Source organism: Helianthus annuus, chromosome 7 (assembly GCF_002127325.2).
Source record: "Helianthus annuus cultivar XRQ/B chromosome 7, HanXRQr2.0-SUNRISE, whole genome shotgun sequence".
NCBI lineage: Eukaryota > Viridiplantae > Streptophyta > Magnoliopsida > Asterales > Asteraceae > Helianthus > Helianthus annuus.
In genome coordinates this window covers 54,357,702-54,429,790 of record NC_035439.2, presented here as the reverse complement: position 1 = coordinate 54,429,790, position 72,089 = coordinate 54,357,702, and the positions used below count along the sequence as shown (strand labels likewise).

Below are 72,089 nucleotides of genomic sequence, written 5' to 3'. Positions count from 1 at the left end.
TTTTTGATAAACCACTTGAAGATATATCATTTTAATTTTTCAAAAACAAACAAACTCTCCCAAACCATCTGTTCATCATGTTTAGCACTCGGAATTTTGAAAATTAGTTCTTCAATATCAATTGTCGAAAATCTTTTTTAATTTTTCAAAATTTATGCTAAAACACACTAAAAATCTTTTTGGATTTTTGAATGTAAAGAAATGAAATGTAGAGAAAGAAAAAAAATATTTACAAATAATATTTTTGTGAGTTTGTGTAAGAGGATCATATCAGTTTTGTGACAAATCACTAACACCATTAAGCTTTAAACATACTCAGTTCTAAACAATTTACCTAGATTGTCAGTATATTGGTCCTCTTTAAATTTTCACACAAATTTTAATCGATTCGAGATATGATATTAGTATTTTAGAAACTTAAGCTTAATTGTGTATCACTCCACTTGAATATACTCCTGTATCCAGATCCCAATATTCAGTCTTACAGGTGAGTATACCACAGCTGATATCTGTATAGGGTTTATGTGCGAGGGTCGTGAGAGCTCAGGTCGATACTTCCGTATACGCAAAGAGATGACAGCTTCGACTTTAGGTGGGTCCCCTTTAGAGGATCTTTTTTTACAACAGCAATGACTATCAATTTTATTGTTTCATCGATTTGCTGAGGGCGACGCTTTTTCAAGCATTTGCAGAAAGTATTATCCGGGGACTAGGTCAGTACTTCCATACAGCAGAAGTCCCGGGATAATACCCCAGATATCACTGAGTATAAAGACCTAGTATCTCAGAAAGAGGGACCTTTCAAACAAGATTTCGGGGGTTACCCATATATCCAAGAATAGTTACCCACGAATCAAGCAAGTTTGAATTAGGTTTATATCTCGTTTCAATTTACTAAATGTGCAAAAACCTACTGACACATCCGCAGTAAGATTGTTTATCACTTTTAAACTTTCCAATTCTTTAGCATGTTGTGATAGTCCACTGATGTACTATCATTTCCTCTTTTTCACAACAAAACTCATTTTTGATTTTTTCATGTTTTTGGCTTTTTCAAATTTTCTAATGTTTTTGGATTTTCTGAAATTTTCTACTCCCCCTAAAATGCAAACACATTAACGAAAATATGAAAACAAACTGTACAGAAACATGACAACCGATATCAAATCGCCTCAATTCGCCATTCACTTGGCATAAACAATCAGAACTCCCCCTATCAACAAACTATTTTCCCATTTAGATTTCAAAACACTTAAGTTTGTTTTAATCAAAATGGTTTTTCGGGAAAATAAGTTTGATTGATTTTATCACTTGTAGATTTATCAATAACAAGTTCGGGGTTGTGTTTCATCATATTGTCTTCCAACCAGTTGTAGGAAAATACAAGTACAAATTAATGTCCTTGATTTACCATATGCAAACAATGCACAATCAACACTCCTAACCACTTGTAATTATGACCAACACATGCCACTAGCAAGCAAACACAAACAAACCTTTTTACCGTTTGAATGATTGACGTTACCGAATAAAACTTAAGAAAGATGCCGATTCATGCTCCACGCTTACCAACCTGGGAGCTCCGGCAAGTCCTGAGACTTACTGTTTATAATATGTACCATCCCAGTCACAAACCAGGGATGGTTCAACCTTTTCTTTCTTTGTTTTCTTCTCATAAAATTCTTTAACCCCTTTGACTTTTCGTTTAATCATCTTTCCAAATATATGTTTTACCTTGGGGTTAAAGACCTTCTCAGCATCAAATTCCTGTTTATCATTATAAAATTGGTTAGAAATTTCAATTTTACCAATTTTCTTTTTATAATTCTCAGCCCGAGGTGATGGAAACTCCTCATCATTCACAATCGGAACTGATTTTTCATCTTTTACATCAGCTTCACATTTTGAAACAACTTATGGCTCAACTGACTTTGTGGAATCAGTTTCATCGCCCGAATCATCGCTAGAGCTTTCACCAACCTTCTTAACAACCCATTTCTGGTTGTCAGATTTGGCTCTCTTCTTGTAAAACTTGTTCGAACTCTCACCAATTTCAAATGTAGAATCTTTAAACAATTTTGTTCTATCAATTGGTGGTTCGAACTCAACCACTTTCTCTTTCAGTTTATGAGAAACTCCCTGTTTTGGTGCTATTGCCTTAGAACAGTCTCTGGCAATATGTCCAATAGTGTTGCATTGGAAACAGATTCTCGTATCTTTCTTCTGCTCAGTCATCTTCTTCATTTCATCTTGCTTCTTTGCAAGGAACTCATCGTTTGACTGCCTCCAGAATGCTTTCTTTTCTTCTTCTTCGGATGACGTTCCTGAAACAAATGACATTTTGGATTTAAAATCACGAACATATTTTTCATTTTTCTGTTTTTCTGTAGGAATAAATGCTAAACCTTTCTTTTTGAAATTACCGTTATGGTTTGATTTCTTTTGGAAACTTGAACCAGAACTGTAATTCTTTTTTCTTGTTTAATCTTTGTTGTACTCTTGAGGTGTAAGGTCTTGGTTTTTCACTAAGACATAAGTCTTTTATTTCAGAAATATTAATTTCTGTGAGTTTGAAAACCTTGTTTATCAATTCAGTTTTGACACCTCTTATTGGAAATTCCTCATCAGAATATAATTTGTCAGAATCATTCAAAGTGTAGACAACTTTAAACAACCCATCATCCAAATTAGATTTTGATAATAGGAATTCTTTGTCATAGACTATTTTCCCTGTTTTTCTGTTTGACCCGGAGTGCTTGACTCGGACTTTGACTCTGACGCGGACTCCGACTTTGACTCCTCTATCTTATCGTTTTCTAACACATGATCCACGACTTTCTTCATCAATTGAGACTGTTGATCAGTGTCAGATGATGTAAACACAACATCAATACTATCTGGTAGATTGACTGACGACTCCGACTCCCACTGTAAATTTGTTGCCTTTTTGACTTTTTCATCGTTTGGGTATCTTGGCAAATATCCATTTTCCAGCGGAGGTGGACACTTGTTATAACTAACACTTTGTTTCTTACCAGAATCTTTCTTGTCAGTCTTTTTCTTCGTGTCATTCTTCTTCTTTTCAGAAATCTTTTCATCAGCAATTTTTCCAGCTTCCTTCTCTTCAGTTATCTCATCATCTTCCCATGCCTTCATACTTTCAACTGCCAGATAAATCCTATCAATGACATAAGAAGTACATGAGTAACTTTTTAACAAACGGTTAACTCTTTCAGTTTCAATTCTTTGCAACTCAAGCTTTTGTTCCAAAGCAGCACACTTCTCGATGTAATTATTAACAACTTTCTGTTTGATCATGAATGCTCCCTGAAGTGTCTTCATTGCAGTTGCTTGTTCTTCGCTCGTTTGGTTGTATTGGTTCATTGCTTTGTTCAGCACATCGTAAGATTCCTTCAAACTGTTCAAGTTGTAAATCAGTGTGCTGTTCTGCTTCTTTATAGCTTCACAGTTCTCACACTTCACTGGAATCTTTTTCGCATCAACTTCTTCCTCAACCTTGAATTTAGGAACTTCTTTCACTTTTTGTCTTCTTATCACTGGAACATCTTCATCATCACTGCTCACTGGTGTCTTGATCTTTTTGTTTTTCTTCTTGGCTTTTTCATCTTCACTATCACTTTCAGCAAGCAACTTCATATCAGCTTTGAATTTTCTTTCCCAATACTCAGTATCATCATCACTATCATCTTCAACCTTTGCCATGAAAGCAGTGTAAGCTCTATTTTGATCAGGAATATAATCATCCCAAGTAAAATTTTCCCAGCTAACACCCTCTGGTAGCTTTTCATCTTCTTGATCAATCAAACAAGCTGTTGCATTATCTGGAATATATTTATCCCAGTTAAATGACTTCTTTTTATCTTGATTACCCACACATGCTTTCTTTCCTGAATCTTCAATTATTGGTCTTCCATGTGCAGTTTGTGCTTGATGTTGATGTTGTTGTGATGGTGATTGAGCAACCTGATGATAGATAGCTTTTCTGTAGTAATCATTGTTGTTATTGAAAGGGTTCTGAGCTCCACTTGCTTGGCGGTTAGTGCACTCCCTTTTGAAATGTCCTTTTTCCCTGCAACGAAAACAAGTGACTTTAGATTTATCGGAACCTAAAATAGAAACATTTGCCTCACGAAGATCATCTCTCCCCGTGATCTGCTTGAATTTCTCAGCTCTTCTTAACACGCTAGCCAAACACCACTTTATGTCCATTAGCTCCATCTCTTCAGCATCTATCTGGTCGTAGTCTTCCTTGGTTAGCATTGGATTCCCGATACGACCTGCAACAAAACAACTATAAGATTCTAAAACCATTCCTAATAAAGATATTTGGTTTTTAGCAACTTCCTCGAAATAATCTTGATCATTTTCAAGATTTAATACAATATTGCACTGAAGTTTCTTCCCATTTTTCGTTGCTGAAATGTTTGGATCAAAAGACGAAAATGATGTAAAACTTGTTTTGTTGCTTGATCCTTTAGATGAACTTTTAGATGAATTCTTGACACTGTAGGCAGTTTCAACTTTCGGAGATAGACTTGATGACTTCTCATTCACCCCTGCTTTATAGTATAATCCGATATCCTGTTCACCATCAAAATCCTTCATTTGAATAATTTTTCGTTGTTCCATTTCTTGAGCTTCGATCTTTTCAATGAACTTGCTGAGTGTCAAATTGCTAAAACCTTTCTTGTTTCTGAGCATCATAAGATATGTGCCCCAAGTCTCATATGGTAAAGCATCAGCAAGTTTTTCGATCAACTCTTCATTGTTTTTCTCAATACTCAATCTCTTCATGTTAGCAAGCAAATTGCAGTATCTTTCGATAATCTCTCTTGTGCTTTCATTCTTTAACCCGCGAAACATATCAAACTCTTTCTTTAGAAGCGATTTCTTGCTTTTGACCATTTCTTCACTACCACGAAACTTTGACCTTAAAGCTTTCCAAGTCGAATATGAAGTTCCATTGTGTTGCAAAACCACCATAATATCCTCTTTCACTGCTTGTTGAAGAAGACTTAACATCATTTTCTCATCTTTGTATTTCTTTCTAGCATCAGCACCTAGATCTTTTATCAGAACAGGCTCTTCATCATCATTCATCGGTCGAACATATTTTGTCTCGACACATTCCCATGCATCAAGATAATTAGCTTGTACCCAATTCTCAAAACGACCTTCCCAACCTTTAAATTCTTCATTAGTTTGGGAGGCTTTTGCATCGTCCCTGTTTCGTTTTCCAACATCGTGTTCTGTGCAATACTCATCGGTGTAACTGGAGTAGCAAATGCGTTGTAGAATTCCTCGTCCATTTTTCCGGATTTTTAAATGAGCTGTATCACCTTGTAAGAATACCTGACAAAACAAACAGACAAAAGCACAGTCAGTTTAATCACTTATCAATTAATTGAAACAAAATGGTACTCGAACTGGTGACTATTCTGTGCGAACAGAAGGTTGACACACTGTGCGGACAGCTAAGACCCGGATCAAATATGGATGACTTGACTCTTTTACGTGCAAACTGACGGATTTTCAAATGACTTGAGCCTTTGAGACTTTTGAACTCCAAACTGTGCGGATTTGGTAATGAACTGACAGTTAAAATTCGAGCTTTGAGATTGGGCCGATGTAAACAGTGGGCTGCTCAATATTAATATTCAACTCTTGATTGTAGAGCCGGTTACTTTTGATCTCGTGAATTATATAACTGCCGACAACATTATTTATTATGTGAATAATGATTGTACCTCAAAAATCACTAAACCAATAGCTGATTGGGCCAAACAATTCACGTGAACACAAGCTATTTGACTTCTAACTGAAAAGTGGGCGGCCTATACTTTGATTCTTGGGCCGAAAATCTTCACATGGGCCGGTGCACAGTTGTTATCATATGTTTTGTCCAAAAAAAACACTATATATTAAAAATCATGAGCGAGAAAATTGACCAACGTAGATTTGCTGAACATGTTCATTTGCCGGTGTACGTAGTAAATTTTTTTTAACTTGGACTAATACAACGTAACCACTACTTCAACCATACAATTATATTTATATGCCGTTAATCTTGATCATGTGGGCTGACAAAGTCTGACAATCTTAACCATGCAAACATTTAAGACTTTCAACAATGGCCGACAATGTTGTTTACTTTATAATCCTATTGGACCTTTAATACTTCCACTTATGCAATTTCAATGATAACCGACATTTGATTAAATGTTCAACACAAACCGATGCCTTTTCAAACGAGATGGATGTTTCAAACAGGATAGGTCATTTTCAAACGACAACCTCAAACGTAAGACAGTTTCAAACGGTATGACATCTTTTCAAACGGAATAGTCAAGTTCAAACGATCAATTCAAACTGAATGGCAATTTCAAACGATATATCAAACGGAATGTCCAATTTCAACCGGAAACCATGTCTCAAACGATACTATTCAAATGGGATGGTCACTTCAAACGATATTTCAAACGATATAGTGGTTTTCAAACGGAAATGCCAAGATTCGTTCAAACGGAACCCATATTTCAGTCCATTTTTACCGGTTTAACTTCGAGTTTTGAACTGATATTCTCAAGGGTTTGTCAAAACACAATTACGCACATATTGTGAAAGTTTCAACCGATTTTAACCGTGAAAACTTGTAATTTTCGAAAAAAAAGGTGTAGAAACAGAAATTGCAGCTGAATTTTATAGAACTCTTCTTCCTAAGCTCTGATACCACTTGTAGGATCGATTTCAGACCCGAACGAGTCGATCAGAAGAGTTTATCTCTAAACGAACGGTGGAAACAGACGTGTAGAGGTCAATTCAGCTAGAAATACACTATAAACTGTTGTATGATTGAATTTATAACGTTTTACAACCTGACAACACTTCGGCAGCACTTCGTTGCACAAGCCGGAAAGTTAAAAATGGTGAAAGTTTGAAAACTATTTATAGGCAAGGACCCTTCCGTTTGAAACTCTTCAAACGGACATGACATTTCAAACTAAACCCTATTTCAAACTTTCAGCTGCTTCAAACTTTCAGCTGCTTCAAACTTTCAGCTTCAAACTTTCAGCTTCAAGTGTAGTAAATCGAGACTCGATATAAGACGAAGACGACAGATGAATGCACCAACAATTATGTAACGAGTATTTGGGTCATATGCATAGTTTGCATCACAAATTATGATCCCACTAAACACTTAACAATTTGTTTACACCACATACCATAATACTAACATTTAAGCACCTAGCATGACAGTTATTCATTGTGTACAGCCCACGAAACATAAGGCTCACTTAATGTGCGGCTGGTTTGCAAGTGTGTAGTTCGTTTTCTGATCGTGGCCCAGTAACGTTTATAATCTAATTGGACATAAGGCCCAATGAAACATGCAGCCCAATTCGAGTGTGTGATTATACCCCAGGTGTGCGACTTCACTCGGATTATGTGACTTGATGCCCTGATGCGAATGGGCCTCCCACCTTGTGTTGCAAGGGTGTGCGTTTAGGCCTGTTAACATGCGAAGCCCAATTTAAATGTGTGACAATTCAGAGGTGTGCGACTTTGTTGCTTGTATGTGACCACAGTTAGTGTGTGATTATACATCATTTACAAGTACAACATCCAATCCACAAGTGTACGTGTATTACGGTGCGATCACGGTGTGCGACCGGGAGTGTGTCTGCGATTGACCAACTCACCCTCTCCCTAATAACCGTAACCGTAACCCCGATCCCTTCCAAACAAATTATAGGATTGTCAGTTACAACTCATAGTTACCCCAGGACCCTAACTATCGTCTAGCAGTTTCGTCATGATCCAAGTTTCAAACAAATCAACAACACATTAGACATCATCAACAAATCATCACATAACTTATGATCATGCCGTTAGTAGCCCATATTCCTCATAACAATTCAGCAATGAGTTTACACGTAAATAATTGTGATCGACCAGAACTAAAAGAATTATTCAAATAAGTTACCGATATACTCACAACATGAAAACAATGAATGTTTACACACCAAATCATGACCATACACATAACCCACAATTTAATAATTGACCTTAGTAAACGCATACTCAATTTAAATATGAAATCAATTTAAATATGAAACATACCATATGGATCAAAAGGGGATAAGGCTCCAAAGACCACTACTGCCGTCAAAATTGAGAACAGGATGATTGGTTTTGTTTGTGCCTCTTTTTGGGAAAATAACCAACGAATCCATATCCATACCCTAATATGTATGCATATGCGGTCAAGAGAATGAAATGGGCCGAGCCCACTTGGACTCACGAAGAGGAGGTAGTTGGGCTCGCCACCAATGGGCCAACCAACCTTCTTTGGGCTCGCAAAGAATAGGTGGGCTGTGATTCTAAGGTCTCGACCCGTAACCACAAGGTTGCGACTCGAAACCAAGAGTGGGGTACGGGTTGCCTTTGTATCACGCACATGTAATACTCAATTACAATTTACACCCGTTCATTACGTTCGCATCACGTACACGAAATCACAACGCTAAACACACAAGTGTAGTGCACCATTCAAGTCTTGAAATTTCGAGTTGTCACATCATCCCCATCTTGAAAGAAATTTCGTCCCGAAATTTGATAAGTAATGCAAAGCAGCACGGTGTTAGATCAGGATGACTGTGGATTTTCCTCGGGTACCACATCATCCCCAACTTGAAAGGGAATTTCGTTCTGAAATTCACCAGTTGCATCAGAATTGTCTCAGCGATAATGAACAATTGAGAATATCTGAGCTTCATCTGATATCCGCATTCCCACGTGAACCCCGGTCCACGTCTCGAGTTTCAACGAACTCTCATAATTGGAATGCGACCATATCCACGAACCTGGTCCATTTTTTTTCAGCCGATTTCTCGACAACTGCAACTTGTCGTTAACCCTTGGCGCTATAAGGGTATCACAAGTGTTTCTCCGAGCAATCGCTTCTTCAAGTTTGAGTCATAAATGACATCGTGTACGATACTCACTTGTCACACCCCGACCACGTAAAACAACAAGACGTGGCGGAAACGTCAGGGAATGTTGTAACAGAATCATTGTTTCACAACCATGGATAAAATAATTTTGTTTTATTGAATCATTGAAATCTTTGTTCTATTACAAATCAGATAAATACAAATATTATCTTTCAAGTTTTAAAGTCGCTAAGGCACGAGTCCATCCTAAGTGTAGCATGTATCAACAATCATCACAAAGCAGCACCTGAAACATGTGTAAAAATAGGTACGTCAGCATAAAAATGCTTGTGAGATACATATGTTTTATTGATTTAGGATTCATGACTTATAAGTTTAAGGAAAAATGTTTAAGAAAAGTAGTCATGATCGTTGAAAAAGGTTTTCTTTTATAAATCATACTAAAATTTATAAGAAATCAGATGATATAAAATAATAAAACATAGGTAATTAAATAATTAAGTAAAATGAGTTCGTATAAAATATATTGTTTGAAAAACAATATTTTTTTAAAAAGGTTTATAGTATATGTGAAAATATACTTTGTTTTTAAGAAAGTCGAATAAGTAATATATTAAAATATATTTCAGATTCAAAATCGTTTACCCAAGTGTACTAAATAACGCCACGGTATGTAATGTGATGAAAACACTTATATATAAGAAGTACCAGCGGCGTATCTACCATGTTTTCATCACATTACACCCGTCTCGTTATCTAAACACTAACCAAAACCCAATTGTTAAACAAATAGTATATTAAATATACTTTAGTTGTTAAAAATAATAATTTTCAGTAGTACATTAAAAGTATACTTTGGATTTATAAATAACATATTAAACTATGTTTTGGATTGAAAATAACATATTAACTATGCTTTGGTTTTGAAAATAACATATTAAACTATGTTTTAATGATTAACAAAATATATGTTGGTTTTGTACAATATCACATATGAGAGCATATCAAACTATACTTTTGGGAGTATAATTAAATATACAAAAATAATGCGATTTAAGAATTCATTCAGACCTAGTGCATCAAAATACACCTTTGAGACTATAGAAATACCACAAAGGCAATCCCTATTTGGATGGAGAAACAAATTGGTTTCAGACATTCCATGACAACAGGAATGGGGTGTCAAATCCTATAGCGCTATATCATACTACCAACCGGCCTGGTGAACCAAATAAGTACTATTCCAAACATTTATTTTATAATCTTTAAGAAAATTTTAGAGTTTAAACCATAAATAATCATTCAGTTTGTATAAAGATAAGTACTAGTATGTATAATCAATTATACTTTTGAAAACAAGAACATAACAAATAGGTACACATGTTTCACCCCTAAACAGTTGAAAACAGTAAAAGAGGGGACTATGTACTCACTTGAGAGTGCTTAGAAGTCTTGAACAACTACCAAGCAAGCTAGAGGGAGCACGGAATCAAACGGCACCTAATATAGGTAACTACATAAATAATCCGGACCTAAATCGGAAGATCGGATAGGATGAGGTCTCGTAAACCAAATGAGTGTGGGAACTCATATGATATGGTTTAACAAGGCCTACATACTAAAAGGAGCCTAACCTAAGTGCTTATGACCCATTACGACCCGTTTAGATAGCTTACGCTACTTTAACGCGTCGTTCGCGTAAAACGCGTTCGGACTGCCTAACTAGTCCTATGACAAGTATCATATGCCTAAACATGTTTAATTATGTTGCGTAATCAATTAAATGACAAAAGTTTGGGTTACATATGCTTAAATATCAATTATGCATAAAAAGGGTATTTTGGTAATTTTCCTAAGGCATATAAGCTACCTATCATACAACTAGCTAAACGACATGACCATAAGGTATAACCTCGGAAGGTTATTCCCTATACAACTATGGTCACCTAAACATGTTTGGTCGGATCCTAATGATCGACCAAACGGGTCGTGTTCGAAAGTCGAAGCGGGTGTTTAGTCCGCTTGACTTACGACTCTACACAAGCACTAATCTAAAAAGTGACGAGCTAAACATGCTAAAACATGTTTAGTTAAGTTAGAAAACAGGTTTGGTATCAAAACAAACGGTTTTGATACCTAGAAGTAGTTTGGTTACAAAATACGCAAGAATACGCATTTTGGCGGAAACTACGACTCGTCACTGAGCCTAGATAACGTGGTAATCAGTAGGTATAGTCACTAGGGACTATAACCATCGTGATTAAGATCACGTTATGAAGTTCAAACGAACTTCGCATTGACCCTAAACTGGTTAATGCAGAAAGTCAAACGCAGTTTGACTTTTAAGCTAAAAACCAAAGAAAGGAACGAAGGAACACTTACAAAGGGTCCCCGCAAGCAAATCTTGATCCAAGTAGCTCAGGTATGAAGCAAAGGCTTCAACTTAGAGCATCTTAGATCAGATTTGAATGAGCAAGAAGTGAAACTATGGTGGGTATTTATAGGAAAACAAGAACCGTTAGGATCGTTTCTTGAAAACTGAGCTTAAATCTGGACCGTACACATGTGCCCATGGTTTTCTAAAACCATGGGAGCCCCTAATATGAGTCCATGGTATTATAAAAACCATTAAACATCAGCCCATAGTTTGCAAAACCATGGGCTAAAACCATCAAATCTTTAAAATTGGACTAGGTTCATTGAATCTGGTCAGAAATTTCAAAAATGGTCCTTGCACTTGTAAAACTTGATTTTTGGCACTTTTAAGCCCCGTTAACCCCATTTCAAAGCTCTAAAATGATGTTAAAGTATAGGGAACTTAAAATATGCTCAAAAATATCTCGGATGTCGGCTCGTTTGGTCGTACGGTTCTGTTGTTCGCTTAGTTACGACGGAAGTCGTAACGAACGCAAAAACGATCCAAATTAAGCGACGAATGAAATTTTATCATGCCAAACACTAAAATAAAATATTTTAATGATTACGTAAATTTTTGGATGTCCGGATATATTCAGGACGTAAGATATGCGCGAAAATGCAAACTTATGCACTTTTGACGCTTTTAGTCTTTATTGATCAAATAAGTTCATTTTAGCATACCGAACCCCTCAAAGCCTATTTCTAAGCTATGTAAAGGATATTTAGGGTATGTTTAACTTATGGTCATGTTCCGGAATGTTCGTTACTATACAAATCGGTATAGTTTCGCAGTTTGACACAATTAATCCCTGCAATCGAACAAACTTGATTTCAACATACCAAACCATCCAAAACTTATTTCTAAGTTATGTGGAAGTTATTTAAGGTATGTTAAGCTTATTTCACTATTCCAGAGTGTTCATTGCATTAAACTGGTTATCAGTGCGCGTATAACCTTCCAGAAAGCGATTTAAAACTTGACATCGAACAAGAATTGATATGTGCAAACGATACACATATTTATACAAATCCCAAGTATTAATACAATATTTCATTGGTTTGGCATTTGTTTGATGGTTGAAGTGACACAGGTGTCACATCACTTCACCGGGTAATCTCAAGTTTATAGGTCATGCTACTGATTCTTTCCAGAATTTGAATGGCCCAACGTAACGTAAGTTAAACTCGCCACGCTTCCCAAGCGTACCACACCCTCTCAGGGTAACACTTTCAACATGACACGATCGCCTACAGCGAACTCCCAGCGTTTCCTAAGCTTATCAGCTTTCCTGACGGTCACGCGTTGCCGCCAAACGACTTCCGATCCAAACAATCTTCCTAAGAGTTTCGAGTACAAGTCCTGGACCTGTAATTAAGTTGTCAATCACCTTAGTCCAACAAGGAGGTTGGCATTATCGTCCATGCATTGCCTCAAACAGAGCTGTCTGAATACTAGACTAGTATCTGCTGCAGTATGACTCATCCAAAGGTAAGCGTCCTTCCAGTTTTCACTATAGCCAATCACTCATATGCTCGCAACATGTCTTCGAGTGTCAGGACGATTCATTTACTCAGGCCGTTTATCCTACGGTGATAAGCAATGCTCGTGTCTAGCCGTGAACCAAGGGTGTTGTGTATTGCCTATCATGAATCAGGTATAGATCAAAATCAAAGGTAGCAGGAGTTGGCACCTCGTGCCTAAAAAACCGCCCTTCACAGGTAATTGCTCAGAGGATACAAAGTCTTGTCAATTTTTCCTTGATTGCAAGAAAGTGTACTGGTTGCATGAAACAATCGACGATCACCCAGGTGATACCATTCCGTTCTGAGTTTTAGGTAGACCAGTGACAAAATCCGTGGCAGTCTATTCTCATTTCCAAATGGGTGTTTTTGGTTGCTGACACAAACCAGAAGGTTTCTGATATTCCACCTTGATTTTCGCACAAGTCAAACATCGTTCACATACATTGCTATATGGACCTTCATGCCCGATTGCCAGTACCAGATAACCAAACCCAGATGACTAGAATAACGAGGCTGGTGTGCTTTGCTCAACACCAGTTCCCTACGGTTGCTGTATGGTGGGATCCACATTCGTTCCATGAAGTAGCGAATGTCGTCCGACTTGCCAAAAGTTGCTCCTCCATGCCCCGCATGGACCCAACTTGAAAATTCTCTTACTTCAGTGCTTCAGTTTGAACAGGGCGAATCTGATCGGGTAGGCTAGAGTCGATGGTGAGCTGCATGCTCATACGTGTTTAGGTTCCATAGTCGTAATCGCTCGAGAGTTCCATCCAGTGATGCCATCACATGTTTAACTTTTTCGGAACAAGGTTACACGGGAGGCCCTTGTGATCGGTCTAAGCAGTGCATTTGGTACCGTCCAAGTAATGCCTCCAATTCAAATCCAAAGACCACGGTTTCCACCGTAGGTTGTGTGTCATGCAGTTCCTCTTCGTAACTCCATTACGTAAGTCATCACCTTCTCGTGTTGCATCGGCGCGTAACTGGGACTCTGATTTAAACCATCATAGTATACCCATTAGATCATCAGTACCCTCGGATAGAAGCGATGCTCAGTGCATTGCAGAGTTGGGTTTCAAAAGCTGAAAAGGCGTCCTCCTATTTTGTCTTCCACGAACACAGCACCCTGCCGTGCTAGAGATATTTAAGCTGCGTGGTCTTCAAAAGTTCTGTGATGAATCTGCGATAGTATCTAGTGAGACCAAGAGATTGCTGTATCCTCGAAGGGATCTTTGGTGTCGATCAGTTTCTAACAAAATGGATCCTAGCGAGATCCACGTGTATTCCCACTTCGTTGCTTATATGACCAAAAATGTACCTCTCGAAACCAGAAGTTACCTCTAACAAGACTTCGCGCGGAATGGCTCCTCCCTCAGGAGCTCTAAAATAGGTTACATATGCCACCCATGTTATTCCTTTCTCCTGGTAATGATTCAAAACGTCATCAACAAACACGGTCGATTCTTGTGGTCCATAAAGATGCTGGTGTGTTGACTAACTCAATGATCATGGTGTACAAAGTCGCAATGGCCGCATTGCGTTCGATATGCCATTCTAAGAGCATTCTCCCCTTGGACTTCCATCTGATGATAGTTCGTTCGTTAGTCAATCCCCGAGTGGAAGCTTGTCCCTCGCAACGGGTCGACAGGTTGGCAATACATGGTCGAGGCAAGTGGTTCTTGACTGCCACTTTGTTAAGTTCTCGATAATCAGTACACATACGAAAAGGCTTATCTTCACGGATATAACTGGGGCTCCCCGACTGGAAAAGCTAGGTCCAACAAAAATCCTGTTCAACAATTCCTGCAGTTGATTAGACAGCTCTTGTCACCCTCCTGGTGAAAGACTGTAAGAGTACGAGTAATCAGGGCTGCCTCTAACTTGAGATCAAACTGAGATTATGCCTAACAGTTGTGAGAGTATGCCTTAAAGTTCCTTGAGTAGCACACTGAGAGGGATCTCGAAAAATCGGTGGATCCTTGATCCTCTTTTCCTTAGCCTTAACATCAGTACCGGTTGTTAACGTAGCGGGTTAATCCCTCTGTAGACACTTCTGGGTTTTCATTGCTGATAGAATGCTAACCATTGCACCACTCTGATGCTTCAGCTCAGTCGACAATTCTCCGCTAGGGAGAGGGATACGCAAAATTCTCTCCTCACCGGGTGTATCTGCGCGGCATCTGTATAACCAATCCATACTAACTACTGCGCCAAACTATCAAGGGTGGCAGAAAGAAGGTCGATGTCGAACACTTGTCCCACAAGGTCGAGTTTACATCCTAACGAACATATAAGGTGTCAACTGACTTGCCATCAGCCGATTCCACAACGGATTCGGTTTCGAGAAACATTAGGGTTAAGCAGAATAGAGTCGAAATGATTAGTTACCAAGAACGTGTAGGCCACCGTGTTGCTATAATCCTGGCGTCACCCACGCCAACCCTAGATGCATTTCCATGAGTTTCATTTCTGGTGTTTGTTGCTTTAGTTACGAGGGTTCCCAGTACTGCCTTCGTCCTTTGGTTGTTGTCGTCTTATTTTTAACCACGGCCAATCCATGTTGTAGGCACCTCCATTTCCATACTGTAGGCTACGATTATAAGTGCCTTGATGTCGCCATAACTGTTGCCCCTAATGTCGTTGCTTGAAACGGAGCTCTACGATCTTTCACCAAACAAGTCCATCCTTTCACATTCTGTGCCATGTCCTAAAGCGCTAATCATGTGCTGGTAGTCACACATTCCACATTATAATCAGTTGTCATTGCTTATGCCCCGATTGTTTCGTAAGAGTTGACTCCCATGAGTCCCTGACTAGGGTTAAAGATTCAATTGGAGTCAATTTGCTGATGTTCGTTGCCGGTAATCAGGGTCGTCCAAATACTGAGGTCGGTAAAGTACTACGTTTACCCTCTTGTCCATCGTCCTCGCAAGTCGACTGAGTTATACACGGTATGTTGTGAGAGTGTTGCAGAAGTGATCACACTTCAGGTTCTAAGACATTAATACATAGAGTTCCTGTGACACCTGGGTCACTGCGACCATCAAACAAATATCAAACCAATGAAATATTGTATTTCATACTTGGGATTTATACAAATATGTGTATCATTGGCACATATCAATTCTTGTTCGATTTTGGGCTCTAAATCGCTTTCTGGAAGGTTATACGCGCACTGATGCGTAAATATAACCAGTTTAATGCAACGGACACTCCGGAATAGTGAAAAAGACTTAACATACCTTAAATAAACTTTACATAGCTTAGAAATAGGCTTTGAGGGGTTCGGTGTGCTAAAATAAACTTTTGGGTCATTCAGGGACTAAAAGCATCAAAAAGTGCACAAGTTTGCACTTTCGCGCATAACTTACGTTCTGAATAGATCCGGACATCCAAAAATTTATGTAAGCACTAAAATATTTTATTTTAGTGTTTGGCATAAGAAAAATCCATTCGTCACGCCATTTGGATCGTTTTTCGCGCTTATGCGCATTCCGTCGTAATTAACCGAACACCGCGATTGTACGGCCAAACGAACCGACATCTGAGATGTTTTCAAGCATATTTCATGTTCCCTATGTCTTAACATCATTGTGGAGCTTGAAATTGGGTTTGACGGGTGTTAGAAGTGCCGTTACGCAACGAAACAAGGTGCAGGGAATGAAACTGTAATTCTGCCAAAGTTAATGGCTTACGGACCGTAAGCCATGACCTTTACGGTCCGTAAGGGGTCCCCAGAACAGCAGATCAGTTTAAACAGTTGTTGCCTCTTCAGGATAATGAGGGGCCAATTTGCACTTGCTTCTTCAGGATAATGAGGGGCCAATTTTCACTTGCCTCTTCAGGATAATGAGAGGCCAATTTACACTTGCCCTTTCATGCTCATGAGGGGCCATTTTGATGTTACCATAAGGTTTCAACAAGTGTATGGACAAGATCAAAGCAAGATATTCAAGAAACGATCCTAACGGTGGTCCATTTCCTATAAATACCCACCATCCATTTCATTCTTCCTCACAAAATCTGATCTAAAGAGCTCTAAGTTGATGCCCTTGCTTCATACCTGAGCTATTTGGATCGAGATTAGCTTGCGGGGACCTGTTTTAAGTGTTCCTTCGTTCTTTTATCGCTTTTCGTGTCCGAAAGTCAAACTATGTTTAACTTTCTGCATTGACCAGTTTATGATCAACGCGAAGTTCGTTCGAACTTCATAACGTGAGCGTGATCACGATGGTTATAGTCCCTAGTGACTATACCTACTGATTACCAAGTTATCTAGGCTCAGTGACGAGCCGTAGTTTTGGCCAAAATATGTATTCTTGCATATTTTGTAACCAAACTACTATTGGGTGTCAAAACCGTTTGTTTTGATACCAAACCTGTTTTCTAAACTTAGTTAAGCATGTTTTAACATGCTTAGCTCGTCACTTTTAGTTTAGTGCTTATATAGGGGCGTAAGATAAGCAATCTAAACAATCGCTTATACTTTCGAACCCGACCCGTTTGGTCGATCATTAGGATCCGACCAAACACATTAGGTGACCATAGTTGTATAGGGAATAACCTTCCGAGGTTATACCTTATGGTCACATCGTTTAAGTAGTTGTATAATAGGTAGTTTATATGCCTTAGGTAAATTACCAGAATGCCCTTTTACGCCAAAATTCATATTAAGCATATGTAACATAACTTTTGACATCTAAACTAATTTGGTAACAATATTAGACATGTTAAGGCATATTTTACTTATCATAGGACTAGTTAGGCGTTCCGAACGCGTTTTACGCGAACGACACGTTAAAGTAGCATAAGCTACCTAAACGGGTCGTAATGGGTCGTAAGCACTTAGGTTAGGTTTCATTTTAGTATGTGGGCTTTGTTAAACCATATTACATGAGTTCCCATACTCGTTTGGTTTACGAACCCTCATTCTATCCAATCCTCCGATTTAGGTCCGGTATATTAACATAGTTACCTATATTAGGTGCCGTTTGATATCCGTGATCTCTAGCACTGTTTGGTTGTTACTCAAGGACTACTAAGCAATCTCAAGTGAGTACATAGACCCCTCTTTTACTGTTTTCCAAACATTTTGGTATGAAACACATGTGCCTACTTGTTACTTTCGTGCCTTTCATGCTTTCATATCATATGCTTGTTATGTTCAATAGTACACTTATAGTACATGATTTCATTGTTTTTATGCTATGTATGCCCATTGTGTGCATACTTAGTACATCATTTTACATTACATTTTATGCTATGTATACCCATTGTGTGCATACTTAGTACATCATTTTACATTACATTTTATGCTATGTATACCCATTGTGTGCATACTTAGTACATCATTTTACATTACATTTTATGCTATGTATACCCATTGTGTGCATACTTAGTACATCATTTTACATTACATTTTATGCTATGTATGCCCATTGTGTGCATATTTAGTACATCATTTTACATTACATTTTATGCTATGTATGCCCATTGTGTGCATACTTAGTACATTTATTCATCACATGCTTACATTTTGGTATGACATTTGGTTTGTTTAAATAAGACAATGTACATTCATTAACACCGATCATGCCGCTCGTTAGTAGGTAATGGTACCATAGGACTTGACAACTCCCGTTCCTCAACCCTAGGTTTGTTTGGGTGGAAGGAATGACCGAATTCGTTATACATTTACACAAGATAGACCTTTAAATTCGTTTAGGGGTTTATCGCCACAGTCACAAGGCTTGGATGTATGCATTTTCACAATACCGCATAGATGTTTATATCAGTATAGCATGCATTTGTTCCACAAAACATAACTTTGATTTAAACCATGTTTTACTTCAATACCTTGTTTTTGTGCATTTTACATATGGTTTAGTTGATATATTTCACTTACCATACATGATATTTTGGATACACATTACATGATTTACATTAGACATAAACATTTTGACATTCATATACACAATTCATGATTTACATTAGACATAAACATTTTGACATTGATATACACAACTCATGATTTACGTTAGACATAGACATTAGACATGGTTTTCACACAAACATTTTGACATTTGATTATACATAAACATTTTACAATGGTGGTTTGGTTTGAGTAAGTGATTTAAGTAACGAGGCGTGTGTAATATGATACAAGCATGGTGGATACGCCGCTGGTACTTCCTATATATAAGTGCTTGTATGGTATTACATATCGTAGCGTTATTTGAATCATTTCAATTTAGACATATAACATTTTTTACAAATAACATACTTTTCACAATACATATTTTACAAACAACTTATCTAATACAAACTCATTTTACTTGGTTATTTACTTAACCGTGAATTATTCTTTTATACATATATATCATTTGGTTTATTTATCACTTTTCAAATGATTTACAAGACAAAGCAAATTACAAGGTTCATGAATAAACATTTTCTTAAACATAAGTCATGAATCTTATTTTCACAAAACCTATGTATCTCACAGGCATTTTTTATGCTGACGTACCTATTTTCACATGTGTTTCAGGATATGATGCATAGGATTTATCAAGATACACTTAAGCGGACTTGGGCCTTAGTGACAATAAAAGATGCAAGACTAGTTATTTATGTTATATTTCATTGATTGTCAAGACATTGTAACTCTTTTATTCAATAAAACAATATTTCAATTTCCATGTGTTATGAAACAATGATTCTGGTACAACACTCCCCAACGTTTCCGCCACGTTTTGTTGTTCCACGTGGTCGGGGTGTGACAGTTCCAACCAAGGAAAAGGAATGAAAAGGTATTGGCCAATCATTCAACACTGCAACATCCAACGCAGGGATGTTCGTACAAGCGCCTAACATTCTATACAGTTCGCTAGGCATTCAGATGGGTGTTCAGGTAATACTCGATAGCATCAAGATTCGTAAGGATTCAGAGTGGAGTGAAAAGATCACGTTCAAGTAAGAGACAATCACTTCTATGAATCTTATATACTGTTGGGTTTCACATCGATCAAATAACAGAACGGAACCCCTTTTTCACTTGTTAAGCCTCACTGGGACTCGCATGCACCCCACATTATTATTATGTGTGCACCCACAATAATATTGCGATTTGCATGCTTCTCTCAGTTCCTCCTAACTCATGTCAAATGGTTCCTCAAACTCGAGTAGCAACCCAAGAGCGTCGCGAAACGTGGGTCATGAATGTTTAGGGAAATACCACCCTATCTGTCACATAACACATGTAAGTAATATATGAATTCATACTGTTGTGCTAAACGTGCAATCACATGCAATATCATATGTATGTGTTCACTAGTTATGCAATACTATGAGTATATGAGAGACGAACCTTGCAGTCTGGAGCTGAGTGTCATGGTCGTATTCTTGTTTTCAGAACTGTTCGGTTATAGTCTGGTTTTATAAAAACGTTTCTAAAACCAAGTTCACTATAACCAATGGCTCTGATACCAAACTGTCACACCCCCAAAATACCACCTAAGGAGAGTCCTGATAGGCGTGTGACGTACTGACAATGAGGCACTAATTACATTGAACCCATACAAGTCTCAAAATAAAGTTCTCAATCATTAATAAAATACCATCCACAAATTTATACGAAAACCAATATGTTCAGCGAAAGCAAATAATAAACCAAAGTTAAACTGTTTAAAAACCAAACTATGGTATCAAGGATTCAATCACATCAATCTCTTCAATCGACCCATGATCACTTCTACTACTCCAGACAGCAAGTATCCAAATCCATGAAACCTAACGACCTACAAGCATGCAACAAGTGTATCAGACAAAGCTGGCGAGTTCACAGTTTATGAAAACGTTTGTTACCAAGTATTTATTCCAGTTCATTAACAAATGCAATGGTAATATTGATAATATCTCGATATTGAACAAGACGGCTCCTGATGTATGTTTTGCCCGTTCCCCAGTGCTCCTATCAAAGCACTGGGCCCGACTGGGTCATTAGTTCACAGCCGTCCTCCCCAATACGGTGTGAGGGTGCCAAACCTAAGTAGCGCTACCAACTAATACCCCGTTACCTCCCCGGTAACAAAAGATGGGACTTAAGAGTGATAGAATGAGAATGTTATCCAATATACTAGTTTTACCCAAAAGATTTATCCCTCCCCGGGATACCCACTGACTGTCCCAACCACCGGGACGCATGCTTAGAAGTAGTGAACTCACCTTAGAGTGCTCGGTAGATTTAGTTACTCGTTTATCAAAAGTGGTCAACCAAATCCTAATATGGTTATCGATAACGGTCAGTTTCGTAGCACATAGATCTCATACTCTTTGCACGTAACATACAAGTAGCATACACATAAACACACACACCATACAAGTCATACCAGTTTATCATGCAACATGTCCACCAATTATTATCGCAAGGTCACATAAACCATGTGTTCCTTGTACACATTACATAGGTTGAAATCAAGCAAAGCACATATCATTATGCAAGTCATGGCACGTGTTCGGGTCCTAGTTACATTCACAACACAAGTTCATATCACCCCATAGCACATGTCTACTGATTCGATTCCAATTTAAGTAAACATGCAAGTCGTAACCAGAAATCATGCAATACCGCTATCCGTAACATTATGTAACGAATATTTGGGTCATATGCATAGTTTGCATCACAAATTATGATCCCACTAAACACTTAACAATTATTTACACCACATACCATAATACTAACATTTAAGCACCTAGCATGACAGTTATTCATTGTGTACAGCCCACAAAACATAAGGCTCACTTAATGTGCGGCCGGTTTGCAAGTGTGTAGTTCGTTTTCTGATCGTGGCCCAGTAACGTTTATAATCTAATTAGACATAAGGCCCAATGAAACGTGCAGCCCAGTTCGAGTGTGTGATTATACCCCAGGTGTGCGACTTCACTCGGATTATGTGACTCGATGCCCCCGATGCGAATGGACCTCCCACCTTGTGTTGCAAGGGTGTGCATTTAGGCCTGTTAACATGCTAAGCCCAATTTAAATGTGTGATAATTCAGAGGTGTGTGACTATGTTACTAGTATGTGACCACAGTTAGTGTGTGATTATACATCATTTACAAGTACAACATGCAATCCACAAGTGTACGTGTATTACGGTGCGATCACGGTGTACGGCCGGGAGTGTGTGTGCGATTGACCAACTCACCCTCTCCCTAATAACCGTAACCGTAACCGTAACCCCAATCCCTTCCAAACAAATTATAGGATTGTCAGTTACAACTCATAGTTACCCCAGGACCCTAACTATCGTCTAGCAGTTTCGTCATGATCCAAGTTTCAAACAAATCAACAACACATTAGACATCATCAACAAATCATCACATAACTTATGATCATGCCGTTAATAGCCCATATTCCTCATAACAATTCAGCAATGAGTTTACACGTAAACAATTGTGATCGAACAGAACTAAAACAATTATTCAAATCGGTTACCGACATACTCACAACATGAAAACAATGAATGTTTACACACCAAATCATGACCATACACATAACCCACAATTTAATAATTGACATTAGTAAAAGCATACTCAATTTAAATATGAAATCAATTTAAATATGAAACATACCACATGGATCAAAAGGGGATAAGGCTCCAAAGACCACTACTGCCGTCAAAATTGAGAACAGGATGATTGGTTTTGTTTGTGCCTCTTTTTGGGAAAATAACCAACGAATCCATATCCATACCCTAATATGTATGCATATGCGGTCAAGAGAATGAAATGGGCCGAGCCCACTTGGACTCACGAAGAGGAGGTAGTTGGGCTCGCCACCAATGGGCCAACCAACCTTCTTTGGGCTCGCAAAGAATAGGTGGGCTGTGATTCTAAGGTCTCGACCCGTAACCACAAGGTTGCGACTCGAAACCAAGAGTGGGGTACGGGTTGCCTTTGTATCACGCACATGTAACACTCAATTACAATTTACACCCGTTCATTACGTTCGCATCACGTACACGAAATCACAACGCTAAACAGACAAGAGTAGTGCACCATACAAGTCTTGAAATTTTGAGTTGTCACAACTTGATGGTGTTGTTTTAATAAGATGGAAATAGAAGAAGATAAAACAGAGAAATAATTTGCAGCGAAATGAAGTAAAACTTTATAACACAATCAAGGAAAGAATAGTTTTCATCATACAAGCTTTCATTAATCAAAAGATTGAATGCACAATGTTTTGACTATGCATGCATGAACACTATCTCCCCCTCAGCCTAAGCTCACAATGTTAGTTCGTACAAGATGTGAGTGTGTGCAAAGAGCTAATAGAACAGTACAGGCACTATCTATTTATAGTACAATCCTAAACACTGTGGCATCTTTGCTGACGTCACCTAGACAGTGACATCTATCAATCTTAACAACCTCTAAACACTGATGCATTACAGACACTATTACATTAAGACAATGATTAACTAAATTCTGATGAATCTATCCGCGATGATGCTCAAGCACTGATGAGGCTGAGCAGTGCTTTCCATTAAGGTTGATCAGGCCTTTGACTTCAGCAGTACTTTGACTTCAGCAGTACTTTGACTTCAGCAGATGGTTGGTCTTCAACAGTCTTTGCATCCAGAGCTTTGTATAATAGTCTTTATAAAACAATCAGACTTTAGAGATCATTAGTTGTTGAGTGCCACTGTCATTGGAGGGAAATAATGTTCAAGCACTATTATTCTGGATCATCTGTTGTAGAACCAAATTTGGCTTTGTATCATTTGTTCTTCAAGGAAGGATTACATGAGCCAACAATCTCCTCCTAGAACAGATGATGCCAAAACTCTTCATTATTTTAATCTTTATTCTCTCATCAACCTTTCCCGGATTTTCCCTTTGAACTGGAGCTTAAAATCTAAGGAATCAGTGTCATCTTCATCCCTTTGTAGTTGAAGGTTCATTAGATCTTGGAGGTCATCTGCATTCAGACCAAACGCATCCTCCCTTGACAGCTTTTCAACTCTACCATCAGACCTGAGGAGTGTCAATACGTGGGTATCTTTGTCAGACTTCCACTTTAGTATTTTTGGGTCTGATGGGTTTCTTGGGAGAAGTTTTATCTATGATGAGTTTGGGGATTGTGATCTGCTTGCCAACTTTTTTAGTGTTTCTGACACTTGAGCTTAAAGTTGTAAAGAAGCTTCATCCAATCCAAATTGTAGTTGATTTCTGATAGCCTCTTTTCTGAATTCAGCATCCCTCTTTTCATCTTCCTCATCAATCTGTTGTTGTCGTTTTCTTTGATTCAAGACACTGATGGATACATCAGATGATGAGAACGGCTTTTTAGAAGAATGGGTTTGCTGAGGCCTATCAGCAATGGTTTCATCATCATATACTGGCTTCTTAGGAAGAGTTGGATCTGTCTTTCTAAGCTCTTCTAACTTTTTGTAAGTTAGATCAACATCCTGCTTAGTCCATCTTGCAATGGATCTAGCAGTCCCATAATTAGCTGCTACAAGTTCTGCTATCTTCCTTTTGTATCTCAAAGCTTCATCCACATCAACCTTTTTGTGTTTGTTCCAGTTGGGTGCAAATTTCTTCATTTGAGGATCCTTTTTCATCATTTCAATTCTATTTACTTCTTCATTTGAGGATCCTTATCACCAATAAAACCCGGACTTTTGATCACCTATCATGAAGATGAAGCTAAAATGAAGATGTTCAAATGAAACGAAAACTCGTCGGATGTGTGAAGAGTATGCCATGGACAACCGCGCAACATGTAGCCTTGGTGAAAGCAATATATTATTTCTAGGAAAACAAGAGGAATGGAAATCAACAAACGAGTAATATTATTGGGAAATCAGTGCTTAAACATTACAATGAACAATTGGGTCAAACTGATCGGACTGTGCGTCAAATATCTTCAAAATGGGGTGCTACGAATACGCACATGAATGCATTCAACGGCTAGTATTAACTTTTAAGTTTGGTTTTTTTTAATTTATACTTAATTTCTAAAAGGTAGTGGATTTAGCGATCTTGACGTGATGAAAACGGCGTCAAAGGATTGTATAAAAAATCGGTCGGTTTTACTCATGTAGACACGCATGGGAGATCGTTCGAAAGCGTGACAAATGGGAGAAAGTCCCGTTGATGGGTGAAAAGTCCGATAGTCATTCCGAAAAGAGACGAAAGTCATCGGAATCTGGCAACTATGAAACAATGACACCGGACGAAGCCTTCACTAGTGGCATGTCGAACCTCAACGCATGTAGCTCACAAACAATACCAAATCTTATGTCACACCCTGGCTTTGCGGAAGCGTGGGTTAATTTGGTGTGACTTCTTAATACCATAGCTTAATCACAACAAAGCTATATGAAATTAAAACCATGCAGAATCATCCATTAATTAAAGTCTTAAAAACAAAATACCACAACATTGTTCGAAACGCTGACACATGCATCGAGTTTACAACACTACAAAATAAAAACATTGTTCTTAAGACACAAACCACAACATAAAATAAAACATCGTTTAAGACGTGCGACTCGTCCAGGTAAAAGTCGCAATCCCTAAACGTGGATGATCCCGTAATTCTAACGCAGCGCGAAAACGGAGCATACCGTGCCAGATCCTTAGTTCCCTGAAATACATGTAAGTTGGAAAAATCAACACAAATTGTTGAGCGAGTTCATGTGTAGTGAGTAAGTAAAACCTTTGTAAGTATAAAAACCCTGGAATGTAGCAAATAAGGAAATAAAGAGATCACCAATGGTTTGCAAGGCCATTGATATGTGTGATGTGCAGTAGGAAGACTCAAACCTAGCGGATTTTGCGTTGGGCACAAAGTCACCCCGAGGTCCGTTCTGTTGGGCCTAGGGCTGGGCTCGCTACACCCAGATAGATCTACCGCTACTGTCCCTCGGTCCTACACTGAGGATTAATGGCCTCAAGTTGCGCCTACCCACTCACATGATCTAAGTAGTAACCCTCCTTACGCAAACCATACCATGTAAAAAGAATACTCGTAATCATAGTAACATGTATTTCACCCCCGCAGTTTAGAAAACTGAAAACAGTTAAGAGAAAAGGGGGACATGAACTCACAGTGGTGCGTCTCTAACAAGAAAATCTCCTGGTCAATCTGCTGTGCGACGACCTACACGTACTAACTTCTATTAGACGGAGGGCCGTGCCTTAGCTTAAGGTTTAATGTCTTTGGGAAATAGTTAGACAACTATTTCGTATGTACACTTAGTTATTATTTGGTAAATATATTCCTTCCCAAGGATGGGGGCTTTAATACATGTGCGTTTGTGAATTTTCGTAATATATTATTAAGTCTCACTTAAAATATATTTTAATTCTTTCTCCAAAATATAAATATTTTTCCCAAAAATATTATATTTTATTCCATATAGTTTTTACCCAAAATAATACCTTTGTCAAAATACGCGTTCACTAGTATTTTTCCGAAAATGCGTAAGTTGCGTTTAAAGATCGGGTGGTATTAATAATACCGTTGTAACTTAATATTTATTGTGAAGGCGTTCGAATTATTTTGGAGTCGTTAACATTCGGTAATATTATTTTTACCCTAAAAATAATATTTGTATAGTTCACAAAATAATCATAAAAATCTCACAAGTGTTATTATGAAAAATATATACTATATATATATATATATTTATCAAGTTTTATTTTGTGAAAATCCCACCTCTGACACTTAGAAATTTTGTAATAAAAATCGTGGCGAAATTTACATTTTTGAAAACAAGTTAAAAATATATTTATAACACTTGTGATAAAAATATTTCCAAGCGTTAGATTTTTTGGAAAAATTTCGCCAGAGTTTCCCCTGTAACTGGAGGTGGCCACGCTTCGTATCTTTTTCTTTTAAAATTGTAATTCAACAATGTTCCCAACATTAACCAACAATATTTCAATCATCAAACTAGTCAAAATAGATATAAATCGCAAAAATACATGAACTTGTGGTTTGCGTAAAATATGTAGTAATTTCCCCATATTTTTAGTAGACCCTTGTATAAATGAACTCGGTTCCTTGTGAATCTCGTTTTTAAAGAAAGTACACTTCCACAACTTCTTGTCAAAAATTACAAAAATAATTCTTTGTCAAAACTTTGTGTTACACAAGTGTCTACACACTTGTGTATTCACAAAAATCACCTTTATTTAGTAAAGATCCGGTTTAGAAAATACGATTTCACTTGACACTTGGTTCTTCGAAAATACCACTTGTAGATCCGCAGATCTACTAGTTTACAACTCTATTTCATAAGGAATATTGTTTTTACACAAGTTCATGTTTGATAGTAGTAGTGTTCTTCATCTAACCACTTTCACGTATTAACATACTCTAGGTCATGTTGCATGAACATGACTTAGTCGGGTTAGACGACGATCCGAGCTACTACTAGCATACAACAACACTAAATAATCACAATAAAACAAGTCTCACAAGTTTTACACAATTATTTACTTATTAACCACTTTGTTTTATTATTATTATTTTTTTTTTGACTTTAAACTTGATCTCTAGTGTTCATACTTTTCAACCGACAAAATTCTTATTAACCACTTTAGAATAGATCAAAAAGGCGTTTAGAGTCACTTACTACTAGCTCCAGGCTAGGGAAGAAACTAGTCGAAAAATAGGTGGTTAAAAGCAATGTAGTGAGGTCCTTGCGATTCCGTATGCACCGAGCTTCTTCGTATGAACCCTTTCACACTTGAATGTATATATAATGGCAATAATGGAATTGGAAAAAGATGGTGGGTGTGATGTAGCTCTCTGCCGAGAGTAGCCAAGAGAGGGAGAGATGAGCAATTTTTTTCTTTAAGTGAATGTATGTAAGGTGGTGTCTAGTGGTGTTATAAATCCATTTAATCACATTAACCTCAAGATAATATGCCCTCTAGATAATAGACAACAAAGATTACAATATTCAAAATGGGGTGTCTCCTCATGCACCGAATTTGGTTGGGATGGGAGGGGGTTTGGTTTGTTTCTAATTATAAGTTAGATAGTTTAGTTAGTTAGTTTAGGAATTTAATATTAGTTATTAGTGGGTAGTAAATTATAACGGGTATTAGGGTATTCGGGGTCCCTAACTGGCTCAGAAAAAGAAAAAATAATGTTGTTGACAATATTTTTATGTTCCGGGTAAAGTCCGGTTGTACGGTTGGATATTAATCCGTTAAAGTGCTTAATAAGCGTTTAAAGTGCCGTTAATATTATTTTTAGTGACACAAATTTATTCCCGACACTTTGGAAAGTGTCTAGTATTATTTTTCCAACTTTTTGCACTCTACTAGTTTAGATAAATGCTGAATTTTATTTAAAGTGCAGAATTTTGTACATAAAGTACGTTTTAGGCACATCCGGTCACTATAACTATTATCTAGTGACGCAGTTCTACAACCCTCATTTCCCTACACTCTCTACTAGTGTAGTAAACTATTCCTGGCTCATACAGGCCTCAGAGGCAGTGTCTGCCTAATGCTGGCTATATCAGCATGTTTAATGGGTTATCCGTTCATTGTGCTACTGTGCTTTTGTGCATCAAGGTTGTCACTAAGGTTTGTTTGTAAATAATGGAGTGACAGTATAAGATGTGATGCAAGAGTATGTGTATGTACCAGTATTCAAGTAGCAGTTTATTCATAATGTAAGCAAGCACAGTAATTAAGCAGTAATTAAATAGCAAATAATTTGTACGGATACCTGATTTGGTGAGGGTTGTCACATCTTAAAGATAAGAAATCGGTTGAGTAGTCAAGCAAAAGTTCCTTGTCTGGCGAATTGGGGGCGTATAGATAAATGAAGCAAGTTGAAGAAGCAGGTCCCGAGCGGATCGGTACTTCTACGATGATGAACGGCCACACCTCGTCTTCTCCACTTCATCCTAGACCTGTAAACAAGAAGAGAGAAACGTAGGCAATGTAGAGACGGCCGGTAGGGGAAGAATCCCCTATTTCCAGCTACAAAAGTGTTGCCCTATATCTCATGCCCTAATAAGGAGGTGGAAACCTTCTTATATAGGAGATATGGGAAAACCCTAACCTCAATGGGCCAGGCCCAGTTAGGGGTTGTCTCTACGAGCCCACAGCCTAGTGTAGTATACAAACTACAGCGCGCTGGGCTTCGCGGGTTAGTACGCAATAATAACATATAATTACTATAAAAGTGATAAATAACAAGAGGGTCCGACCACTCGGGTCGGGTCTAGTACCATACCTCGTCATGTCCCCCAGTCTAGTGTTGCTTCCGCGTGCAAGCGTGGGAGGAGCGCTTAGACTTATTAGGAGCTCGGGAGTGAAGATCACTAATTTCAGGCTTTTATGTCGTCCGTGTGCGAGAAAGTTGTTGGCCGCGTTTGTTGTGGTTATCGTTGGCTGTGAGTAGAGATAATGGAGCAATGAATAGTATACGATTGCTCATCGTGGAAATTGGTTGGGTAAACCTGACGCATGCTGATTGGTTATAGACAATTGTCATTTGAATTACCATGATCTTCTTAAGGTTGTGCGTATGTGGTTAGGTCCCGCGTATGAACCTTGGAACAGGCTGAGTTTGGTAATTTAGTGTCTCGTCCTTGGATGATTTTTGCGGTGCGTACGGTCGTGTGGGCTACTATAAAATATTCATCCTTTGATGTAACTTCTGTTGGTTAGCATATAGTGCGCTAACGGCGTTCAACCCATTGAAAGAGTTGATGTTGATGTGACAACGATCCTTACCACGCGTCCGTGTCATCAGGATCTCTGTTGTCGTAGTGTGCAGCCATTAGTGGCCATAGATGCACATGTAGATGCTTTGCCACCTAAGGCAAATGTAGAACTGCTGGCGGTTGTACCAGCTGTCGTTATTGATGATCCGGTTATAGCAATTATCGTTGCAATCGAAGAGAATGTCATGCAATGCACCCCTGCAGAAGTGCTTGCTATGCTCAGTGACCTCGGAAGGGTGCTTAGAGCGTTATTTATGTTCCCCCACAATGTTTGTATAATTATGGGACAAGTACTTGGTTTTTCATCAGTGGTTGTGCATCTATTACCAAGATGCCCACTCTTAGCGCTGTATAATTTGATCATCTGACTTTGTTATGAAAAATATTTCGTGTCAGGGTTGTTTTTTACCGTGATATGCAGTTCAAATGCGGTGGTATGTTGTGTTTACAAATGTTTATATGAACACTTGTAGATAACAGAAAGTGCTTTATAACCCGCGCGGCGTTAATGAACACTTGAACAACAAAGTGCTTTCTACGCGCTTGGCGTGAGTGAACACTCGTTGAGATAATAAAATGCTTTATACGCGTTAAGCGTGAATGAGCACTTTATGTAAGCTACTACATGCCTTTCCTAAACGCGCACTGGCGTGTGGAATGCTTATAGTAGGCGGCATGTCTGTTTACCTCGCCGACTGTGGCGTGAGGGTTTTCTTTTATCCATGTCGCATACTGGTGTGGAGAATACATATCCGAATAAGTATTTTTCCTGTTGCATAGCGTGTGGAACACTTATTCGAATAGTCAAGTATACTAGTTTTGTCGTGCGTTTGTCTTGACTACCAAATTGCATATGCGTGTCAAGTGGTATAGTCGTAGGCCAAATGATGTGAGAAGTATAAATATTGTTTGACGTATTGAAACATCCAAATTATATAAGGGTCGATGCGGGTTAATGTGCAGTGGATATCACCTTAATGTGCTGCCTATGAGAAAATGATCACTTTTAAGGCGTACTAGTGCTATACCCTGCTAGCCCCCCAGTTCAGTGCTACTAAAGTATGTTAGTAGCTTTGAACTTGATAAGTACTAAAAAGAAATCGACAAGCAAGTATAACATGCGAAGAAGACTCTGACATGCTTATTAATCGATTTAAACGTATTGTAAATAAGTGTGCGTACAATAGGGGTGAAACCTTTATCGACACTTTTTGTTTAGCGGGCCATTCTAATAGGCACCCTTTTAATATATGCAAGAATTATCAGGTCATTTTGAAAAGCAAATATATAACTTATGGAGTATTCCGTCAAGCTATCAGGTTATGAATGAGTACCATATTTAAGGATGAGATTAAGAACCTGTCACTTGTGAGTCTTGTGTGTAGATGTCTGACATAACGCTTGTGCCAAGTTCGAGATTGTCTATCAAATATAATAATCCAACGATTGAGGCGGCATGGAGAGAAATTACCTAGCTGGGTCCGCGTGCTTGCATAAGAATTATTCGACGTATAGTATAGCACGTGTAAATATTGTGACTATGTCCGCTCATAGTCATGTTGCCCCAAGCAGATTACCCGGTTCAATGATGTTTAGCATGTTAGGAATTAAGTGATGATATAGGCGCATACGACATGCCAGATATCCGATCGAGCGTTTCCTAATGCTTGTGTGGGCAATGAAATTTTCCATTCACGCGTTTAGAATTTTGTATTTTTAAGGTGGTATCACCATGTCAGGTTATATATGAGCATTATATAGATATATATATGTGTATATATATATAGCCAAGTGAACCAAAGGCGTGCAATAAGATGCCAAACGCGTTTGAACAAATAAAAGTGTACCGCGTAACTAAATAAAGCAATAAAATAAGATTGTACCTGGAATTGCATTCCGAAATATGTAGCTTCACATAATGAATTCTAGCTTAGGTCTATCCTTACCAAAGTTTTACCTTTGGCTTTGGTGACTACGTTCTGTAGCGTTTGTAGTGTTACACTGTCCCCTTTCCTTGTTTCAATGTTGCTAGATAATGTTAGCAGGAGAATCATGTGGTGTCATGTTGGAGACGGCGGGAACATATCAAGAAGACTGTCTAGATTGAGGATGTCAAATCCTACCGATGTGCCGCCCGGTTTTACAAAGTGTCAGCTTTTAAGACTTAATTGTAGCTGGGGCGTGATTTATTAGCCCGTTGTGCTAGTCTCCCGGTCTATTGCTGCTTAAATAAATATTAGTAGCATTGAAATAAAAAGGGAGAAAATTGCATTATTTGTATGTATACATAAGGTTTGCCAAAACACGTCCTTCTTAGACAAGGACTATTTTATGTACAAGTCGAAATGATCGAGCTTGGTTGCTTTTCAACACATCTTGTCCATGGCGATATTATGCTGCAACGATAATATTTATGTAGTTTCAATCATTTTGAGGAAAATGATTTTCGTATGCTCTTTTTAGTGGTAGACATGATCTATGTCGCCAAATTTCAGGTACCGGCTTTATGGTTGTAAAGGATCTCATGTTGGTTAAAATGCATGTCCACGATGTGGAAGATGATGTGGATGTTGGGGCGGTTACATGACACCCCGTGGTCCTGGTTAAATGGATATACGCTCGTATATGTTTAAAAGTAGTGCAACGACGATAGTACGATCCCGTGCTATAAGGCATCGACACATGTAAAATGTGATGTAGTGTATAGAGAAAAGCATTGAACCATTGTAAGTGACATGGTTCCGTTAAAGGCTTTAGTAACACAAATTAAAGCGACATGCCGGTGTATGTGCGACATACACGGGTGGAGCAGTGGCGATGTAGGCGCTACAGCGGTGGCGTGACTAAATGCGTCACAACCCTATCTATAATAATAGGCCAGAAGGTTGGAAAATACATCTCTCTGCGTGACAGCTGAGAATTTCCAATAGCTACCCTCGTATTTTGTTGTATGGTAAAGTAAATTTATAAGCGTGACCAAAGGCGTGACTTAGGACAGTGCTCACCGAAGATGGCGCGAGCAAGGAAGGTATACGCCAGAGACAGTGGCACGACCGCAAAATAAAAATCCGCCGAAGTGGGGGTAGAATGAAAGCTCCCGCTAGAGGCGCGGGTAGGCCGATAGTATCCGCCGGAGGTGGCGGAGTATGTAAAAATGTTTGCCAGGGGCAATGTAGTGAACCGAAGCATCCGCCATAAGCGGCGTAGGTGAAAAAACGTCGGTTTGAAATGTTTTGGGGTGAATAAAAGCTTCCGCCGGTGGCGGCGGGTTGTATAAAATCTTCCACCGATAGTGGCGGGTTGGGACGATCTCGTAGCCCAATCGGTAAGGTGTCCAACAGTGTACTGATTAAACAGCGAATCTCGCTCGAGAGTACCATATAGTAAGGCATTTCGAGTTTCAACCAATGCTTGATAGGGGATTATTAGGCCAAAAATGGCGAAAGAAGTGCGCGCTGGGAATGGCGCTGCAGAGGAAGTCATCGCCGGAGTTGGCGTAACCATAAAAAACTGTCCGTTGCTGATTGGGGTGGCGTGTCCAAAAACTCTATCCTTCTGAAGAAAAAGCATAGTTTCTAAGTAGACGGGATGGTAGAAAGCGAGTGGCGTGAATGCCAGTGGTGTGCGGATGAGGATGCAGGTTGGTATAAAAGGTAAATGGCGTGAAGGCCGATCGGCGTCAGTCGAAGCAGGGGCATGAAAGCAAGAGTGCCGGTGCGTGGACGCGAGCCGCATGAAGAAAAGTGTGTCACCTCAAGAAAACTGTGCAATAAATGGAGTTGTATCCGCCTTTTCATAAGATTAAGGAAAATAGTTGTTTAAGCTCCTCGCGAGTCGCCCACCGGATCATGTGGCGGCGCCATATCTTGCCCGCCCGACCCAGGTGGCGGCGTGTGCATTATGGCGCGGAGTGGTGGTGTGTGATTGAAGGCTTTCGCCGGATGTGGTACGACAAGGAAAAAACACCCGCCATATAACCAATAAGCCAAAGGTAAAACTTTCGCGGGTCACTTTGCATTAGAGGTTTCGGAATGCTTGTGATCTTGTATGTACCTTCAGAAAGGTCGTAAGTTGTTTTCGCGTCTCATCGCCGTCCTCATTCTTAAGTAATCAGAATGTGATTCATTATTTACATGACATTTTGTTAATGTGAACCATTGCTAATTAATGTGTATGTATATACGCAAACGCACATACACATATACTCTGTGTTAGAGTAAGGTGGTTACAGAACCGTCTAAATGAGGACACACGTGTGTAGAAAATCTTCAAGCATAGTTTTCTTTTCATAATAACTCGAAAGTGATGATTATATTTTAGCATTAAACTTGCATTATGCTTTGAAGTCAACATTGTATATGTGCGCGTATGTTTTTCCAACATTCAACACTTAGATTGGGAATGCATTTAATTACATCCGACATCATATATGCATCATGAATTGCACAATTAATATTTCACTTCTAGTTACAAGGTCAATCTTAGATGTATGATCAAACGTGTGAGTTTTGTGAAGAAAATAGCATACCCAGCTCTCGATTGGTTGATTTTTAGAGAGGGTGGTGCGTCTTGCTCGAACCTGCAAGTTTGATTATATTTTGTGGGGGTTCATTTGCTCCGCTACGACATCGTACAACACATGTGGAGTAGTCCGCCATGTTGAGAGATTTCCGCTCAAGGAAGTTTGCAAATGGCAAGGGGCGCAACTTTTGGTTAGATGATTTCGTATCAAGTTAACCTTCCGCTAGACGTAGCATGAACTGCTGGGTCATATCCGAATGTGGTACGACCCAGAACATCGTATGGTGGTCCCCGGGGGCGGTGGGACTACCGGTGGTGGTGTGACTAAGAACATTGTACACAGGAAACGGCGTGACTGTTCCACTCGTGCGTTATATAGCAAGCAACAAACGAGATGAACCTTCTCCATCCGCGAAAAAAGGGCCATGTAACTAATACTTTTAGCACAATGATGACGCAAATGACACGCGTCGACTGGCGGCGTGACGGCCCGTGCCGAGGTAAAGAAATCGAATGCCAGAGGCGGCGCGAACAAGAAAATTTTTCACTGAAAGCTGTGTGGTAAAGAAATTGAACGCCATGGGTGCCACGACTTAGGATGTCCTCCGCCGGGGGTGGCGTGAACAAGAAAATTTTCCGCCCAAGATGGCGTGGTAAAGAAAGTGATCGCCAAAGGTGGCGTGAACAAAGACGTCTTCCCTCGGAGGTGGCGTGACCACGAGAAGTGGAGGAGTTTATAGTACGTGCACTGGGGGTGAAGCTTTAAGAAAATTTATTGATGATGCAAAAGGTAAAAGGATATTAAGAACTTCAAGAACAGAGACGATTGGTCTTCCGATAAAGTCTGTATAGTTTCATATTTCACCTTTACTGTACCAACATATGGCAGACCCATAAGATGAAATATCCTATGCATCTCTATGTTATTCCCCATGCTTTAGTATGTGTACACTAGCATCTCACATATCATATCTGGGCTTTATTTTATTCTTACTTCTTTGCTAAAAAGGTAAGAGATCCATGTGCATAGATCCATGATTTTTCAAATCGATGATTTTTCATAAAAGAACCCTTAGGGTTTAAATTAGGATAGACCTAATAAAATCATCATGACAACACGTATTACTTTGAAGTTTAGTATGAGTAATTGTGTACCGGATTCGAAGAAATTTAGATGCAGTAATCATCTCGGCCAACCCCAAGATCCCCAACCGGCAAAAAATAAAAACACAAATCTAGAGATTACATTGGGAAAAACAAGGCGTAGTCCGTTACCGGTCCCACGGATGGCGCCAATGAAGAAGCAGGTCCCGAGCGGATCGGTACTTCTACGATGATGAACGGCCACACCTCGTCTTCTCCACTTCATCCTAGACCTGTAAACAAGAAGAGAGAAACGTAGGCAATGTAGAGACGGCCGGTAGGGGAAGAATCCCCTATTTCCAGCTACAAAAGTGTTGCCCTATATCTCATGCCCTAATAAGGAGGTGGAAACCTTCTTATATAGGAGATATGGGAAAACCCTAACCTCAATGGGCCAGGCCCAGTTAGGGGTTGTCTCTACGAGCCCACAGCCTAGTGTAGTATACAAACTACAGCGCGCTGGGCTTCGCGGGTTAGTACGCAATAATAACATATAATTACTATAAAAGTGATAAATAACAAGAGGGTCCGACCACTCGGGTCGGGTCTAGTACCATACCTCGTCACAAGTCATGCTTCACAAGTTGGTGGATCAAGAGCGCAGGTATCAGAAAGTTTAGTCCGGGATAAAATGTTGCAAGTAATTCTACAATGAAAACATGAACTAGCAGCGAGGTATGGTTGGAAATGTTATTGGGAACCAAGATTGGACGTAGTTTGTTCTATTTTTTATTTCCTAATCATAATTTTTTTTTTGTTTTGTTTTTTAGTTGAGTTTTAATTATGTATATTTTCTCTTATTTTAACGAAAGTTTAGTCCAATGTTTAAATTTTCTTTATTTAAAATGCTTTGCTTATTTTAAATAAAAACCTTATTTTATTTTAAAATAAAAATATAAAAGAAAAGAAAGTTTGAATGTAGTGTTGCCACAAATTGGGTTTTTATTCATGAATATATATATAATGAAACTAGTTTCTGCTTTGAGGTTGGCCATGCAGATTACAATCATTCTCGGTATCATAGATCTGAAGGTGCACTGAAATCAAGAACAACAAGGAGGTGGTCCTTCTAAACGAATGTAGTCATACATTATTCCTCCAGGAAATATAATTCCTTCATTTATTTTTGTCAAATAAATCGCGTTTTCTCCGTCCAAGTTTAAAAACTTTCCAGGTATATCCACGTTGAATAACCAGTACAGTCCATGTATTCCATGTCGTGCAACTGCGTTGTCACCCCCAATTGTTCCCGTCGAAAATAGTGGTGAATCAGTGTTTGGATCATTAGCTCGAACCTACAAAAAAAATAGTTACAATCTTCCTTGATGTCAATTATTATGCAGCACGAAAGAAAGAAAGAAAGAAAGTGCAGATTTGTTTGTAAAGAAAATCGTGTGAGCTTGAGTATTATACTCCCCACGCCATGCTCTAGTGGTAAATAGGTGAGATTCTGTTGCGCATCAAACCTCAGCACCACCCACTTGCTTTGGGAATCACTGATTTCCTTCTCTCATACGACTCGCTTAATGGCGTCTGAGTGGTGAGGCCTCGCTCACTGTACTGACATGCGGGTTGGAAGCGGCTGAAGAGTCTCGGAGACGCTTCACAGTGACAACTATGGTAGGAAGCCGCTGACTGCGGTGGGACCTTTACTCATCAACCAATTAAATACGAACATGTGGCAATTATGGTAGGATGCGGCTGAGCAGTCAGTGAGGCCAGGCCACTCCACTCAGATGGCTAGATTGGCAAATCATGTTGGTCAATTGCTATAATGGTGATTTTCCCATTATAAAATCACCCGTACTAATTTGTTATCAGATGGGTCATTCAATCTAAGTACCTGAAGGTCTGATAGCTGTGCTGATGCTAGAGCCAATCTCAGTTTATAAGTTCCATTCTTGTTCACGTCATGTAACTTGAACTTGATAGTCCATGTCGTTTTTTCGTACATAATGTCATATCTCTTCCTATAAAAATAAAGAAAAATATTTAACTTCTAAAAGTATTCTTTTTTTTTTTCGAGTTACTTTCTAGTTATAATCTAAAATCTTTTATACAACTCTTATATACAACTAACATTTCATAGAGTAAACTGCCAAAATGATCCCTAAGATTTGGTCACTTTAGTTCAAAACTCAAAACTTTTGAATTTAGGTCCCTGTAGTTTCAATTTCGTTGTCATTTTTATCCAAAATCAAAATTGGGTCAGATTTTTCAGTTAATATCTAGTTTTTTTTATCTTTTTTCTCACTTTAAATAAAGGGCAAAATGGTATTTTAACGTTTTATTATAACAAAAAACCTGATTTTGCTTTTGGATGAAAATGTCAACAAAATTTAAACCATAGGGACGCAGATTTAAAAGTTTTGAGTTTTGAACTAAAGTGACAAATGTGACCTTTAGTCTTAAAAACTTCCTTTTTGGGAAATAATAGGGACGGTTAACATTAATCCATATGCAATCTACATAGTCTTAAAGTAGGTAAATACAAAATTTATTTTCTATACGTATAGTTATTTCTTTTAAAATGTTTGATTCAAAAATTAAATAAGACCGTTCCATATTTGGACTATCACTTTATTTCAACTACATCAAGACAAAGACAAAGTACTATTAATTATTATATGATTAAATGACATTATGCTTTGAGCTAAATAAAAACCAACAATTCTGTAAATTAACAAAATCTGTTCAAAACTAAGGGTGTAAGGGGTGCTCACCTAAGAGGTGAGTCCCCTCTCTTACGCCCAACCAATCCTCGTGTGCCACGTCAACTCCCCTCTTAGACTCCCCTAACACCCTCAATTGATGGCGGCACTCCCCTCTTAGGTGAATTGTTTTTTTTTAAAAAAAAAAAAAAAAACATTCATTGGTCACTCCCTCTCTCTCTCCTCCCTCTCTCTTCGGTGAGCCGCCACCGTTCCTCTCTCCTCTCTCTACTCACCGCATGGATGGCGGTGTTCTTGCCGATCGGGAAAATGGGGCACCGCATGGGGTTGCCGAAGGCACCCCGTGCACCCTAATAGAATAGTTTGATTAACTATGCAATAGAAGTAATCAAACTCTAAAAAATAACTTATTTAAAACAAAATTATGTTTCTCCCTAGGTTATATGGCCAGCAATTTTAGACACGAACATGAAAACACGACACGAACCTACACAAAGTTAATAGGTTTCGTATTTGATCTTAACATGTTTTGTGTCTAAAACCGGTGGACACGTTAAGACCTATATATATATATATATATATATATATATATATATATATATAGGACAATGCTAGATAGAAAACCCTAAAAATTTGAGAAAACCCTAGAAAACCCAACCTCCTGACCTTTTTTTTTTTTTGAAAAAAATAACATATGTAATATACATGTTTTTAAGAGTTTTGAGCCAAAAAAATCAAAAAAGCGCCGAGTGGATGTTTCTAAAAAAAATAAACAAGTTTCAGCAACTTTCATCACTAACATGTGTTAGACAAAAAAGTGCTGAAACTTATTTATTTTTTTTTAAAAAAAACACTCGGCGCTTTTTTGATTTTTTTGGCTCAAAACTCTTAAAAACATGTATATTACATGTGTTATTTTTTTCAAAAAAGAAAAAAGTCGGGAGGTTGGGTTTTCTAGGATTTTCTTAAATTTTTAGGGTTTTCTACCTAGCCCTACCCTATATATATATATATATATATATATATATATATATATATATATATATCCGTGGCTAAAACATGTTAGACACTCGTTAAGCTATAATGACCCGTTAAAGACATGTTAATAATTTTAAGTTAAAAAAGTTTTGGGCGTGGGGTGGGACCTGGGTATATATTATACACAACACATACACCGCGTGCATAATTTTCAAACCGTAAATTTGAAATCAATCACTATTAGCCGTTCCACCTCATTCTCTAAAGTCGCGGTTTCGCTGATTAAGAAACCGATTCGCTAGGGCCTGATAGTATCACCGGCGTGAGACTGATTCTTTGATAGTATCACCGGCGTCTGAATGTCTGTTAGTATCACTATTGCGGATTAAGAAACGAATTTACCTTAACAGTCTGACGTCACCCATTCACCATCACCGTCCGAATCTAACCTGATTTTCCTCCGGCTCCTGATGTGAGGGTCTTTAACCATGTTTTAAACTGTTGAATCTTAGGTGGAAGTTGCTCTTTTACAACTTATAACTTTTTTCTTATTCAAGTTTACTTGTTTTCTTTTAAACCAAACAAACAACCAATGTTGCTTCAGTAATAGTTAATTTAGTAGAAAACATCATTGACAACCAATTCCATGTGGAGATGACTCGACTTTCATAAACTACATAATTTTACTTGTTTTTTATTAGCCCGCGGCAGTTACATCAACTCCATACTCTATTTATGCATTCGTATGTGACATTTCGTCATGTTAATCGAATGAGATGGGTCATCCATCATGTTAATTGTATTTGAGATTTGTGTATGCATTAGTATATTTATAGCTTCGTAATGGTGAGTTTTAGGATGGTGTTTTCGTGTATTAACAGGTCATATGATACGTTGGTAGTTTTTTCGTGTCTCTTAACAAGACATTTCCGTGCAACATGTTTATTATTAGGTCCGTGTTCGTGTTGGGAAAAATTGTGACAACAAGATTTCGTGTCGTATTCATGTATTATTGTGTCCGTATCTTAACAGGTCATATGATACGTTGGTAGTTTCTCTTAACAAGTCATTTTCGTGTAACATGTTTATTATTAGATTCGTGTTCGTGTATTATTGTGTTCGTGTTTTAATAGGTCGTGTTTACACGATATGCCAGTCCTACGCAGCTTCTACTTTAAAACAGTAAGAAGCTAATGAGGGGTTAAGTATGCTATTTTTCAGATTTATATCTTTGTTTCTTTGTAATACTTTTACTCATGGTTGTAAAAGTCCCGCCTAGACTTCGAGTACTCCCGCCTAGATTTCATTTTTGGACCAAAATGGCAATAAAACTGAAACCACAGGGACCCAGATGCAAAAGGTTTGAGTTTTGGACTAAAGTGGCAAAAGTGCCTAAACCACAGGGACCAAAATGGCAGTTTACTCTAATAATAATAATAATAATAATAATAATAATAATAATAATAATAATAATAATAATAATAATAATAATAATAATAATAATAATAATAAAATGACGAATAAGTATTATTTAACTAGCTTACAACCCCGTGTATTACACGGGTTAAATGACCAAAAAATATAGATTTTAAACTTGTATTTAATCCTTATTAATGAAATGACTTATTTAGATAAAATAGTAAAACAAAAGAACATTTATATTCTCGTTATTCAAAATAATTTTCTAAGTTTTTACTTCTCTTTTGAGATACTACAATCCATTTTATTATGTCTTAAAAAGAAGTAACACTAAAAAAAAAAAAATAATGATCATAAAATTGTAAGTATTCTTAAAAATAATTATAAGTTATAAGGTTATGGTAATTGAATTGTAATTAAATTTTACTATGTATATTAATGATATAATAAATACTTTGATATTAATATTATTTTTAGATATATGGATCATGAGACAAGATACTAATATCATCATTATATAGAAAATATTACATATTAAAAAAATCATACTAAAAATAAAGTATACGTTTAAAAAAGTAGGACTAAAGTTTTTTAAACTATAAATTTGAGCGTCTAGAACAACTTTTTTAATTAGTAGTTGACATTTAAATATTCAAATTAAAATTTTTATAATATTATAAAATGTCTTTATTTAGCATGATGATAATGTCTTTAGTTGCGTAATATGCTTGAAATTAAGTTTAATATTTAAAACTCAATGTTATTAGGAAGTTGGACCATTTTTTAAGATGAAAACATATTGATAGTAACATAAATTTAAAAATGGAAGAAAATATTGAACACGTGTATTACATACACGGCTTAAGTAAATATAATTTTATATACTTAATAGCAAAAAAAATATATATGTCTTTTAAAAACCATTTAGTGTTCGCTTTAAAGATAATTTGGTACTTTATTTAGATAATCCGCGTGTAATTTTAGTCTTCTAAGTTATATACTATAAGTACTTGTACATATGATTTGATACTTTGTTAGTAATTATTGTTTATATCCAAATAATATATTTTATCTTAACAAATATATATGGTTAGGGTAAAATAAAAATTTGGGTAAATTACACTTTTCGTCCTTTATGTTTGTACCGGATTGCAACAGATAGCCTTTAACTTTAATAATTACAGTCACAATCCTTTATTTGCAAAACCCATTACAATGTACGTCCTTTAGCACTAACTTGGTTAATTTTGTTTGTTAAGTTTATTCACTTAAGGGTATTATGGTCAATTCATACTTTTATTTAAATGTTTAATTAATAAAACCCGTCCACCTTTTCTCCACCACCACTACCACCCCTGAATAACTTGATATTATTATTAAGTTGTGGTCCTGCAGATGCTCGTTATAGAGTTTGATGGTCACAACGTCATGATCTGCCGTGAACAACTTGATATTTCCACAACGTCATGATCTGCCCAGATCGGTTGAAGTGGAAGGACGAACAGAAAGATTCGTTAGCGAAAGAAATGGGATACAAACTGGAGCATTTGGAATGAGAGAATACGAATCTAATCGCATCACTTAAAGAATTTCAAGAATCTCAAATTAACAGTGGGAATACAGGCTCGTTGAAGAAGCTTCAAAAGAAGTATAACAGTTTGGAACAGGCACACAAGAAACAGGGGGAATACATGCTCATTGAAGAAGCTTCAAAAGAAGTATAACAGTTTGGAACAGGCACACAAGAAGTGTAGTGAGAAATTGAAAGTAGATATTGAGTTGAAATCTGAATTAGAAAGGTTGAAAAAAGAGATAGATGATTATTCGATCAAATTGAAAGTAGAAGTCGAATTGACATCTGAAGTACAAAATGAAGAAATATATTCACTAGTTCTTGTATTGAAGACACAATTATCAGAAATGAATACCAAAATGGAGCAAAAAAATGTAGAAAATGAAGATATCATCCGACATCTAAAAGAGGAATCGAAGGCCAAGAACAATATTATTTATGAAGTAGATTTAAATCTCACTAAAAAAGTGAGGAAGTGGCATTGTTGATGAAGAAAGGTGAGTTATTCGGTGATATGAAACAACAGCTGCTTGCTGAATCACAGAAGTTAGTTGAATTGGAGAAAGGGAAACTGTTTGTTGAAAGAAAGAATATGCAACTTGATATTTTCAAATTCTAAAGCCTAAACATCTGTGGTGGTGTAGAGAGAGAGAGGGGGGGAGTTGCAGATGGTGGCGGCGGGATGAGGTGGTGGTGGCGGCGGGATAAGTTGGTGGTGGTTAGGGTTTTAGGGTTAAAAATTGGGGAAGATGATGTATATGCATTTTTTGTTTTATTTATTAAACATTAAATAAAAGTATGAATTGACCATAATACCCTTAAGTGAATAAACTTAACAAAAAAAATTTAACCATGTTAGTGCTAAACGACGTACAGTGTAACAAGTTTTGCAAATAAAGGATTGTGACTGTAATTATTGAAGTTAAAGGTTATGCGTTGCAATCCGGTACAAACATAAAAGAAGAAAAGTGTATTTATCCTAAAAATTTCGACAAGTTGTGAGAACTTAGAGAACTTGGCCTTACAAAAGGTTTTTTGAATTTTTTTATAGGGGGTGTGAATGAGCGGTTAGAGACTCAGGACGTTAAACTTTTTGATTTTGGATTCAAGTGGTTAAAACCACTAAAACATAGGGACTCAAAAAGTAATTTACTATTAATTAAATTTGAAATTATACATTTAATCTCTAACTATATTAAATAATATTATACTTATTATATTATTTGATACATTTATATTTGTTATAGATAATTATTAATTAAATTTGAATTTATACGTTTATCTCTAACTATATTAATTAATATTATATTATATTTTGTTTATAAAAATTAATATGTAATACTATTATTAAAAGGGAGGAGGCACCAGAGAGTGACACATATACAAAAAGATTTTTGTTTATTAGTATACTAGGTTAGAACACCGTGTATTACACGGGTTGAATAAATGTAATTTTATATATTAAATAATAAAAACTTATATCTTTATGAACCTTGTATATTGTACGGGTTAAATAAATGTAATTTTATATATCAAATAATAAAAAAGTTATATCTTTAAAAACCATGTGTATTACACAGATTAAATAAATGTAATTTTGTATACTAAATATTAAAAACGTCGTATCTTTAAAAAACACCCGTGTATAATCGGGTTGAATAAATCTACCAAATAATAAAAAAAAAACTATATTCTTAAAAACCCCGTATATTACACGTGTTGAATAGATATAAAAAAGAGTTATATCTTTAAAAACCATGTGTATTACACAGATTAAATAAATGTATTTTTGTATGTTAAATACTAAAAGCACGTATCTTTAAAAAAAACTCGTGTATAGTCGGGTTGAAAAATCTACCAAATAATAAAAAAATTATATCCTAAATAAATGTAATTTTGTATATTAAATACTAAAAACGTCGTATCTTTAAAAAAACTCGTGTATAGTCGGGTTGAAAAATCTACCAAATAATAAAAAAATTATATCCTTAAAAACCTCGCGTTTTACTCGAGTTGAATAAACATAATTTTGTATACCAAATAATAAAAAAAAAAGTTATGTTTTTAAATAATTAGGATAACATTTAATATTAATTTATTATTTATATATTTAATATAAGATAAGTAGATAAGAGAGGTACTTGTTTTAAAAATATATTAAATTAACAATTTAGATTTGAGGATAATATTTTATTAAAGTATCATAAGATTTAATATTCATTTATTATTTATTTATGTAGATAAATACAAATTTGAGGATATCTCCAATGAATGCCACGTGTCCAAAAATTATTTTCTTTTGTTATAGTCGTTAGATTAGATTAGATTAGATGAAGATTGATCAGGGAAGATGTGCCAACAGATGTGTGAGCTGGTAACAAATTTTAGCAATTTATATATACGGTATTTAAGCTAAATTTTAAAAAGTTGAAGTAGAAGAAAATGAACACATTCATAAAATACTTACCTGTTTACATGTGCGAAGAACCAGTCTTTTTTGTAGTCACTTTGACCAATCGTGAATACCAAATCACCATCAGGATATAGCTTTGCATATCTCTCCCACAACCCGTATTGTCTAAACCTACTCAAGTTATATATATATATATATATATATATTGTGTTTAGTTTTAAAGCTAATTAATGCTGAGTTTGAATATCATTCACCTCACCTGTTATGATCGTTGGCTAGAAACATGTTAGTATACATCCTGTCCGAATCAGGAATGTAAAATTCAGCTGCCGAGCGATCAGGTACCCCGATCTCCCATAACGTTGGACCATCTCTCGGGGGCTCAAAAACAAGATCCCCAACGTCGATGTCACAACCTGCTCAAAATATATATATCTTTACAAGTCAAAAATATTAAGTTGAGTGAGTTATATATGGAGTTTAGATTTAGAACCTTGTGTGATGGTGATGGTGCTATCGTTTTTGAAGTCACCAATGAATCCATGGACCCATGCATATACATTATATGTGCCAGCCACCACGTTTTTGATTGAAAACCTACCTTCAACATCTGTTTTAGTCCAAAACTGATAGCCCTGTCATGTGATTTAGATTGATTATATATATATAAACTTGATTTAAACAACGCTGAATCTCATTTAACACTAACCTTGTTTTCGCGTTGCCATGATCCCGGGTCTCCTGGCGGAGCTAGTCCGATAGATGCACTGGTTGCAGGAGTTTTTTCATCTGTAATGAACCTAAATATATACAGGCATATAAAACTTTCATGGTGCATTGCTAGCTAGTATTTTCATGATTTGGTGAGGAGATTCTATAGATACATACATACCTATCATACACGAATAATCTACCACTTATCCTACCCCGTTCGTGAGCTTTATGGAAATCGCTCGAGGCTGGAAAGCTGTAAGGCCATTTTCCAACTTCTTCTAGCATCTGAAACCGAACACAAGATAAGAGAATTCAAAAAAACTGGCGAATACTATCTTTTATTTATTGAATAACTGAATACCATAGAGAGACCACATTTGTGATGGAAAAGATCTTAATTTCTAAGTAAAATAATAATAACTATATAAATGATGTACTCTAGCAAATACCTGATTTTTGGCATCATTCCAAAGTGTAAGAGGTTCTTCTCCTGTCGAACTTAGATACATAAAAACCGGGCCGAAAACTTTCTTCCATTTCTCTCTGTTTTTAAACTTGATAACTAAATCGCTTCCCGCATAATGTGTGCTAACAAACATCTGCTAGTTCTTGAAAAAATAATGCTCAATAGAAAAGTGTGTAGAAATTTTCTATTACGATGATCAATGTTGCGACTTACAGCTAGATTTGTCGGTCCGACATGGGAAGTAAGGTCTTGTTTCGTGGGCCCGCCTGTTCGAAACTCATTACTTGGTGTAATTTGCCAAAATCCAACCGGTGGATCGGTGGATATCCATCCATGGATCTTTAAGTCCTCTGTTTCACACGAATATTGATATTTATCGTCTACCTACACGCCAAAAACAATATCTGGTAGGATCCGAGAAAACAAAAAAGAAGGAACTAACGAACCACATAAGGTTAAGTGGTTTTCATTATGTCCAAGTTGGGCCAAAACTACAATCCTAAACGTTTCTACTTGCTTCAAAGATACTTATGATTACCTCTCCTTTGAACTCGGGTTCCACCGGATTAACGAGAAGTACTGCTTCAGGATAAGCCAATGGTTTACCTCTATTAGGTGACCGATCATTAGGCGAAGGCATATACCTTCGCCTGTAGTCGGACATCGCCATATAGTGAAACCTATAGAGATAACATATTTCAGTATTGTTAAATTAGTGTCTTGTAGGTGTGTCCATTGATACATAAGCGTGTAAGACTGGGAAAGGTATTTACTTGTCATTCCTAAGCTTAAACACTATCCTGGTTTCAGCAAGATTGAAACCAGGCCATCCCTCCAAATGTTCATAAATTGCATACGAGTAGAAACCCGAAGAACCACGAAGCAACACAAACCTATTATTAAGATTGTATCATCATTATCATTTTCTTAAAATCCATTGGAAAGTAAAATGCGACACCTTTTGTCTATCTTCAACGGGACGTGCTTTCCTTCTAGCGAAGAATTCCATGTTGTCGAGAATGAAAGTTCCACTTGTTCTTCGGTTTCAACTATAACCTGGCAGCTTGTTCCAACGATCCTATATATATATATATAGTGATTGACTGATTGATATTGAAAGTTGTAGCTTTCATGCGCAAGATATGAATATTTGAATGTTGATGTGTATTTAGAATATTACCTTTCAAAAGTCCCAGTTGTTCCAGGAGTTCCGGGTGGACTCCAAACAAGGTCCCAATACCTATGCACATGGTAGGATTTATGAGACCATTACCAATGCAATGCAGATTCAAAATTCTTTACTTAATATCTCACTCACTACTCACAAAACTCATTCTCTCTCTACAAGTGCATGCAATTAGCCAAGGGTTTGGTCTGAGTTCTTCAAGTTATCATACGTAAGATATATGCACAACATTAAGTCCTTAGAAAATAACTGATGATGGTGAATTACTTGTGATTTTTGTTACTATATTATTTTTAACACCGCTGTAACACTGTTAAGCCAAAAAAAAATGTAAAGGCTGAAATCAGCCATGATGTAACAGGTATTAGGGATAATCATAATTAACTATTTTCCATGTATATTTCATTTGTATTTTTAGATATTATTGAGGCTGTTATTGACCTCCACAATTGTAGCCTAGACCAAATCCTTTCCATTAGTGGTTCTGTTGTAATCGGCTTGTTTAAAAAGCCTTGTATTTGCAATGTAAAATCAAGCTTTTCATAATATTCAGTATACCTTCATATGGTATCAAGAGCCTCTTCACTCAAACGACTCAAGGTCATTTTGTAAACCTTTCTGCGGATAACCATCAGCAGTTTTTTTCGTCAATCTTCACCATAGCACCAACACCGATCATCCAAATCACTGCATCCGCCAATTTTACCACCACGTTTACTAGTGATAACTTTCCTGTCTGGCGAAAACAAGTCTATTCCACCTTAATCGGGATGGACTTGGTTCACTTCTGTTAGATATGCATATTTATATAAGCTAGATGATATTTTGCATTATTATTAATATTAATTACTAAACCTATGTTAGTATCATGGCGGTTATCTGTGAATGATACGGTATTCGAACGAATTGCCCTGGCAAAATCATCAAAAGAGGCGTGGAGTATTCTGCACAAATCATACAGAGGAGAAAACCGGGTAAAAACTGTAAAACTTGAAACCCTTAGATGTGAATTTGATGCACTAAAAATGAAAGAAGGGGAGTTTGTTGAAGATTATTTCAGAACGACCCTTATCATTAATCAGTTGAGAATGAATAAAGAGAAAATTAGTGAACAGCGAATTGTAGAAAAGATTCTACGAAGTTTGACTCGAAATTTCGAGTCAGTGGTAATCGCTGTAGAAGAAACGAAAAACCTAGAGGATATTTCTACCGAAGAATTGATGGGGATTATTCAATCTCATGAATTGAGATTGAAGCGATATGAAGACACTCCCATGGAACATGCTTTCCAAATGCAGAACTCCAACCAAGACAGATTCAGGCAATCACGAAATGACGCAGGAGGAAGAGGACGCGGTAAAAGTAAAGGACGAAACCTGAATTCGATCAGATGTTACAACTGTCAACGACTTGGTCACACAACCAAGTTTTGTCAAAGAAAAGAAGAAAGCGAGAAATCTGATAACGTGTTAATTCACAAAGATGATGAAACCAACGAATAAGATGACACTATGTTTATGATTTTCAATACGGAAGAGACAGTCAAAGATGACTGTTGGTATCAAGACAGTGGCTGCAGCAATCACATGACAGGAAACAGAGATTTGTTCACCAGGCTGGATGAATCACTAAAGAAAGAAGTAAGAACGGGTGATGATAAGAGGTTAGAAGTGTTAGGCAGCGGAGACGTCTCAATTTCAATCAGAGGACGAGTTAGGAAGATACCAAACGTTTTTTTTATGTGAAAGGGTTGAAGCATAATCTATTGAGTGTAGGGCAACTTATATAAATGGGATATAAAGTCTTATTTCAGAAAGAACGATGTGTCATTAAGGATGCAAGTAATGAAGTTATAGGTGTTATCAAAATGACGAATAACAAGATGTTTCCCCTTCATCCCGAAAGTGATTTAAATTTTGCAATGACCATGACAATGAAAGATGCGTCAATTCTATGGCAAAAACATTATGGTCATGTGAATGTGGATACACTAATCGATATGGGAAACAAAGAGTTAGTACTCGGTTTACCAAAGATTATAAAAGACGATAGCATATGTGGAGGATGCATTTCGGGAAAACAAATGAGGAAACCATTTCCAAAGAAAACAACATGGCAAGCTAATAAACCCCTGCAACTAGTTCATTCAGATATATGCGTTCTCATGAGAACTGAATCGATAGGAGGATGTAGGTATTTCATTACCTTCGTCGATGACTATTCAAGAAAAACTTGGGTATACTTTCTCAAATATAAATCGGAGGCACTGAATTACTTAAAATATATTTAAAGCCTTAAATGAAAAACAATCCGATCACTTAGTTAAAAAACTAAGAACTGATCGTGGAGGAGAATATTGTGGTAAAACATTTCAAGATTACCTGAAACTGAATGGAATACGTCATCAACTTACAAATAGTTATTCTCCCAAACAAAATGGGGTAGCAGAACGGAAGAATAGAACGTTAATGGAGTTAAGCCGAAGCATGATGAACATCAAGCAATTGCCGAATTATTATTGGGCAGAGGCGATAGCATGTACTACATACATTCTAAATCGTATAGTTACAAAAACAAGACCCAATATCACTCCTTATGAAGCATGGAATGGCAGGAAACCTAATGTAGAACACCTCAAGGTGTTTGGTTGTTTGGCTTATGCTCATGTTCCTAAACAACTTCGAGACAAGCTAAATAATAAAACTGAAAAGGCGATTTTTGTTGGATACAGTGAAAACAGCAAAGGATACAAGCTGTATAATCCACAAACTAATAAGATCATCATCAGTCGTGACGTAATATTCGATGAAAACAAAAGATGTGTTATTGACTCGGAATCGTCTGATGTTCCGTTCATTGTTACAGATGATGATGATGATGCGAGTCCAGTTCTTAGGGATACAGGATCATGCAGAACACAAGACGAACCAGAATCTGGTCAAGATCATGAGTTTGATAACTCTGGACCGCTGGAAAACAGGGAAGAAAGTCAGGAGGCAGACCAGTCATAGCTGCATGGGAATGATTCCTCCTCGACGGATTCGGAGAATGAAGTTATTTATACGAGAAGCATTAATAGTATATACAGAGATTCAAGAGCTCTCACCGAAGCAGAATTATTGCAGAAATACAATGAGAATCAGGTAGTGAATTTTGTTCTTTATGCAACAAGTGCAGATCCACCAACTTATGAAGAGGCCAGCAAGGACAAGAGATGGGTGGAAGCAATGAACAAAGAGATGGAGTCTATTTATAAAAACTAAACGTGGGAGCTAGTAGATCCTCCAAAACATCAAAAACCAATAGGTGTTAAATAGATCTATAAAACGAAATACGACGAAAAAGGAAACGTAGACAAATACAAGGCCAGACTAGTAGTAAAAGGATACAAGCAGAAATATGGAATAGATTATCAGGAGGTATTTGCACCAGTAATCAGATTTGAGACGGTTCGATTAGTGTTAGCTCTCGTGGCTCAACACGATTGGCTTCTTCATCGAATGGAAAACTGCTTTCTTAAACGGCAAGTTGAAAGAACAAGTTTACGTGGAACAACCTCAAGGTTACATCAAGCGAGGAGAAGAGAAAAAGGTATGTCATCTCAAATGAGCACTATGGTCTAAAACAAGCACCTAGGGATGGTATAGTCGAATAGATACATACTTCATGCATCACGAGTTTAAAAAATGTACTTATGAGCACACCCTTTACATCAAAGACACTAAAGAAGGAAAGCTAGTGATATGCTTGTATGTAGACGACTTAATTATAGCCAGCAGCTCAATAAGCTTGATTACAGAATTTAAAAACACAATGAAAGAGGAATTTGAGATAACCGACATGGGTCGTTTACATTACTTTCTAGGCATGGAAGTTCTCTATGAGAACGGCAATATCGTTCTATCACAAAGAAAATATGTGAGAAATCTATTGGAGAAGTATAGGATGACCCAATGTAACACGGTTTCCACGCCAATGGAATATGGACTAAAGTTGTCAAAAGATGACCCGGAAGATTTCATTGATGAGGGTGTGTATCGAAGTTTAGTTGGAAGTCTAATGTACTTAACCAACACAAGACCGGATATCATGTTTGCTGTGAGTAAAATTAGCAGATTCATGGAATGTCCTAAGAAGAGTCATTGGGAAGCCACAAAACGCATACTCAAATACATCAAAGGTACCTCGGAGCAGAGAATTACGTACTCTAAAGGAGGGAAGAAGAAGCTTGTGGGCTTTAGTGATAGTGATTATGCAGAAAATATAGATGACAGTAAAAGTACCTCTGGATATATTTTTCACTTAGGATCTAGGCCTATATCTTGGCAATCAAAGAAGCAAAAGGTGGTAGCACTCTCTTCAACGGATGCGGAATATATGGCTTTGTCTCTAACCGGATGTCAAGCGATATGGATCAAGGGACTACTTGATGAACTGCAAGAAAAGGAAGACTACTCAATACCAATATATTGTGACAATAAATCGACCATCTGTTTGGCCAGAGATCCAGTGTACCATGGAAAAAGTAAGCACATATGGGTCAAGTATCACTTTATCAGAGACTTAATCAAGAAAGGAGAAGTAAGAGTAACCTTTTGTACAACAAAAGATCAAATGGCGGACATCATGACTAAAGCTTTACAGCCCAAAGATTTATCTCGTTTAAAGGATTTACTCCACATGACATCGCACTGATCTAGCTTACGGGAGGGTGTTAGATATGCATATTTATATAAGCTAGATGATATTTTGCATTATTATTAATATTAATTACTAAACCTATGTTAGTATCATGGCGGTTATCGCCAATGATGTTTATGTATATATAAACCGTGTAATATGACTCTTATCAACATCAATTCATTTTTATGAACTTTCATATTCATTCTTCGAAACCCTAAGTCAGATTCTAACAACTTCGTCACTGGATCCAAACCCGCTCCGGCGGAATTCCTAGAGGCTGAAGCTACAAAACCGAACCCAGAATTTTACCCTTGGTACCGTCAAGATCAAGTCATTCTAGCAGCCCTCCTCGGCAGTTGCTCGCCAACGATTCAGCCAATGATTGCGTCCGTGGACACCTTAGGTGATGCCTGGGTTCGCTTAACAACCAGCTTTGCAAACTCGTCTCAGTCCAGAATTGTATCCCATAAGTCCAAGCTTGCCTCCAATCCGAAAGGAACCCGCCCGGTAGCGGAATATCTTCGTGAGATAAAGTCGATAGCCGATGAAATTGATTTCGTTCAAAATCCCATCAAAGATGAAGACCTTATGGTACATATTCTCTATCAATTAGGAAATGATTTTTAAAACATAGTAACCTCACTTCGCTTGCTTGAGTCTAAAATAACATTCCCAGAACTCTTTGAAAAATTGGTTGATTTTGAAAGAGAGATGAATCTCACATCAGTTCAAGCACCAACTCTGATGGCAAGTGTGAACTACACTTAAAAACAAAACAGATCTGGATTCAGATCTGGCACTGACCGCCGCAACCATCAAGGAAATTTCAATAAGCAATCTCATCAACAATGGTCAACTGGCTCATTCTCAAATGGCGGTAATAGCGAAAACCGAACCACTATCTATTGTCAGTTTTGTAATTTTGCAGGGCATGAAGCTAAAGAATGTCGGAAACTTGCACGTTTCCTTCGGGATAACCAACTCCTCACAGGAAATTCAATGGCCCAAAACAAGGCTCACCCAACTGCTAATGTCACTACATCTTCGTATATGTTTGACACCGGGGCTACTCATCATGTTGACCCGGATCGTTCCTCGCTCCATTCTATCTCTGAATATGGTGGACCCGATGAGATCCTCCTTGGCAACGGTAACACTCTTTCCATTACTCATGTTGGTCAAACATATCTATAAACGTCCAAAGGCACACTTTCACTAAAAGACATTCTATGTGTTCCACAATTTAAAAATAAACTCATTTCTGTTGCAAAATTGTGTAAGACTAATCATGTTTCCGTGGAATTTTTTCCAACTCATTTTTTTGTCAAGGATCTTAGAACAGGGACACGTCTAATGCGGGGCGAGAATTACCTTGATCTCTATTATGCCAATCTTCCATCACCTCAAATAAATGTTGTATCAACAACCTCACTTCTTGACTGGCATCATGAACTGGGTCATCCATCATTTCGGATTCTCAAGAAAATAACCAAATACTTAGGTCTACATTTTAAACTTGAAAATTTTCATTATAATTCGTGTTCTATCAATAAAAGTCATAAAGATTCGTTTGGCATGAATTCATTTACCACTACCAAGCCTTTACAATTAATATATTCAGAGTCTGCAGACCGGTAGAAAAGTCAATCGATGGTTTCAATTATTATGTGCTTTTTGTTGATTATCACACTAAGTATATTTGGTTATATCCGATGAAAAACAAGTCTGATATTTCTATCTTATTTCCACAATTCAAATTACTAGTGGAAAAATTTTATCAAACACCACTAGTTTCGCTTTTCACCGATAATGGTGGAGAATACATCGGTCTTACTTCATATCTTCAATCTCAAGGTATTTCTCATTTCAGGATGTGGTGGTGGTGGTGGTGGTAGTGGCAAGATGTGATTGAGGAAGATGAAATGTATATGCAATTTTTTTGGTTTTATTTATTAAGCATTTAAATAAAAACATGAATTGACCAAAATACCCTTAAGTGAATGAACTTAACTGAAAATTTTAGTCTAGTTAGTACTGAAGGACGTAGAGTGTAATGAGTTTTGCAAATAAAGGATTGTGACTGTGATTATTAAAGTTAAAGGTTATCCGTTGCAATCGGTACAAACATAAAGGACGAAAAATGTAATTTACCCAACTTTTTATTTAATTGGTGTCTCCGACTTCTAGCTCCTTACTGTCGGGGTTTTTTTTTGGGTTTAATGAATTTGTCCTTAGACCACCCGTAGTGGTTGCCCAAAGGGGTGTTTTTTGTGCTGAATCACCCCCAATATCGCCCCCTAGCCATTACGCATGGGCGTGATTGGCAATTTTTTTGTGCAGGCGTTTTATAAATCACGCCAAAGGGGGGAGATCTTGTCCAATCAGATTTGAGCTTGCATTGTTTTGTCCAATAACATTTATTAAATTGTTTTTTTAATTTTATTTTATTATAAACATCATTCCCCACATCCCCACTACACCCCTTTTGTAAAAACGCCCAATAATGTCCCATTACTGACTGGGCTGCCACATGGCGCAAAACGCCCTAGAATGGGGCATTATTCACCCAACGACTACGTGGTCTTAGAAAACAAATAAATGACTTTTTACCCTCGACTTGATTCATCATTGATTACTTCCAGCAGGTTTTCCATTCCGTTGTATTGTATGCTTGTTATATGACCTTCGGGATTCGAAAAAATCATCCGTACAAAGCCATTACTCACTACTACCTACAATAAACAGTTTTCATATCAATTAAAAATAATAACAACAACAATAATAATAAAATTTTTGCCATTTATAGTTAGGGTGAAGGATTATGTACAAAAGAGCCGAATCATAGGAAGTGTAGGAAAAGATTTTGGCCTTTGACTAAACATAAACAATCCAAAAATTTAGTGGTCCTAAATTGAGAATTCATGTAACTAAAAACAAGGGAAACAAGTGAAAGGTAGGACAAAATATGATGATCTCATATTTTTAACTCATAAACCTACTTCTCTCATGATTTTCAAACTGCTATAACGTTTTTATACCATAATATTTTTTTAAAAATTATGTCATATTAACAAGCATTTGATTCTCTTTAATATGAGTAGGCTAAATCATAGTCACATAAATCGCTCAATAGGCCACGATCTACGATCCGGATCGAGCATACCGATTCGCGGTACGAACGCGTTCCGGGAACGCTCCAAATCGCGAATTCGACAGTGAAATTAGCATTCCGAACAATTAATTAAGTCATACCTGTCGATATAGGAATCACGAATTCCTAATTTGCAAAACACGTTTCTTAAGTATTCTGACTTCCGACTTCCCTCATTCCCATTCTCAATTCACAATTCTGATTTTTTACTGAAATGTTGAACCATTGTATTTGGAAAGAAAACCAAAAGGTGGAATGAGGAAGACGATGAAAATGACGGTAGTTGTTTTTTTTTAGGGTTTACAATACATCATGTTATTTCCTTTATGTTACAGTTTTGGTCAAATTTGACCCTAATATTTTCTAATTTGTTTATTTTCTTCTTTTTTGAGTTTATTTATTGTACATATAGCTTGGTTAGTTGTATATTGAATGTATTAAAGAGTTTTCGTGCTTCTTCATGTTGTAATCTTACCACATTATATGGTACATCGTACCGAAGCGATCCGAAATGAGCCTACCCCTCCTCGTACCGAATTTTAGGGACCTAGCGAATTGCGATCCCGTTTTACGTTCTCGTACCGGAGCGTACCGCGAACCATGTGACTATGGGCTAAATATTTTTTTAAATTACAAAAATATAGCAATAGCCTACTCAAATTAAGTATAAATGTAATACAAAACATTAATCAATCAGCCTACAATAACACCACGTAATGTCGTATATTACAGATTTAATCACGTAATATCTATAATAACATCAATTTCAACAAATTATACTGAATGTGTAAGAATGTAATGATTTATATTAAATGTGTAAAAATGTAATGATTTATATTAAATGTCTAATCACGTATCCTATAAAAAATACAAAAGTAAACTGCCAAAATGGTCCCCGAGGTTTGGTCACTTTTGTCATTTTAGTTCAAAACTCAAAACTTTTTAATATGGGTCCATGTGTTTTCAATTTTGTTGCCATTTTCATCCAAAATGAAAAGTAGTCAGATTTTTATGTTAACATCCAGCTTTTTGTCTTTTTCCTCCCTTTTAGTGAAGGGCAAAATGGTCTTTTAACGCTTTATTATAACAAATTAAAAAAATCTGACCATTTTGTCTTTCATTAAAAGGGAGGAAAAGGACAAAACAACTAGATGTTAACTGAAAAATCTAACCAAATTTTGCTTTTGGATGAAAATGGCAACAAAATTGAAACCACATAGACCCAGATTTAAAAGGCTTGAGATTTGGACTAAAGTGCCAAAAGTGACCAAACCTCAGGGATCATTTTGGCAGTTCACCCAAAATACAAATTAAGAAAACTATAGCAATAGTCTACTCAAATTAAAAATAATGAAATGTTCAAAAAAAATATCGTATATAATACGATGATGGCGACCCATAGCGCCCGGCTACACTGCTACGTCTGGCGCTATGGGATAAGTTTTTTGCCTCCCCGCTATGTATATCACGGCGTTACCATTCCTTCCCCACTCACACACATTACACACACACACACACACACACACACACACACATATATATATATATATATATATATATATATATATATATATATATATATATATATATATATATATATACATATAAAGCCCTATACATATATAACCCCAATACACACTCAAGTTATATAAAGCCCCATAACCCCATTTCTTACACAATTGCCACTTGTCACATAACCCCCCACTATGGGGCTCTACCACTACACATGGCCTTAGATATAACGGTAAAGGTATCCTACAAGGCTCATAAATATAGGAAGCGTACAAAGATACAATAGATCACAAAATATACTACAATTGATCGCAAAATGTAACACAATGCCAAGAAATATGTTAGTGTACTACATCTGTTGATTCCGTCTAGGTGTCTAGGATCAGGTCTTACATCGTATTGTATAGCATAGGGCACGTTTTACGAGAAAACCAGAGTCTGTATAGGGTTTATAGCCTAGGATCGCTCATAGGGTCATAGAGTTCTTGGACCGCTTATTTGTCACATATGGATCGCTTATATGGACATGTTTGGACCGCTCTTATGGACATAGGTCACATAAGCGGTCCCAAACTACTATATATAGAGGTCTTTAGGGCGATCCTCGGTGGTGATTGTTGGATTCCACGCCGAAGCTCTGCCGGTGTGACGATCGAGCTGTAAAACGTTTGATATCAATAAAACAAGCAGTTAGAAAGGAGAACAAGCTACTTCTACTTGTATTTCTTATTATTCCGCATCTGAAACACAAGAGTTAACCTCTGAACGACTCATTCGGGTCAGCATACGATCCTACAAGTGGTATCAGAGCGGGAGGAGGTTTTCTACAGATTGTAGCTGATTTTCAGTGTTTCTTCTCACTTCTACACCTTCTTTTCTCATTTCCGGGAGATTTCACGGTTGAATTTCGTTCAAAAACTCACAGACTGTTCATTATCATACAAAGACAAACCCTTGTAAGTTTCAAGTCAAAATACAGCCTAAAAACTGGTCAAATCATGTTCGATATGTGGTTCGCTCGTAGTGACGTCATCATGAACCGTTCTTAGGTCACGTTTTGGATCGCTCATTTGTACAAATTTGCAGTTGGTTCGCTCAAAATTTGTGTTTGGTCCGCTCATAAGTCAGTTTCTGGACCGCTCGTGTGTCAATTTCTGGACCGCTCCAAAAGTCAATTTCTGGATCGCTCATTTGGATAAATTTTGGTTCGCTCTTGTAGTTATCAGCCTGATTCGCTCGAACAAACAACATCCTGGTCCGCTCGAACGGATATTATTTGAGTTCGCTCATTCGGTAAAATTGATTGGTCCGCTCATTAGTCAGTCACTTGGTTCGCTTATTTGGATTTCTCTGGTTCGCTTATTGTGCAAAGTTAATTCGCTTTTTGATCATCTGTTTAGCTCGCTTATAAGTCAGTATGGATTCCGAGTTTTACAACGCTTTTGCTACATCGAATACTCCAGCCGCGATTGCTCAAGCCATGAATCTAGAAAACGAAACGGGAACTACCCAGAAACCCCCTAAATTGATGAGCATTGAGGAGTATTATGGGTGGAAGGATCGGTTTGAAAACTGGGTTCAGGCAAATCATCTCAGATCGTGGGAATGCATATTGGAAAAGTACACATTGCCTCGAACAGAATTGCAAGTTGTTAAACAAATATCCGAATCCTCAGAACAAGAACGTGCAATGTACAGAGCAGAGAAAATGATGATCAGTCTGTTACAGCAGGCGATTAAAGAAGACATATTCATTTTGTTACAGCACGACAAAACTGCTAAGTCGATATGGGATGCTCTTAAAGTCAAATTCGAGGGTAGTGAAAGTATGATCAAAAGCAAGAAGGCATTGCTTAAGAAAGAATTTGACTTGTTCTGTAGTTTGCCGGGAGAGGACACTAAGAAGTTGATCGAGAGATACTGTCATTTGGTGCGATCATTGTCAATGTTGGGTGTCGATAAAGCTCGTGAAGAATATGTTGATAAGTTGGCTGATGCGTTACCTCAGAAAGAATGGGGAACGTATTTGATGATACTGAAAAACACGGGTGTTTATGACAGACTGACAATCGGACAGTTTATTGAGAAGTTAGAGGGACTGGATCTGGAACAACAGAAGATAGCCAGGATGAATAACCCGAGTGGTCAACAGGATGTAAAGATGTATTATAAAGGTAGTATTCCAGTTTCTGAATCTGAAAGAAGTCCAAAGATTCAAACTGCTTTCAGTGCTGGAGATTCATCAGAAAAAGCTGATCAGGGTTCAAACAAGAGCAGCAGCGGGTTTTCATCGTTTCCGAGTGTGAATCCGAAAGAGACTAACACAAGCTTTCAGTCTCAGAGTACAAAAACCGGAAATGGATACATAATTCAATGCAACATAGCTCTCAACCTTCCAGAAGGTCAAAGCTTCTCTGAAGACACTGCTAAAGATCACATGGCACTTCTGGGTTCAGTTCTGTTATCCTATGAAGGTCTTGTTGCTGGTCGAATCGGAAATCCTATGCTTACCAAAGAGGATTATGATCAAATAGACGCCGAGGAAATGGAACTAATGGATATCAAATGGTGTCTTGCTAGTGTTCTTCGACGAGCTGAGAAATTCAAAACCATTACCGGGAGAAATGACTTTCTTGATGCACATGTCTCTACTTTAGGTTTTGATAAATCTAAAGTTACTTGTTTTCGATGCAGGGAGAAAGGCCATTTCAAGCGGGAGTGCAAAGGAAGAGAAGCTAGTGGAGCACAGAATCCATTTGGGAAAGATGATTACTATCGCAAAGCTATCTATCAGCAAGTTGGTCAGTCCCAAGAACCTCAAACAGCTCATGGGAGAAAGATTGAAGATCCCAAGAGAGCATGTTTGGTAGATTTCAGCTGGAGTGATTACATATCATCTGAAGCCACAGCAACACGCATTATCGATCAAGATGATGAGAAACTACCAGAAGGTTTCAGTTGGGATATGTTTGTGGATAAGAAGGGAGAGTTTAAAGCTTTCATTGCCAAAATTGTCCGTGAGCCAGATTTGTTTGCTACTTGGATGAAGTCAATTGGTGTGAATGTGTCTAGTGAAGATGAAAAGTTTGTGTCATCTGAAAGTTCAGACAGTACTGATAAACTTTCCGAACATTCTGGAGATGTTTCAGAAAGTTCAGATGAAGGTTTACAGGGCTCAGATGAAGATTTACAGAGTTTTGATGAAAATGTACAGAATGAAATTGTTTCAGAAAAAGCAGTTGTTTTTAATAAAACACCGTCTGATTCTGGTTCTGATGATGATTCTGAAAAATCTGTACAGTTTGACCAGTCACCAGTTGATGGTAGCACTGATGTTGAGGAAGAAAAACATATAAATATTGCAAAAACTCATCTATCTCCTGAAAGTTTTCATTTCTATTTTGCAGAAAGAATGGAGAAACTGAAGGAGAAACGAGCTGCTAAAGAACAACAAGCTGAATCTGAAGGTGATTTTCAAAATGCTGAGAATGTTGCTGAGAAGATTACTCAGGTTGTGAAAGAAGAAGAAAAGGTTATTGAAGTTGAAAAAGTGGTTGAAGTTGTTAAAACAATCGAAGTTGAGAAGATTGTTGAAATCGTCAAGCCGTGTGAGAAGTGCTTGGAAGCTTGCAAGGATTGTGCAGCTAAAGACGACATCATAGCTGAGTATGAGAAGAAGAAGGAGCAGTTACTGTTCAACCTCAACTATGTGAAAGAATCTTACGATGTTTTGAATAAAACAGTAACTGTCTTCAAAAGACAAACTCGGAGAGAGAACAGGCACTGACAATGATGAATGCAACTTTGATGTCAAAACAAAAAGCGATCAATTTCTACATTGAAGAGAGTGCCAAATGGAAGCAAGAGTTGGAAACTGAAAAGATTGAAAATGAGAGAATTAGGCGGTTATTGTTAAGCTATACTACTTCTGATTATCTCATTGATCGTGTTTATCCAACTGTTGCAGGTATGGAAGCTTTCAAAGATGAGAAGCTGAAAGAGAAGAAAGACTGTGGTAAGAAATCGACTGTTAGTTACAACAAATGTCCGCCTCCAATTTGGGATGGTTATTCACCTAGGAGACCAAATGAGGAGCAATTGGAAAAAGCAGTCAATATAAAGCTTAAAACCGAGACAACAGACGTTTTACCAGATAACATAGATATCACGTATACCTCGTCCGATACTGATCATGAGTCTGTTCTAATCAAAAAGGTGGTCGATCAAGTGTTGGATATTGATGAGGAGTCTGAGTTGAAATCTGGGTCTGGAAAGTCAAAGTCGTCAGTCAACAGTCAAAATTCGTCGGAAAAACGGTCTTATAGTAAAGAATTTTTATTGTAAAAGGCAGATTTGAATGATGAAACATTCGAAGTTGTGTATACTTTGAATGGTTCGGACAAATTATATTACAATAAGGAGTTCCCAATAATGAGTATTAAAACGGAACTAATAAACAAAACTTTCAAACTTATAGAGGTGAATATTCCAGAATTAAAAGTTTTGAAAAGTTTTGAAAAATCTAAAAAATATACTTCTAGAGTTCAGCAACGTTTAAACAAGAAAAAAGGTTACAACACTGGTCCTGGTTTTTCAAAGAAACCTAATCAGAATCGTAGCTACAAAAAGAAAGGTCTTGGTTTTGTTCCACCAGAAAATGATAAAAATATGAAAAATTCTAAAACAAAATCTGAATTTGTGTCAGGTGGAAGTGCTGAGGAGGAACAGCAGAAACCGTTCTGGAGACAGTCTAATAAAGAGTTTCTTGCTGAGAAAAAGAAGAATGGAGCTGATATATGTTATCAAAGAGAGACTAGAACCTGTTATAGATGCAATGAAGCTGGTCACATTGCATGGAATTGTACAAAAAGTGTCCAATCAAAACAGGGAGTTTCTCCGAAGTTGAAAGAAAAAGTTGTTGATGTTGACACACCAACCAATGGATCTAAACTTTTTGATAATTCAAAATTCGAGGTTGGTGAGTGTTCAAAGAATAGGTATGAGAAGAAAGAAAAAGACAACCAGATGTGGGTTGCGAAGAAAAGTGAAGTGAATGTCGGCGATGAATCTGGTTCCACAAAGCCAGAAGAGCCACAGGTGAAGAAGAAGATTTCAGTGAATGATGAGGAATTTCCATCATTGAAGTTTGATGAAGTGAAGAAAAAAGTGGGAAAAACTGAGATTTCAAATCAGTTTTACAAAGAAAAGGATGAATTTGATGTCGAGAAAACATTCAACGGGAATGTTAAGAAGATATTTGGGAAAATGTTGAGTGGGAGAGCTAAGGGGGTAAAAGATTTTTATGCAACTAAAAAGGCAACATACAACCCTACAGCTCTGGAACTAAAAGCCATCAAGTCTGAAAAGACTTGGTTGGAAGTTTGTTTTCCATGATAGTCTTAGGACTTTGCCGGAGATCCCAAGTTTATATCGTGGATCAGGAATCGGCATATTTCTAGTGTTTGAAGAAGTTGTTTGAAAGATTTTGAATAGTGTTTGAATGTTTTGAAGGTTGAAGGACTACGCCGGAGCTTCCAGGTTGGTAATTGCGAAGCAGGAATCGGCATCCTGATTGGTAACATGGTGATGTAGACGTAACATTCCTACAAGTGGTAATATTGATCCCACAAGTGGTATTTGTGGTTAAATTTTGAGATGTTTGTATACTTTGAAGAGATTACATTTACAAGTGGTACAGAAGGTTCTTAAATGGAAATGGTAAATCAGGGACATTAAATTGTACTTGATTTATTATTCATGGCAAAAGATAGACAAGATGATGAACCACATCCCCGTTTTCTAAAAAGATAGACCTACAAGTGGTTGTTATCAACACAAATTCATTTTCCGGAAAAGTCATTTTGATTAAAACAAACTTAAGTGTTTTGAAATCTAAATGAGAAAATGATTTGTGATAGGGGGAGTTCAGATTGTTTATGCTAAGCGAATGGCGATTTGATGTGATTCAGTGTCAGTTTGTTTTACTTTTTATGTTTCTAGTGGGTCAAGAGTCTAGAAGTTTTCAAATTTTCTTTAAAATGTGTTTGCATTTTAGGGGGAGTAGGGAAATTTCAGAAAATCCAAAAAACGGGAAATTTCAGAAAATCCAAAAAACATTTGAAAATTTGAAAAAGCCAAAAACATGATAAAATTCAAAAATGAGTTTTGTTGCGAAAAAGAGGAAATGATAGTACATCAGTGGACTATCACGGCACGCTAAAGAATTGAAAAGTCTAAAAAGGGTTAAACAATCTTACTGCGGATGTGTCAGTAGATTTTCACACATTTAGTAAATTGAAACGAGATATAAACCTAATTCAAACTTGCTTGATTCGTGGGTAACTATTCTTCAATATATGGGTAACCCCCGAAATCTTGTTTGAAAGGTCCCATATTCTGAGATACTAGGTCTTTATGCTCAGTGATATCTGGGGTATTATCCCGGGACTTCTGCTGTATGGAAATACTGACCTGTCCCCGGATAATACTTTATGCCCCTCAGCATGCTGATGAAACAATAAAATTGATAATCGCTGCTGTTGAAATGCAAAAGATCCTCTAAAGGGACCCACCAAAAGTCGAGCCGTCATCTCTCTGCTGAACGGAAGTTCTGACCTGAGCTCTCACGGTTTCGCACCTAACCCCTTTACAGATATCAGCTGTGGTATACTCACCTGTAAGACTGAATATTTGGGATCTGGATACAGGAGTATATTCAAGTGGAGTGATACACAATTAAGTTTAAATCTCTAAAACATTAATATCGTATCTCGAATCTATTGAAATTTGTGTTGAGAATTTAAGAGGACAAACATACTGACAATCTAGGTAAATTGTTTAAAGCTTAAAATGAAATCAAGCTTAACGGTGTTGGTGATTTGTCTCATAAACTGATATGATCCTCTTGCACGAACTCACAAAAATATTGATTGTAAATATTACATTTCTATATGTTTGTATTTTCAAGTGATGTCAGATAATATCTCTCAGAAAATCCAAAAAGATTTTTTTGTGTGTTCGCATAAATTTTGAAAAAGTCAAAAAGATTTTCGACAACTGATGTTGGAGAACTGTTTTTCAAAATTCCAAATGCTAAACATGATGAGCATTTGAGGGGGAGTGTTTGGGTAAATCTATCTGTTTTCGTTAATTCTAACCTTCTTCAAGTGGTTCATCATAGATAGTTGAGAGAGAGTTTGTGTTGGTACGCAATTATATGTTTGATTAATGCATATGAGAGTCATGTGATGGTACAAAAGTGTTTGAAATATTTGTGAAAGAAATTTATTTCGGGGTTGAGTTTGTACAGGTAGCCAAGTTTTGAGTCCTGAAGATCTGTTAGAGCCAGGTTGATCGATTCTGAAAGAATGAGTAGAGACAGATTCTGATCCTGAAGATCACATTTATTGTTGATGCTAATGAATTTAAGGAATCAAGAGATCTGATCAAGAGAATTTAAGTGTTTGTAGAGCCAGGATATTCGATTCTGAAAGCCTGTGAAGATCAGACAACGATCCTGAAGATGTTACTGAAGAACAAAAGAATGCCAGTAAATCGAGAGGGGGAGTCTGAAGATTGAAAGAAGAGAAAAGCCTAGAGACTGATCTAGACTGCAGATGTGAAGACACAGTTTTATAGTCAAGGTGTGTTGGCGACTCCATCAACATCTGAGGGGGAGTCTGTTAGTGCACTACATCTGTTGATTCCGTCTAGGTGTCTAGGATCAGGTCTTAGGGCACGTTTTACGAGAAAACCAGAGTCTGTATAGGGTTTATAGCCTAGGATCGCTCATAGGGTCATAGAGTTCTTGGACCGCTTATTTGTCACATATGGATCGCTTATATGGACATGTTTGGACCGCTCTTATGGACATAGGTCACATAAGCGGTCCCAAACTACTATATATAGAGGTCTTTAGGGCGATCCTCGGTGGTGATTGTTGGATTCCACGCCGAAGCTCTGCCGGTGTGACGATCGAGCTGTAAAACGTTTGATATCAATAAAACAAGCAGTTAGAAAGGAGAACAAGCTACTTCTACTTGTATTTCTTATTATTCCGCATCTGAAACACAAGAGTTAACCTCTGAACGACTCATTCGGGTCAGCATACGATCCTACAAAATATAACACAATGTCGAGGAGAAAAGACGCAACGAGTCGCAAAAAAGACACAATGACGCAAATAATGAAAAAAAACACAATGCTAAATAAAAAGACACAATGATCTAAGCAAAGATTCTAAAATCTACAAGCTAAAAATATAAAATTGAATACCTAAAATCTCCTATCGTTTAGTTCCACGAGACGGTTCAATGTTGCTTGAATAAATTCAATCAGAGTTCGTTTGATATCCTTTCTGCGACTTCCTATTTTTGGAAACTATGTATTTGAACCTTACCCTAGATATAAATCTCATGCTTGTTGATATGTAAAACAAGATTAATGTACATCACAATACAGTTAAACATATAGTCTAAGGTTTAGTTTCCCCTACAAAGGTCTAAAATTCCAAGATTAAGAGTGGAGGGTATAGGAGTAAATTATGCATCTATTATATCATGATAAAAAGACCATGTTTCTACAACATAAAATATAATATACCATTTGTGATATGCAAAATATAACATCATTTATCCTTTGTTAACAAAAAAAAAAAAAAAAACCACCATATACATGCTAGTATGCTACTAATAAAACACTACATAATGAACCGTTTGTTACTTACAAAATAAAACACGATCTACCTGATACATATAAAACACCACGGGATAAACAGAACAAAAAAACGCCATGAATTAAAAACACTCATTTTTAAAACGTAATTATTATATCACAATATTGGTACTTATATTAAAGATATTGACATTTATAATGGTGTAATTTAGAAAAAGAAAAACAATGACTTGTAAGAAAATCATTGACATTTAAAAAACAGATGAGGAAAGTATATTTTATCCGCAAAAATTCTGATCACACCCCTTAAAAGTTTCGTATAATCCGTCGTTCTTATTTAATAAAATAATAGTTGAGTTTGCCGCTCCTTATCAAACACAGTCTCAGGAACTTGGACCTGCTATCATCATCTCCAAGGCTGACTCAGCGTTACACATTCATTTTTTTAACGGTAAGGAACGACGTGCCAACCACCGTGACACCACCGGACGCTGTGGCCAAAGTCGACTACTCGACCGCCACCATTCCCTTGGCTCTCCGAGATGCACGGAAACCCGACCTCCACCCGCCCGAAGGCACAACAGTGGAATAATCGGTAAAACCTCGCCTTCCATCCAAGACGAACCAGTGCCACCCATATTCGCCCTTCACCTGGATGCCGCAGAAAATAATGGAGAGAGTAGGAGTCGAACCTGAGTCACAAGAAACACCAAGTCTTTCCCCAGCCACTCCACCACTACCTCATTGGTGTTACACGTTCTTTTAATTCTCCAATGTCCATAACTTTTGTCTAAGTAAATATGATTAGTTTAATCTTCAATATTTGAATGTAACTTAGGGTATAAGGGGCACTCCTCTAAGTGGGGAGTGACCTCTCTTACCCACAGCCAATCAGCATGCGCCACATCAACTCCCCACTTAACTCCCTTCACACCCTCAATTTGATGGCGGCACTCCTCTCTTGGGGGACTTGCTTTTTTTTGTTTTTTTTTTATTTGTTGTAATTATGCATGTATTATAAATTAAACAAATATTAATAAAAATTAAATAAAATTTAAGAAAAGACATTTCATTAAATTAAAAATAAAAATTACATTCAAACTAGAAAAATAAAAAAACAAACTACTCGTCGTCGGAATTCGCTTCAAGGTGACGTAGATCTAAACGTCCGAGATGCTCAACGAGATCGTGTTTTAGTCTCCAATGCGTTTCTTCGTCAATGAGCTCGCTAAAAGCAGTATGGTGGGTTAGCAGTTGCAAGTTGTTTAATCGCAGAAGTAACCTTTTGCAACAGCGTGAAACTTTTCTTCATTCTCCCGTCCAAGCCCTCTTGAAACCACTCGGTATACGCTTCCACGTCACTAACAATTTTTAGGAACAAAGACTTGGACATACGAAACCTCTGACGAAAAATATCAGCATTAAATTTTGAATTATCGACAAAATAATCGGCCATGAGTGTTTCGTGGCCTCCCACACGATCTCGACGGACAACTTTTTTTTTTACTAGACGATGCCGTGTCTAGTAGCTCCGCTTGTTGGATGAGATTTTTGAAGAAAATTAAACTACTATCGCTTGACGATGAATCTTCATCGTCGGGAAAGTCGGACAGGAGAGAAAAAAACGGGAACTCAGAATCCATTTTTTTTAAAGATTGGGTAAAAAATTAGATGAGTTGAAGGGTTTAGGAGAGTAATGTATTGGGAGTTGTTTTGGGTTTGAAAAATAAAAAGATTGAAGTGGGTTAGTATTTATAGGGTTTAGGAGAAAAAAAAATTAATATATAACGGCTATATAGCCATTTTAATATAAAAAACGGTCAAAAATCACAAATCTCAATCGGTGAACACAACCCGCTCCCCACACCCCGATTTAGGTCACCGAGGGGATGGTGGCGGTGTTCCCGAGCGGGGTTCACACTCACCGCCCCCCTCCCTGAGGGCGCCCCGTTCACCCTTACTGAAATAATTTGCTTTTCAAGGACAAAAGGGGTAAAAATACACTCACTACTAATACCCATACATAATCCGATTAAAATACGTAAATTATTCCGAAAACACATCTGTTATATATTATGGTGATTTTATTAGGCATCTAATATAACCAATGTTTTAAAAACCAGCAAATACCAGCAGGTTATATCAGTATTACCAATGTTGGATGTTAATTCGGTACGAAACACCCCGGTAAATAGGGGAAACGGCATCAACTTCGTATCGCCGGTAAAATCCGGTATACTGGTTTAAACCGTCGTACCGGTACCGGCCCAGGTTAGTTTATTCCCCAGTTTTAACCTAGCGACTTTCAATAATCCATCTCTATCGATCAAAGTTCAAAACGTGCTTCATCACTCCATCGTTCGTGACTTGTTCCAGACTTCCATCACCCCATCATTCGTTTCAGACTTCCATTGCTTCATCGTTCGTTCCATACTTCCATCTTCATCGTCCGTTCGTAGTTCATCACTCCAATTCGTTCCAAACTCCAATTCGCAATTGGTAGGTCATTTTAAGTTTTGTTTCCTCTAAGTTTTGTTGTTGTTGACAATAGTATCTTAGTAACTCAACATGTACACAATGTATCCAGGATGTATCATGTATATGATGGTAGTTAGTGTATATAAATATGAATGTGTGTGTGTATATGATGGTAGTTAGTTGTTGAGTTATATAAATCTGGATGTATGTGCAGTGGTGGACTCAGAATTTTTTTTATTGGGGTTCATTTTTTGTGTTAGAATTTTTCACAAACAAACATTAAAATTTTCGGGTAGGGTCGGGGCTAGGAAATAATGTAAAAGCATTTAGTGGACATGAAACCACAACATTATTAAGAACCATTTTTAAGAATCAAGTTATCAAATTGTGGTGATTAATAAGTTGTTGGAAACCAATAGCTACCTAAACAACACAACTACTTCACGTAACTTCAAAATTTTGTTTAACCTGTTTGTTTTTTTTTTTTTTTTTTTTGAACGCCACTATATGTTAGAAGTCTTATTTGGTAATCAAATGTGAAATAAAATCATTCGGAGATATTAAATTTATCATTTTAAAGAAGCAAATTAGAGGGTCAATGGGTGGTTGTGATGTTTTAAAACACTAGTTTAATTTTTATGGAAAAAATAAACTAAAAAACAAGAAGTGGAAGACTTGAACTTGAGATCTATTTGTTGGAACACAAGGAGATTTACCATCATACCATCTTTTCTTATATAATTATGGGGTCCAACTAATTTATTTTATAGGGTACTTGAAAAAATTAACATACCGGTTCTACTTTTTTTTAACTACTTTTTTTTTAAACATCGGGGTCTGTGGACCCAGACCCACACCATATGAGTCCGCCCCTGTGTACGTGTATAGTATAGAGTTAACTAGTCAACCTGGATCTACCAGTTGAATTATTTTTTAGCTTAATCCGGTATTATTTAAAAACCGGTTATTAAAACATTGAATGTAACCCGGTTGTATAACCGGTTTGAAAATTTACGGAACTTGTTCCCTAGCAAACAACCGGATACCATATTATCTAAGGAACCTGGCAAGTCCAACAACCATATTTTACCCTAGGTAATAGAACCAGGTTCCGTATACGAAACCCCGTGATGCAATTACTACTTTTTTTTCCTTCATATTTTAGCATATATATGTTTTAGTAAATAAAAAAAGCCGTATACGAAACCCCGTGATGCAATTACTACTTTTTTTTTCCTTCATATTTTAGCATATATATGTTTTAGTACATAAAAAAAGCTAAAGCTAAAAAGAATCTTGCATTCTTAATAAAAAGTTAAAATATAAATCTAATGTGTCCATGGTTAAAAACAATGTTGTCAAAAACCCTTTGGACATGCACCTAGTCACTAGGAGAGGCGCAGGGGTACGCCATGCCACCTTCAAAAATAGTCGGTACCTAAAACATGTCTAAAACCTCAAAAAATTATATGCTTACACTCAACACCTTGCTTATCTCTCAAGCTCTCGTTTTTTAAGTGTCTTGCATCTAGGCCCAGGGCTAACCCTTTGTGCCTTGAGTGCATCTTGCATTTTGACAACTATGGCTAAAAATCTACAAAAATGAAATAAGCTATTTATAAGTGAACTTACGTACATGATTGTCTGTAAAAGTTAGGTTCACTCCAATGGAAGCCATTGACGATCTTTGAGCTCTTGTTGCGTATAACGTATCTGCATTATATCGTTATTTATAATCACTACTTTCAGGAAGTCTCAAGTTGTAGAAAGATAGGAATATCCATATACCTGATGAAAGTATGAGCAAGCTCAAAGCGCACACAAAAACAATGAGCGGATACATGGGGCTTTCTTGTTACTTTAGTTAGAGCCAATAAAAGAGGCTATATATAGGGGATTAAATAAAAAATCATATTTGAGTTGAGACTTTTAAACAAGATTTCTGTTATTTTTATTGTTTCATTTTTTTATAAGTTACTATAATTCATAGAAATTAAAAAAGAAAATAAAAAACTATATGTAAATCGATGAGCTACATATATGTAGCTCATGAACTACATATGTATATCTCATATGTGTATTTCGCAAGCTACATACATGTAACTCGTCAATCTACATATATTTTTGAGTAAACTGCCAAAATGGTCTCTAAGATTTGGTCACTTTTGTCACTTTTATTCAAAACTTAAACCTTTTGAATTTGGGTCTATGTGGTTTCAATTTTGTTGTCATTTTCATCCAAAACAAAATTCTGATCAGATTTTTCACTTAACATCCAGTTTTTTTTTTTTTTTTTTTTTTGTCTTTTTCCTCTATTTTAATGAAGGGACAAAATGTTTAGTTTTTAATTTGGGAATTGGGAATTGATTTTGAATGTATTCCCCAAGTTTACTAACCCATTAGGTGAGGATGAATGTCCTAAGAAGGACATGAATCCGAACAAAAAGATATGTGCTATGGTTGGTAGGTTTGGAGGATCGAAGAAGAAACCGTCAAGACGAAGAAGGTGAAGAAGGAGGAAGAAAGGTTGAGAAGGTTTGGTCCATTTGGGACCAAATGGTATGAATCGCCGGTGGGTGATTTAGAAGAATTCATGGGAGACAAGCACTCCATTCGACCACCATGAGGTGGTATGTCATTTGTTGTTGTATAATATTTTCAGGAGTTTTTTTTTATTTCCTCTGTTTAGTTTAGTTTTTTTTTTTTTGTATACTTCTTTCCGTACTTTGAATTCCTAGGTAAATAAAACGAGACCTACTCGTCCTCCCGAGCTATCGGGAGGTTTAAAGGGCTTGTGTGCATACACTAAAAGTCGTTGTGATTCCTACGAAAGTGAGTTAGGTTTCTTGTTGTTGTAAAATATTTTCCACAAAATCACAGCTGAATAATGAATGACTTGGTAAAAAATTTCATAAAAAATGGTAAAAATGGAGTATCTAATGGGTTTTGATTTTTGTGAGAAGTTCGCTTCTACACGAGTGTTGAGACTTGTAGGTACATCTACGTCTGTTTTGGGACGGCCAATCACATGAAAAGATCGAAGATCACACGAAGAATGAGCAAAAACCAGGTGCATACGTTTCTTTTTAAATATCCCATTCCATACCTTTAGCCTAGCCCCGTTACAACCCGTAAAATCCCTTTTGAGTTGTGCTATATTTTTATGTAGATTGGGGGAGAATGATTGAGTTGCAAGCATATGCGTATATGTGTTCTAATCGGTTTGAATGTTCACTATAAAATACTAATGCATTATTGATAGTTATACATAACCGAGTGGAGAGAACATTGTGAGGGATGTGTATAGTATGCTAGTTTTAAAGGTGAGTTGATCTTGAGGAACAATTTCATGTGTTAAAAGTAAAAAATCTTTTTAACCATTGAATTACTTTTGAAATGTGAACATTGTGAACTGCGTATGACATTAGACCTTAAGTTGAACATCAAGGATGGGGAGTGTGTCATTTTGTTCGACCCATGTAAAAGTGAAGAATACCGTGAGAACCATTCTGAACCACACATTTTCTCTAAACAATTTTTTACTACTAATAGTACCTTCTTAAAGGTTTTCTTTTTGTTTTTTTTTCTAAATTACACATGTGTGTATCTTGTCAAATTTTTAATTATACATATTTGTATATTGTCAATTTTTAGTTATACATATGTGTATATTGTCAAATTTTTATTTACATATATGTGTACATTATCAAACATATATTTACGATACTAGTTGTTCAATTTTAAACATGTATTTACACATATATGCACTAGAAAAAAAACATGTTTAGAACCATAGGGGGCTGCTAGAATGAAAACCACCTCGAGTTGTAAGAACCGCGAGAACTACACCCCACGGGTGGGCGTTTACCACGATTTTTTTTTACAACTAGATGTGTAAATTATAAACACAGCCGTAAAAAAAAAATTTAAACGCCGCGGCCGAGGGGGTAGTTTTTTACACCACAAGTTTGGTGTTTTTAATTTTTTTTCTTTTTTCTTTTTTTTTCACCAAACTTGTGGTGTAAAAAACTACCCCCCCCGGCCGCGGCGTTTAAAATTTTTTTTTTTACGGCTGTGTTTATAATTTACACATCTAGTTGTAAAAAAAAAATCGTGGTGAACGCCCACCCGTGGGGTGTAGTTCTCGCGGTTCTTACAACTCGAGGTGGTTTTCATTCTAGCGGCTCCCTAGAACCATAATCTTCTTTTATATACATATATGTACAATCATTTATACACATTTTAGATATATGTACATTATCAAACATTTATGTAGAATACTTATTTTTCAATTTTAAACACCTATATACACATATGTATAATTAAAAGAAAAGGGGTGATTTAGCAAAGGGAAAATGTGTAATCCCGGTTGTTTCTTAATGTTCTCAATTATCCTAGTGATTCTTACATGATTCTAACTCTATATATAGTGGAAGTATAGAAGAAACTTAATATGAGAACATGATCCTGACTCTATATATAGGGGAAGTACCATTTTTGAAGAAACTTAATATGAGAAGAAAAATAAGAAAGAGAATATTGATAAAACAATAAATAGTTTATAACTCCTATCATTAGTTATTTTTTTCTCATTAATTAGGTAAACACGAATTATCCTACATATTTCAAAATTTATCATACACATATCAAAATTTATCGCATATGTATCCTACAAATATGATTTGCAAGTCTAATTACTTAGTTGATTTAAAAGAAAACAACAAATTATTTATGATTTTAATACTTCTATGCCCTTACAATAAAATTAAATACACAAATTAAATGAGGAATTTCTATCGGTTTGAAACTTATTATTTGTAT

The 72,089-nt window shown here is 36.9% G+C and overlaps 1 protein-coding gene across 3 annotated transcripts; it reads right to left on the bottom strand.

The window, feature by feature from the left end:
- Positions 1–36,274: 36,274 nt before the first annotated feature.
- Positions 36,275–69,155, bottom strand: LOC110867745 (rhamnogalacturonate lyase B). 3 transcript variants are annotated; one of them, XM_022116750.2, is made up of 16 exons: positions 69,057–69,155; positions 68,905–68,981; positions 54,065–54,186; positions 46,766–46,825; positions 46,544–46,663; positions 46,359–46,478; positions 46,124–46,265; positions 45,799–45,969; positions 45,569–45,718; positions 45,298–45,404; positions 45,115–45,205; positions 44,899–45,040; positions 44,665–44,821; positions 44,460–44,576; positions 37,194–37,320; positions 36,275–36,645 (listed from the first exon to the last, which is right to left on the bottom strand). In XM_022116750.2, exons 1-16 carry the CDS (start codon positions 69,109–69,111, stop codon positions 36,394–36,396), a joined length of 2,010 nt encoding a protein of 669 aa, XP_021972442.1. In that variant the 5' UTR covers positions 69,112–69,155; the 3' UTR covers positions 36,275–36,393. The 3 variants fall into 3 exon arrangements, with proteins under 3 accessions (XP_021972442.1, XP_021972443.1, XP_035831651.1); XM_022116751.2 differs by lacking the exon at positions 44,460–44,576; XM_035975758.1 differs by lacking the exon at positions 69,057–69,155 and having other exon boundaries at positions 54,065–54,182; positions 68,905–68,955.
- Between the last annotated feature and the right edge of the window lie 2,934 nt (positions 69,156–72,089).

What these genes read in the sequence shown, in the direction of transcription:
- LOC110867745 (XM_022116750.2), bottom strand. Translation starts at nt 69,111, where the DNA reads ATGTATCCGCTCATTGTTTTTGTGTGCGCTTTGAGCTTGCTCATACTT. An exon ending in CTTGCTCATACTTTCATCAG is followed by an intron (nt 68,982 to 69,056) that starts GTATATGGATAT and finishes GATATAATGCAG; the next exon opens with ATACGTTATACGCAACAAGA. An exon ending in TTTAAGCTTAGGAATGACAA is followed by an intron (nt 46,266 to 46,358) that starts GTAAATACCTTT and finishes TTATCTCTATAG; the next exon opens with GTTTCACTATATGGCGATGT.